This window comes from Microtus oregoni, unplaced genomic scaffold (genome assembly GCF_018167655.1).
Source record: "Microtus oregoni isolate MIOR12 unplaced genomic scaffold, Mior012 000063F_ref0000156, whole genome shotgun sequence".
Taxonomy (NCBI): domain Eukaryota; kingdom Metazoa; phylum Chordata; class Mammalia; order Rodentia; family Cricetidae; genus Microtus; species Microtus oregoni.
Genome location: NW_024543873.1, coordinates 5363534 through 5435622, shown reverse-complemented (window position 1 = coordinate 5435622; position 72089 = coordinate 5363534). Strand labels below are relative to the sequence as shown.

Genomic DNA, 72089 nt, shown 5'->3' with positions numbered 1-72089 from the left:
ATTTTATTACCCTATTATACATGAATGCAATACATGAGTTCGTGGCACAGATTATTAGATGCAGGCTACTCGGTGAGCAGAGTTCTTTAAATTATTAAGATTGGCAGGGTTCCAGAGAGACAATATAAAAATTAACGAAATCAGAAATGAAAAGGGGGTGATAACAACCAACATGGCATAAATCCAGAGAGATAATCATTAGGTCATATTTCGAAAACCTGTACTTCACAAAAATTGGAAAATTTAAAGGAAATGGACATCTTTCTGGATAAATACCAAGTACCATAATTAAATCAAAACCAGATAAATTAAAAAACTATAACTGCTAAAGAAATACAGTCATTAACAGTCTCCCAACCAAAAAACAAAACAAAAAAAAAAAGCCAAGGACTAAATGGTTTCAGTACAGAATTCTATAAGATTTTTCAAAGAAATAATACCAATACTCCTCAAGTTGTTCTACAAAATAGAAACAGAAGGAACACTGCCAAACTTTTTATGACACTATAATTAACCTGATAAACAAACCACATAAAAATATTACTAAGAAACAATTACAGACCAATAACACTGATGAACATTGGTGCAAAAATGCTCAATAAAACACTAGCAAACAGAATCTAAGAACACATCTGATAAATCATCCACCATGATTAAGTTGGTGTCATCCCAGAGATGCCTGGATGGTTCAACATACGAAAATCGGTCAGTGTAATCCACCATATAAACAACCTGAAAAATAAAAACCTCATTATCATCTCATTAGAAACTGAAAAAGCCTTCAACAAAATACAACATCCCTTCATGGAGAGAGCAGGGATACAAGAAACATACCTAAACATAATAAAGGCAATATACAGCAAGCTAACAGCCAACATCAAACTAAAAGGAAACTCAGTGATCCCACTGAAATCAGGAACAAGACAAGGTTGTTCAATATACTTTGAGTTTTTGAGGTCATAGATAGAGCAATAAGACAACAAAAGGAGATCGAGGGGATACAAATCAGAAAAGAAGAAGTCAAACTAACACTATTCACAGTCGATAATGATAAGTGATCCCAAAAATTCTACTAAGGAACTTCTACAACTCATAAACAGCTTCAATAATGTTGCAGGATACAAGATTAACCAACAACGACAAAAAACAATAGCCTACCTTTATACAGATGAAAAATGGACTGAAAAAGAAATCAGAAACATCACGCTTCACAATAGCCACAAATAACATAAAATACCTTGAGCTAACATTAACCAAACAGGAGAAAGACCACTATGACAAGAACTTTAAAACTTTGAAGAAAGAAAGAAATTGAAGAAATGGAAAGATCTAGCATGCTCTTGGGTAGATAGAATTAAAATAGTAAAAAAATGGTAACCTTACCAAAAGCAATCTATAGAAATAATGCAAAAGCTAGCAAAAGACTTAATAGACCTTGAAAGAACAGTACTCAGCTTCATATAGAAAAGCAAAAAACCCAGGATAGTCAAAATAATCCTGTACGATAAAGAAACTTCTGGAGAGATAACAACCTGACTTCAAACTACTTCAGAGCTACAGGGCTGAAAACAGCCTAGTATCAGCATAAACAGACAGGAGGACCAATGGGACTGAATAGAAGACCCGGGTATTAATCTACATATTAAACACCTAATTTTGGACAAAGAAGCAAAAAAAACATAAAATGGAAAAAAGAAAGTATATTTAACAAATGGTGCTGGCAGAACTGGATATCACCATAGGAGGAGGTCAACAGGAAGGGGAGAGGAAGGGAGGGGAGGTTTACTTTTTTTCTAAACCCATCTTTATTGTGTGAAAATTAAAAAAAAATAAATATTGCATAACCATTAAGGACATCATTAAGTACCTAAAACGGGTGAAAATGAACGGTTAAAACAAGGAAACAGGAATATTCTACATAACTCAAGAAAATGAGTTGGAAGAGAATGACTACAGTTATGCCTTAGATTAATGTCACATGGAAAATGAGACAAAAATAAAATACTACTAAAACAGTTGCAACATAGGAAAACTAAGGGCAGTCAGAATTGAGGCCAAAACAAGGCCCTAGGGCATAAAACCCAATTATTGAATCACTCAGGTAGAGCCATTGCCCTGTATGTTACTTTCCTTCTGAATCTCAGGAAAAATCTTTATTGTGTAAAAATTACAAGAAAAACAGTACCAGAAAATTTTAATTATGCTAAAAAGCTAAAAAAGTGAAAAATAGTGAAATGACAAACATCTTCCATAAAAGAAGAAAATATTTCTACAGCCTTGGCTAAATTTGACCCTCAGTTTAGATAAATGCAGAAAACAATACACCCTTTTCAAAGTACTGAGCTGGGCAAAACTCCAGGCAGCCATCTTTTCTGGGACATGTGTCTCAGGGTAGCGTTTTTTCCAAACAGAAAGGGCGGGAGAATAAGCGCTCACCGGGTCCTTCATGGAGCTCTACTGCCATCATCAGGATGGAGTTTCACAACTCACAGCACCACTCAAGCTTCCTTCCCATGATTCTTAGCCATGGTGGGAGATAGAGATTACAAGACAGCTAGAACTGTGGATGCCTCCTTGGCCTTTCTCAACTTCTCAGGCCTCAACAGAAATACACTGTTCTTTTTCTCACCAGAACCTGAGGAAGGAAGCAGCATCCTGCCCTATGACACGAGGTAGTTGATTCGGCAGAGCAATGCAAACCCCGCCCCTCCACTTCCTGTTCCTGTACCACAGGACAGCCTTACACTAGTAACTGGGCCCTCAATCACTAGGGTCTAAATTAATACTCTGAAGGATCCCATGATTCCAGTCTGCCTTCACAAAGAAAAAGTAGAAAACGGAAGGAGGCTAGGCTCGGTCATTTAAGAATCATTTTGACCCCAACTTTCAAAAATGGCTAGAAAAAGACTTGAAGGAGCAGTGCGTACATGCTCAAGGCTAAAGGAAACATTCCACATGATGGCACTGATGTCCCACTACAAAGAAGGCAACCACCATGTACTGCTCTGCTCCTGCCTTTCCTGTCTGAAAAAACTACAATACAAAAAAGAGAAGCAGAGTGTAGTAACTGTGGCAGCCCTGCCTTCTTCCTTTAGAAAGAGCAAAATTGATTCACTGACAGCTTAGCTTCCATTTTAATTTTATCTGAGTGCCACAGCTAGTAGATCTGTTCCCTCATCAGAAACCACCATCAAAACACTAAACACAGGGCTGGAGAGTGGTTAAGAGCATTGCCTGCTCTTCCAAAAGTCCTGAGTTCAATTCCCAGCAACCACATGGTGGCTCACAAGCATCTGTAATGAGGTCTGGTGCCCTCTTCTGGCCTGCAGACATAAACACAGACATAATATTGTTAAATATTAAAAAAAAAATGGATTCTGTTAAAAAAAAAAAAACACTAAAGACAAAAATCCAAAGAAGGGAAGAAGGAAAGTACAGGAAACTGATGGAAGCAGGAGGGAAAGGGGAAGGAGATGTAGAGCTGAGGTGCCCACCTTCTCAAGCCTCCTCTGTTTTGAAGCAGTCAGTGGCCAGTCAGTGATCAAGCCTTGAGTTTCCTCCTCTCCAGCCGATTCTACCTCCAGTGTCTATGCTGGTGTAGGACTGTCTGGTGCTCGACGTTAAATCTTAGGCTCCAGTTCTAGGAAGAATAAGAAAATGCAGCCAGTCAGTCATATCTAGAAACCAGGAAGGCTGGTTCTCTGCCAGATTCACTTCACAGATTCCCTGGGAACAACCCACATCCTGATCCAGGTAACAGGGCTTGGGTGTGCAGCTGGAGGTTGACTACCCAGGCCTCAAGGTTTAATGGTCCATAGTATTTGGAGTGACACATATATTAAAAGGATGATAAGTTCCACTCAGACAGATCAAAGAGTTGGATCTATAAACTTTTGTCCTATAAATCCACACTAAATATCTAATAAACTTCCATCTAAATTGAACCATGTTATGCATTGCTCCTCATACCTTTCTTTTTGGGAGATTTTTGGAGGTGACAGTAACACGCAGTTTTAAAGTCAATGTAAGCATGGATATCAAGGAAAGTAGGAACAAAATTTGCAAAATGAAATTGTGCACTACTTTAAGTATTATTCAGTATGAATTTGTGAGAAGTTTTCTTCAAAACTATACAAAGTTTAAAAGGCCTTTAATTTAAAGCCAGGTATGTTGGTGCAGGTATCTCTGAATCTTTTCTTAAGTTGCCCCCTCAAAGTAGTAAGTGGGTTTGTTTCGTCCATTGAGAATGCCACATCACATCCAATTCCCTGTCCCAGCCTCTAGGGTGGGGCCTGTCTTTCCTTAGAAAGTCTTCCCTTGAGGGATCAGACAACTGAAGATCAGAACCTTACTCAGTCAACATCAGAGAAGCTTCTTCCTGCACCATATGCCAACAAAAATAGAGACCAACAGTCATATAATATGCAGAAAGTAACAAACTTTAAAATATTCAACCTTAAGAAAGAAAGAAAGAAAGAAAGAAAGAAGGAAGGAGAAAGAGAACAAAGTCTCCATGAAATCTTCCCCACCCCAGCATTAGGGCTCAGGAGCTCTCAGGAGAGAAGATGGATAGAGTGGTTTAAGAGTCAGAGGGGATGGAGGACGCCACTGAGGCCTTCTGGACACAACATGGCTACAACACATATCAACTCACACACTGAGGCAGCATGCACAAGGCCTACATGGCACTGCTCAAGATGGGGTCTGGAGCTGAAAGGAGAAGATGACACAATTCCAACCCTAACCCCAAAACTATTTCCCATTGACAGCCAGTTAGAAATGCAAAATTAGCTTTCCTCAAGGGAAGCACACTGGTGAAACAAACATTAAGGCCTAGGCCCCATGCCTAACAGTAGATGGCCAATACAAAATGAACTCAATGACAGATCTGGAGGTTCTTTGTCTCATAATAATCTCAGGGCATTTAAAATACACACACACCCAAAAATTACACATTCTGTTTTATATATTATAGCTTCCTGTTTTGGGATTTTGTGGAATTCTTGTGTGTGCACATGTGTGTCTCTGTGTAAGTTTTTTTTAGCTCCTTTTCTTTTTCACTTGTTTTGTCATAATCCATTGCTTATTTATTTATTTTATTACTATTCTTTAGATGTTTGTTTTCTATAATATATAAAACTACCTGATGGAGTTATAGGAGTCTATGTAGTTCATTAATAAATGTGAATATAATATGAAGACTTGAGTACAGGTACTAGAATCAGGCTTCAGACATGGCAATTTTCTCTTAAAATATGGAATCTTAACTACACGGTCAACATCAAACCATTGAAAACATGTGATGTTTATAGTTAATTTTCTTGGCCTCAAGAATGTTTCTCAGGCCGGCAATGGTGGTGGTTGTGGTCTGGTGCAGGCCTTTAATTCCAGCACCAGGGAGGCCGAGGCCAGGGGATCACTGAGACTTCTAAAGCAGCCTGGTCTACTAGGTGAGTTCCAGGACACTTAGGACTTTTATACAGACTAACCCTGCCTCAAAACAAAACCCAAATAATAATGACAACAACAATTATTATTATTATAGAACATTTGCAAAGACAGAAAACATTCAGTAAAATGATAAATAAAATAATTCCAGCATTTTCGTTGATGTTGTTTTGTCTTTCGAGACAGGGGTTCTCTGTGTAGTCCTGGCTATCCCAGAACTCATTCTGTAGAACAGGCTGGCCAAGGACTCACAGATCCTCCTGCCTCAGACTCCCAAGTGCTGAGATTAAAGGTTTGTAACAACAGTACCAGGCACATGCCACCAGAAGCCCTGCTAAAAGATCTCATTATTACCATTGATTCTTTTTTACAATTCCGTCCTCATGAATACGATTTACTTCCATGAATCTATCTCTCAATATTAAGAACTGGTAAATTTCCAATAGTATACTATATATACCTTACCCTATGCCAAGAGGGAGTTATTGAAAGTCAGCGGCCTAGGGCGTGCTGTGCAAGGAATGAACCCCTCAGCTACTTCCATTGCACTGCACAGGGTAACATAATCCCTTGATTCCAAATCTCCTAGCATAATCGTAGTATGTAAATCCTGAAAAAATTAATGGGACCATAATTGTAGGAACACCAAAAGTATCTAGAACGCAGAAAATCGGGGGGGTGGGGGTAGTATAAAGATGGAAATGGGAAATATTCTCCAAAACAAAATGAGTTCTAAGTTCTTTGCTAAATTTAGGTCTCAATTTGGCTAAATGCAGAAAACAAGATACACTCACAATACTTCTCAAAGTACTTAGAGCTGGGCAACTCACAGCAGCCATCTTTTCTGGGGCCTTTGTCTTTGCATGGCGTTTTTTCAGACAGGAAGGGCGGGAGATAAATGCTCACCAGCTCCTCCATGGAGCTCTACTGCCATCATATGGAGGGAGTTCACAACTCACAGCCCCACTGAGCTCAGTTTCCTTCCCATGATTCTTAGCCATGGCGGAAGATGGCGACTGCAGACACTAAAACTGGAGGTGCTAATTCGGATTCCCTGACTTCTCTTCAGAGACAAACAGAATCATGGACTGTAGGGTTTTCTCACCTATTTCTCAGAACCTGGAGAATGGGGTGCCTTCCATCCCTAGGACACCAGCTAGTAGATTCCTATTGTGAGCTGAGCAGTGCAAACCCCGCCCCTCCACTTCCTGTTCCTGGACCTAGGGACAGCTGGGCGCTAGTAACTGGGCACTAGGACACTAAGGTCTATATTAAGTCTCTGAAGGAGCCCATGATTCCAGTCGGCCTACATGAAGGAGGTGAGGCTAGGCCATTGGAGAATCATGCTGCCCCTCACTTTCAAGGATGGCTAGAAATAGGCTTGAGGGAGCAGTGTGTGCATGCGCAAGGATAAACTTAACACATTCCACATGATGGCACTGTTGCCGCATTGCAAAGAGGGCAACAGTCGTACCCTCTGCTCCTGCCCTTCTTGTCTGAAAAAAAGTACAATAGGGATTGTTGTGAAACAGTTTTATTTGTTTTTTCTCTTTCTTCCTGCTTTTGTATAATAAAGAATCTCCCTACTACCCAGACTTACTTGGAAGACACCTCATAGTACATATTCTACCTGAGTCTAACATAGAATCAGGCTCTTACTGCTCTAGCTCCCAAATTCTGGCAATCCACCTAAACAAAAGGTTTCATTCAGTGCTTCTCCAGATGGCTTTTTGCTATTCATCTGTGTATTTCTGCCCAGAAGTTTATGTTCTAGGCTTTGCTGTTGTGAAAATTAAGAGAGACATTGCAAGCACAGCAGGAAAAGACTGCTGAGATTTCTAAATTCAGTGGCAAGAGGAAGGCATCTCTATTACTACAGATATGTTTGTAAGGGATCCCTTTTCTACACTCAGTAATCCTTATGGTACCTAACACAGGCTGATATATTTCCATTTATACTCTTCATAGAAATCAACGTGCACTTATTGTCAAAAATATAAACTGAACTCTTCAATCCCATTAAATTCTTTACTCCTTTCTCTATTATTTTATTTTAAAGGAGTTTCTCAGCCCAGGCTGACCCCATGTAGCCTAGCATGACCTTAAACTTCTGGTGCTCCTTAGCCGACCTTCTAGTGCTGGCTCCACTGTTTCTGAAGTGCCTCATCTCAAACACAAGGCCTCATGCATGTGAGGCAAGTCTCTACCCATAGCTTCAAGAGTTCACTTTTATCATTTGTTAAACTGTGTTGCCTCTTTTAAGAAGCACACTTGTACAGATTTGTAAAAATAAGGCAGTGCTTGTTAAAGGAAAATACTAAAATGGAAAGGATCATATTAAAATAAGCACTCAAAAACTCTCCTTCCATTTCTTTTGCTGCAGTCATGACAAAGCCTAAGATTTTAGTAGAACATAGCCCCAGACTATTCAATCAGGACATGTAACTGCTTCAATAATTAGACTATCTAGAGAATACTAGCATACACAGGTTCTCCGAGGCCCGAAAGGCCTCTTCCAGGCCAGTTCAGAGAGGCCTTGCCCTAAGAATAGGCAGGAACCTGGAATGGTGCTGTCAGCGTGGAAACTATTATTTTATGGCAGTGTAGAGTCCTACCTAGGTTCACAGAGCCACTGACAAGAGTTCTTCTCCTACCCTTCTTGTGTGAAAAAAATGCCAACCAAGGAGAAAGTCGCCAGGAAATACAGCTGCCATGCATTTTGCCCAACTTGAAGGACAAGCTTACCTTACTGTGAACTGACTCCCTGGATGTTCTACAGAAACACAAACCTTGGGCTTATCCTACCACTTCCCCACAATGGATGCATTCTTAAATCACCTCGACCCTGTTACTATATAGGTATGTACTTTCCACTGAGCAGTTTATGCTCATCAAATTCTTGGATCCTGTCTAAAATGAAGAGGGAACTTTCGGTCCTGAAAGATCAGACTTAGCTACGAGTTGGCATAACCACCTCCTCTTTTACCAGGTTACCTTCGCAAGCCACTCTAGTCCACCACTATTTTTCATAATCTGTGTTGAATTGTTGGCAACTTTGTCAAAGGATCTAAGAAGAAAAAGAGACAGCTCACGTGAGTCAGTGCATTACAACCTGTGGTCCCCCCATATGGTAGGAATTTCCACTAGGAGAGACACCTCAATTATCTGTCAGTTCACCATTTAAAATAAAAACAACAAAAACATTTCTTTACTATGAAGCATTGTTCAATTACATTTTTTTTATTAATTATGTACACAGCATCTGCCTATGTGTATCCCTACAGGCAAGAATCGGGCACCAGATCTCATTATAGATGGTTGTGAGCCACCATGTGGTTGCTGGGAATTGAACTCAGGGCCTCTGGATGAACAGTCAGTGCTCTTAACCACTGAGCCATTTCTCACTCCCTGTTCAACTACTTTTAATTATCTTCATATACATGCAGTGTGTGCATGTGTGTGTTAGTTTATCCCTTAAATATCAGATCTACCCAGTGTTTAAGAAATACTAAGTTTGCATGAATATCAGCCTGTTAACCAAATTAAAGCCCTTTAGATGATTATCTTGCAGTGTTTTAAATAGACATATATTTGCTTCTTTGTAAGGTTTTCTGAAAATAAACTACAAATTAAGGTGTATGCTGTAGTTTGAAAAAACACCAGGTATCTGTTGGAGCAACATGCGAAGTAATTATAATCACACCTTAACATGTTTAAATATTTACTACCTCCTTCCCTTTTGAAAGTTGATCTATATTTATCTATTAATTTTATGCATGTGAACACATGTGTATGGTAAGGACAGCATGCAGGAATCTGTTTCTTCTACTATTTGATTTCCAGATACAGGATTCATGTACTCAGGATTGGAAGCAAGTACATCTACCATCTCAACAGCCCCAGTATCCGTGTTTACATAAATAAACACAAATACATGGCACTGACTATCCTATATCATGAGGAACGTAGTTAATAATGTAGCACACATCCATGACAATAACTTAATGTAAATGCTTTCTTGCACTGTAACTCAGTACACACTGAAGACAGGGGATACGAGAAATCTCTGTATTATTTCATAGTTTCAATCTACATAAAGATAATAGACATATCTTAAGATAAACTATAAGATATTTAAGATATATTTAAAATAAGCTATAAGACATACATCTCTTGAAAAGTTTTCATTCATGCAGACATCTACCATTTAAATTCTGTGTTTATTAAAACTCAAGAGGTTCATATATTCTTAGACATTCTTTAGGATTGCTCTTAGATATTCACTGACTTGATAGTATTGGTGGCTGATAGTAAAACACAGTGGCATATGTGATATTCAGGGGAAGCAATCTACTAACTAAGCCACAAAATCAGAAACAATGCGTGTTGACTTAATTTTGAAATTTCTATGTATCATTGTTTCACCTCTAGGAATGTATGTACACTCAATGACTGTTTTTATTCCAAGAACTCAGAAGAGAGAATTTGATGCTGTGGAAATGGAGTTACAGATAGGTGTGAGCCAATAGGTCTTGATCCTGAGGTCTCTACATGCTCTTAATTGCTAACTATCTACCTAGACCCTTGAAGTTCATCTTATATCTCTGGTACAGTTACAATGAAGCTAGGTCATAATAACATCAGAACCAGGCAAAAAACATAGTAAAGGATAACTTGATCTTACTCTTCCTTATATCTTCAAAGGACTATACATTCTGCTATGAAATATAATTTCACTTCCATGATACTGCTGCATCATGGCCTACAGCTAAGAAATGAAACAACCATAAATATTCATCAATATATGAAAAATATATAGTCTGCATGATGATCGAAATTTTAATCAGCCATGAAAAGAAACAAAATCGTGAACTGAAGTAAAATATAAAGACACAAAAATATCAAATAAAATGAGCTCAGAAAGATAAAAACGATATTATCTTTCTCATATGCAGAAACTAGATTTAAATTTGTGTATGCAATTGTTATTTAATTATAAATATTATAAAGTTTGAAGTAAAGAGCTTCCAGCTTGAAGTTAAGAGTTATAGAAGAGTTTTATTAAGATATAATACTTACATACAATGAGTTTTTACCTGCAGATGACTCAATAAAGTCATTAGAAAGACTAACTTTACTTCTCTAGGAACTAGAGGAATCAGATGTCCATAAGCAACATCAAATCACTAAGAACATATTTTATTTTTCGGTGAATTCTCTTGGCCTCCAATATAGATTCAAACACAGAGAGAAAACACTCAGTAAAACATTAATAACATAATTAAAGTAAAATAATTATATCTCATTGTTTTCTACAATACCATTCTATCATATTATAAGTGAAAATAGCTACCATGGATATTTCTTACAATATTAGAAATCAGTAATATTCTGTTGCATGGCATATACAAAAACTAGCTCCCCTCCTCACCACCACCCCTAGTCTAGGACACGGAACTCAAGCATTCAACACATCATTTATAGCCACTTCCCTGCACATGCCAACCCCAAGGAACTTTGCTTCTAAACCTCATAGAACAGCTTGAGACTTGACGAATGGAATCCTAAGAAAAGACAAAGAAGAAAGACTGATTGTCTATCTAAGGCCTGATGAATGGCAATAAACTATAATGAGTATGTTTCATAAAAAAAAAAGTTAGAGAAAAGAAATACTAACAAAAATTTAAATAATGCTAGGTGCCTAGATTAAACTAAAGAAGATTGGTAAAGCAATTACAAAGGACAGGTAAATGTGCTACAGAAGAGGTTGAACAGTTCCATTACCTTTGCTAGGTTTAGGCCTTAGTTTGGCTTCATTTGAAATATCAAAACAAAATACTTTGCAAATGACATAGAGCTAGGCAAACCTCAAGGCAACCATCTTTTCTGAGACCTTTGTCAGTCTGGGTGACGTTTTTTCAGACAGAAAGGGCGGTAGACAAATGCTCACCAACTCCTGCATGGAGCTCTACTGCCATCGTCAGGATGGACTTTCACAATTCACAGCGCCACTGAACTATGCTTCCCATGATTCTTAGCCATGGCAGGAGATGGCCACTGCAGACAACTACAACTTTAGGTGCAGACTGGGGTCTGTGACTTCTATTCATGCCCCAAGAGAAACATGGACTGTAGAGTTTTCTTACTAGAACCTGGAGAGAAAGGCGGCTTCCTGCCCTAGGACAGGAGCTAATAGATTCCTATTGCAAGCTGAGCAGGGCAAACCCCGCCCCTCTACTTCCTGTTCTTGGATCTCATGATGTCTGTGCACTAGTAACTGGGCCCTCAGTCAATAGAGTTTAGATTATGGCTCTAAATTGAATGATTTCAGCCTTCCTACAGAAAAAGGAAGAAAATAGTAGGAGGCCAAAAATAAGAGTCTCCTCTCCCTGACCCTCACCTTCAAAATGCCTAGAAGTAGCATTGAGTAAGCAATGTGCGCATGCACAAGTAAATGTTTGAAACACTTTCCAGATAATGGCAGTGTTGCCCCACTGAAAAAACCATCCGTTGCTCTGCTCCGCCTTTCATATTTGAAAGAAAACTGCAATACAAAAAAACAAAAAACAGAGCAGAGTCCAGCAACTGTGGCAACCCTGCCTTCTTCTTTAAGAGAATGCAAAATTAATTTACTGAAGTCTTGGCTTCCATTTTAACTTTATCTGAGTGCCAATGCTAGTAGCTCTGTTCCATCACCAGAAACCACCATCAAAACACTAAAGACAAATCCAAAGAAGGGAAGAAGGAAAGTACATGGAAACTGATGGGGTGGTTGGGTGAGATCATATATGTGTGTGTGTGTGTGTGTGTGTGTGTGTGTGTGTGTGTGTGTATACACACACATACACACACATATATACACACACAAAACACACACACTGGTTTACAGTTTTGTTTTTGGTGGTAATCCAGTGTGTACAAACATGTGTGTTTCTGTGTTTCTTTAGCTTCCTTTTTGTTTTGTTTTCTTTTAGTTCAGTTTAGTTTTGTTGCTTCTTTTGAGACAGGATTTCCCTGTGTAACAGTCCTAGTGGCCCTGGAATTTGCATTTTAGGACAGGCTGATCCTGAACTCACAGAAATGTGCCTGCCTCTGCCTTCAGAGTGCTGGAATTAAAGATGAGCACCACCACAGCCTAGCTAGTTCCATTTTGTCTTTGGTTGTTGGGTCAGAATCCAATTTGTTTGGGTTTAATTTATTTTATTATTATTTAGATGTCATATAATATGTATATAAAGTTGATTTACACTTAACATGTGAATGCAACACACAGATTTTGTAAAGGTACTAGGAGCAGGATTTAGAAGTTCCTTTTTTCTCTAATAAACTGTGGGATCTGAAGTACGTAGGCAACATCAAATCACTGAAAACATTTGATATTTTACAACTGATTCGAATGCATTGAAAACACTGAACTGAGTCGCATGCATTTTTAAAAACATTCAGTAAAATGATTAATAAAACTATTACAGTAAAATAAATAGATCTCAATAACTATTAAGACTCTTTTTCTACATTTCAATCCCCATAGGTAAGATTAACTGCCATGGATGTTTCTTCCAAAATTATGCATAGGGAAAGGACCAGTGGCATGAACTGTGTCCATTAGTTACCCCACCCAGTCACTTGTAGCAGAATATAAAACTCAAATGCCCCCAGGCTGTGGTGAAGCATGCCTTTAATCCCAGAATTCTTAAACCAAGCCAGGCAGTAGTGGTGCATGCCTTTAATCCCAGCACTCGGGAGGCAGAGGCAGGCGGATCTCTATGAGTTCGAGGCCAGCCTGGTCTACAAAGGGAGTTCCAGGACAAGCACCAAAGCTACAGAGAAACCCTGTCTCGGAAAAATAAAAAAAAAACAAAAAACAATTCAAATGCCTAAATCAAGCTGTGTAAGCAATGATCCCCTCATCTGTATCCATGGCACCTCAGGAGTTAATACAATAATTCTTTGCTCCCAATCTCTCAGCATAACTTTATTATGCAAAAACAACAAATTAACTGGACCAAACATGTAACAACACCTTAAGTCTCGGCAAGGGTAAAAACGAAATGTTATTAAAAAACAAAAAAAGAAGAAAGAAAAAGAAATATCCTCCTCTGCTAAACTTAGGTCTCACTTTGACTGAACAAGGAAAACAAGACACAAGTTGTTAGAACTAGACAAATTCCAGACAGCCATCTTCTTTGGACCTTTTGTCTCTGGAGGGCGTTTTTTCAGACAGGAAGGGCGGGAGACAAATGCTCATCAGCTCCTCTATGGAGCTCTACTGCCATCATCAGGATGGAGTTTCACAACTCACAGCCCCACTGAGCCCTTCCTTCCCATGATTCTTAGCCATGGCAGAAGATGGCGACTGCAGACACTAAAACTGGAGGTGCTGACTCGACTCGGGTTCCCTGACTTCTCTTCAGGGACCAACACAAACATGGACTGTAGAGTTTTCTCACCAGAACCTGGAGAGGAGGTAGCTTCCTGCCTTAGGACACAAGCTAATAGATTCAATTTGCGATCTGAGCAGTGTAAACCCCGCCCCTCCACGTCCTGTTCCTGGATCTCAGGACAGCTGTGCACTAGTAACTGGGCACTAGGACACTAAGGTCGATATTAAGTCTCTGAAGGACCCAAGACTCGAGTTTGCCTACACGAAAAAAGTAGAAAACGGAAGGAGGCAAGGCTAGGCCACTTGAGAATCGTTTTGACCCACACTTTCAAATATGGCTGGAAATAGTCTTGAGGAAGCAGTGCATACATGCACAAGGATAAAGGAAACACATTCCACATGATGGCAATGTTGCCCCACTAAAAAGACCATGTATTGCTCTGCTCCGCCTTTCCTATTTGAAAAAAATCTACAACACACACACAAACCAAAGCAGAGTCCAACAATGTTTCTCCTTCCTTCAGAGAGAGCAAAAGTGATTCACTAACAGCTTAGCCTCCATTTTAGTTTTATCTGAGTGCCACAGCTAGTAGCTCTGTTCCTTCATCAGAAATCACCATCAAAACACTAAAGGCAAAAATCCAAAGAAGAGAAAAAGGAAAGTACAGGAAACTGATGGAAGCAGGAGGGAAAGGGAAGGAGATGGAGAGCTGAGGTGCCCACCTTCTCAGGCCTCCTCTATTTGGAAGCAGTCAGTGGCCAGTCAGTGATCAAGCCTTGAGTTTCCTCCTCTCCAGCCAATTCTACCTCCAGTGCATATGCTGGTGTAGGACTGTCTGGTGCTCGACGTTAAATCTTAGGCTCCAGTTCTAGGAAGAATAAGAAAATGCAGCCAGTCAATCATATCTAGAAGCCAGGAAGGCTGGTTCTCTGCCAGATTCACTTCACAGATTTTCTGGTAACCAACCCATATCCTGATCCAGGCACTCAGACAGATCACAGAGTTGTATCTATAGACTTTTGTCCTACAAATAACACTGAAAATCTAATAAATTTCCATCTAAATTGGACTATGTTATACATAGCTCCTCAAACCTTTATTGTTGGGAAACCTTAGAAGGTTACACAGAGTTTTAATGTCAATGTATGCATGGATATCAAGGAAAGTAGGGAGAAAAACTGCAGAATGAAATTGTGTACTCCAAGTTTTAAGTAGAACATTCTCAAAAAACATTTTTTTAACTGATGTTTTTCAGTATGGATTTGTGAGAAGTTTTCTTCGAAGCCATACAAGGTTTCAAATGCCTTTCTTTAATTTAAAGACAGGTATGTTGGTGCAGGCATCTCTGAATCTTTTCTTAAGTTAAGTTGCCACCTCAAAGTAGTAAGTGGGTTTTTTTCCTCCTACTGAGCATGCCAAGTTACATCCAATTCCCTGTCCCAGCCTCTTAGGTGGGGCCTGTCTCTTCTTAGAAAGTCTTCCCTTGGGGATAAGACAACTGAAGATCAGGACCTTACACAGTCAACATCAGAGAAACTTCTTCCTGCAGCATATGCGAACAAAAACAGAGACCAACAGTCATACAATATGCAGAAAGTAACAAACTTTAAAGTACTCAACCCTAACAAGGAAGGAAGGAAGGAAGGAAGGAAGGAAGGAAGGAGAAAGAGAACAAAGTCTCCATGAAATCTTCCCCACCCCAGCATTAGGGCTCAGGAGCTCTCAGGAAGAAGATGGATAGAGTGGTTTAAGGGTCAGAGGGGATGGAGGATGCCACTGAGGCCTTCTGGACACAACATGGCTACAACACATATCAACTCACACACTGAAGCAGCATGCACAAGGCCTACATGGCACTGCTCAAGATGGGGTCCTGGAGCTGAAAGGAGAAGATCAAATAATTCCAACCGTAACCCCAAAACTGTTTCCCATTGACAGCCAGTTAGAAATGCAAAATTAGCTTTCCTCAAGGGAAGCACACTGAGAAATCAAACTACGCTTGAAGCTAGGCCTCATGCCAAGCAGTAGAAGGCCACCACAAAGTGATTTAATGACATTTGTAGTTTCTATCTCATAATGAACTCAGAGCATTTAAAAAACAAAACCAGAAAATTTTGCAGATATATGTGTGTGTATATATATACACATATATATATATATATATAGATACATATATACACAAGACATACACACTCTGGTTTCCAGTTGTGTTATTCCAATGTGTATAAATGTGTGTCTCTGTAAGTGTTTCTTTAGTTCCCTTTTTTATTTTAGATGAGTTTAGTTTTGTTGCTTCTTTTGAGAAATGTTTTCCCTGTGTAACAGTCTTATTGGCCCTGGAATTTTCATTTTAGAACAGGCTGACCTTGAACTCACAGAAATGTGCCTGCCTCTGCCTCCAGAGTGCTGGAATTAAAGATGAGCACCACCATAGCCTAGCTAGTTCCATTTTGTCTTTGGTTGTCAGAATCCAATTAGTTTGGGTTTAATTTATTTTATTGTTATTATTCTTTAGATGTCATGGAGCAGGCTTTAGAAAGTTCATTTTTCTCTAACAAATTGTGAGATCTGAAGTACGCAGGCAATATCAAATCAGTGAAAACATTTGATATTTTACAATTGATTCAAATGCATTGAAAACATTGAACTGATTCACATGCATTAAAATTATTCAATAAAATGATTAATAAAACTATTACAGCAAAATAAATAGGTCTCACTATTAAGAATCATTTTCTACATTTCTATCCACATAGGTAAGATTTACTGCCATGGATGGTTCTTCCAAAATTAGGCATTGCAAAATGACCTAAATGACATATACTATGTGTCTATTAGTTACCCCACCCAGTCACTTGTAACAGTTTATTAAACTCAATTGCAGGGCCAGGTGGTGGTGGTGGTGCACACCTTTAATCCCAGCACTAGGGAGGCAGAGGCAGGCAGGTCTCTGTGAGTTTGAGGCCAGTCTGGTATACAAGAGCTAGTTCCAGGACAGGCTCCAAATGCTAAAGAGAAACCCTGTCTAGAAAAACAAAACAAACAAACAAAAACGAACCATGCCTAGATCATGCTGTGTAAGCAATGATCCCCTCATCTGTAGCCATCTCACCACAGGAGTTAACACAATAATCCTTTGCTTCCCAATCTCTCAGCATAACTTTATTGTGCAAAACCAACAATAAATTAATGGGACCAAGAGTGTAAGAACACCTTAAGTATCCAGCAAGGCTAAAAGCAAAATGTCATAAAAAAAAGAAATATCCCCCTCAGCTAAATTTATGTCTCTCTTTGACTGAACAAGAAAATCAAAACACAAGAAGTCCTTAGAACCAGACAAAACTCCAGAAGCCATCTCCTTTAGTCTCTGGGTAGCGTTTTTTCAGACAGGAAGGGCGGGAGACCAACGCACACCAGGTCCTTCATGGAGCTCTACTGCCATCATCAGGATAGAGTTTCACAACTCACAGCGCCACTGAGCTTCCTTCCCATGATTCTTAGCCATGGTGGAAGATGGAGGTTGCAGAGAACTACAACCATACATGTCGACTTGGGTTCTGTAACTTCTCTACAGGCCCCAACAGATAGATGGACTGCAGAGTTTTCTCACCAGAATCTCGAGAATGGGGCGCCTTCCAGCCCTAGGACACTAGCTAGTAGATTCCTATTGCAAGGGGAGCAGTGCAAACCCTGCCCCCCACTACCTGTTCCTGGATTTCAGAACAGCTGTGCCCTAGTAACTGGGCACTAGGACAATAAGGTCTATATTAAGTCTCTGAAGGATCCCATGATTCCAGTCTGCCTACACGAAGGAGGCGAGAATGGACAGAAATAGGCTTGAGGAAGCAGTGCATACTTGCGCAAGGATAAACGAAACACATTCCACATGATGGCACTGTTGCCCCATTGCAAAGAGGGCAACATTCATGCATTGCTCTGTTCCCGCCTTTCCAATATGAAAAAACGTACAATACAAAGGCAGAGTGCAAAGCTGTGACAGGCAGAACTTCTTTAAAAGGGAGAAGTGATTTATTCAGAGCTTAGCTTCCATTTTAATTTTCTAATTTTCTGTCAATGTCACAATTGGCAGGTCTAGACCTTCACAGGAACCTACCATCAAAGCACAAAAGACAAAAATCTTAAGAAGGGAAAATGGAAAGTATAAATTCCACCCACAGAGATCACAGGGCTGTACCTATAAACTTTTGTCTCATAAATAAAACTAAATACGAAAAAAAATTGCATCTACACTGGACCATGTTATGCATAGCTCCTCATACCTCTATTTTTGAGGAAGTAGGAAGAAAAACGTAGCAAAAGGAAACTGTGCTGTCCAAGATTTAAGTAGAAGAAGCTCAAAAGGGCTAAATTTGTTTACCAAAAAAAAAAAAAAAAACCCAAAAAAACTGGTACTTTTCATTATGGATTTCTGAGCAATTTTCATCAAAGCCATACAAAGTTTGAAAGGCCAGGTATATTGGTGCAGGCATCTCTAAATCTTTTATCGCCTCCTAAAGAGTAAGTGAGTTTGTTTCCTCCTACTGAGCATGCCAGGTTACATCTAATTCCCTGTCCCATCCTTTTAGGTGGGGCCTGTCTCTTCTTAGAAAGTTTTCCCTTGAGGGATAAGACAACTGAAGGAGAGCAAATGATACACTGGAAAGGAAGATGTCAAGGTACCTTTACTTGTAGATTACGACAGTAGACAGAAGTCATCCTGAAAATTCCACTAGGAAACGCCTAAACACGTTAAGCAAATTGGCTAAATAGAAAGTAGCCTCACAAAAATCAGTATAATAAATAAATCTCAGGTACCTAGGGCATGCTAAGTAAGCAACAAACCCCACGTGTATATCCATTGCACTGTATGGGGTAACATAATTCTTTCCTCCTCAATCTCCTAACTTTATTGTGTAAGACCTACAACAAATTAATGTGACCAAATTTTTAAGAACAGTATAGGTATCCGGCAAGGGTAAAAATCAAGAGTTATAAAGAAGGAAACATCCTCCCCATAACAAAAAGAGTCCTAAGATAACTGCTAAATTTAGGTGTCACTTTTGATGAATGTGGAAAACAAGATAAAAAAAAAAATGGCTTTCAAATTACTCAGAGCTGGGCAAAATTCTCAGCAACCATTTTATTTGGGTCTTTTGTCTCTGGATGCCCTTTTTTCAGCCAGATAGGGCGGGAGACCAGCGGGCACCGGGTCCTTCATGGCGCTCTACTGCCATCATCAGGATAGAGTTTCACAACTCACAGCGCCCCTGAGCTAAGCTTCCTTCCCATGATTCTTAGCCATGGCGGACGATGACAATTACAAGACAACTAGAAGCCCACATGGCCTTCCTCGACTTCTCCTCAGGCCTCAAGAGAAATACAGACCATTCAGTTTTCTCACCAGAACCTGGAGAAGGAGGCGCCTTCCTGCCCCAAGATACGTGCTAGTAGATTCAATTTGCGATCTGAGCGGTGCAAACCCCGCCCCCCCCACTTCCTGTTTTTGGACCTCAGGACAGCTGTGCACTAGTAACTGGGCCTTCAGTCAACAGGGTTTATATTAAGACTCTAAAAGGGCTCCTCGTTTCAGTTTGCCTACAGAAAAAGAAAAAAAAAATGGTATGAGGCCAGGCAAACTTGGTAATTTAAAATCCCCTGACCCTCACCTTCCAAATGGGTAGAAGCCGATTTTACACATGGAAGGGTATGTACGAAACAATTTCGACACGAGGGCAGTGTTGCCCCAGAATAGAGAAGGCATCCTGCATGCATCTCCTCTCAGGCCTTTCCAGACTGGGGGAAAAAAAAAAAATCCCTTGCAAAGTCTCCAGTAACTGAGTGAGCCTTGCTTTCTTTGTTCCCTGTTTGGGTGCATGCTGCACTGCACTCTGAGAACTTAGCTTCTATTTTTCATTTATATCAATGCCATATCTAATGGGTCTGCACCTGCATTGGACCTCCAGTATCAAAAGACAAAAAGAAGCCCGTAAATAGATACATGAGTAAATGGATAAATAAATACATCTCAGAGCAATACCAGGAAGAAGAAAAGACAGATGAAAGTGAGATCTGAGGCAACCACCTTCTCTTTGGAAGAAGTCAATGTTCTGTCAATGGTCCAATCTTGCATTTCTCCTGGTCTGCACCCAGCAGCTTCTCCATCTAGTGCTTGCTCAGGGTGGCTGCCTGTTTTCTGGTCTTGCCTCGCAGAACTAGGCATCCAGGTCTAGGTAGGAAAAAACATGCGGTCACCACAGTGCTTGAAAAAAAGCAAATCTAATTGTTATTATCTACCTTCACACCACAACTTCCCTGGCTATCATAGACCACTGGAGATCTACACAAAGAGATCTAGAAAATGGGCCTGGGTGCACAGTGGGAGGCTGACATTAGTGGCACAGATACCTGTCAACACCAAATGCTGGACAAATCCCTACAAGGAGAAACACATGTGTGTATTGAAATGTCTCTGATTTCCAACTGGATATATCAGAGTTTCTCTCGGGGCTCCCTCCTATCCCATGGGAACATAGGCGGCCCACTGCTCTTTCCTATAGTTTAACTGCATACATGTTGTTGTTTTTATACTGGACTGTTTAGCATACTTTAGTCTTACACTTTCCCTTGGCCTACATAATGTGTTCCAGGGTCGCTTAAGCTTGATGCTGAGATTCTGCCTCAGTGGATTTCTGGGTTCGCAATAGAGTTCACCAACCTGTCTATATGCCACAAATATACTTGTTAGATTAACGTACGTAACATGCTTGTTAGATTAATTCCATTTGACACTAAGTTATGAGATCTAGATGATGTAATTTGGTTATTTTAAGATAATTTTAGATTTGTCGGTCAATCAAAATTCCATATGACCTTTAGGGTCAGGCATTCTGCTTCTGCAGAATGATCATTAGGACAATGAGGTCTGCCATAACACTGAAAATCTCTTCTGGTAATATGGCCAACTTAACTATAGTTAGCTTTCCACCCCACAAACATGGCATGTATCTCGTGGTCACGTAGGTGAGATGTAGCCTGTTAGTAAGAGGACACTACTTAAAATCCTGCTGACTCATACTATAAGGAGCAGGAGACAGGTGTCCCCACCAAGAGTTGAAAGTTTATGACCCAGATAAAAGGACCAAAATGCCAACCAGCAACTTCCTGTCTGCTAGTCTAAGCACCTGCAGGTCCTCTGTTGGCTCCTTGCACTTACTTCATTTTTAATACTACGATTGTACTGCTGTCCAAGTTTCTCCTCTTGCCTCAGGGGAAAGGCCCTGGGCCCCAAAGTCTAAGCCAGGTGGATCCTTCCAGGAATTCTTTCCCCACTGCTAGACTCACGGGAATGAAGCTGTAATGGTGCCGTGTGTACTGTAATTATTCCTGCACAATGGCAATAGTGCTCCACAGACAGTCACAAGGGCCACCCTTGACTGCTTTACTCCCGCCCTCCAAGCCCAATAGTGATTCTAGTAATAGTCAGAATCAGAATCTAGAAACAAAGGCCTAGGAACGTGGTTGGTTAGCATTTTGTAACTGATAATTCTCCACTGAACCTTATCCATTCAGACATGTTTTACTTCCCTTGAAGTTAACTTGTGTTTCAAAGGCTAAACTTGGTGGATGAAGGCAGAGAAGAGACAACTCTGAAGCCTGTAAATCCTCTCTCAGACACAATTAACAAATGCCAAGTGTTTGTTTGTATTCAAAACATAAGTCCCGCCCTAGGACTTCCTGTGTCTGTACGTCCTGGAAGCTTCCAAGTCCCTGGTATACAGGCCTCTTGCGTTCCAGGTTCTACACAAATAGTTCTTGGGTTCGGATCATACTTAGGGCCTTAGAAATACGCCTGTGCCTAGCGAACCAACCCTAACACAGAATATGCCCATGCCTAAAGAAGTATGCCTAGAGCGGCCTTGGCATTGAATACAGTGAAGAAACTGTTCATTGAGTCTCTGAAACTCTGACCGCACGATGGCAGTAGTGCTCCAGAGAGCGCCAGCACCGCCATCTTAGCTGTCTCCTCTCCCGCCCTTCGTAGTCTGAAAAAACAAAATCGCCACTCTGAGACCAAAAAAAAAAAAAAAAATGGCCAAGAAATTAGACCATCCTCCGTCCTGTTCGAAATCAGTGGAGCCCCTAGAGCAGCCATTTTACTTTTGTCTTCCTTCTAGGCCAAATTAAGAACTAAAACCACTGAGTTCGGACTTTCGCCTTCTCAAGGTAAATTTCCACCGCAGTACCTGTCCAGTAAATTGGCCACTGTAACTCACTGCGTAGACTGGCAGCCTACAGCTCGCCGAAAATCTGCCAGATCCAGCCACTCAAGGGCTGCAATTAAATCACGCTGCCATTAGCGGTGCCACCAGACTAGGCACCTTTTCTTTCTTAAAGAAACTAGCAAGTTTGCAGAAGCACTCTGGGTATTATTTGTACATATGTGTACTCCTCCCCTGCCTCGCCCATCTCAACAAAAAAACAAAAAAAATACTAATCAGAGGCAAAGGCATCAAGAAACATGGAGGCTGCTTTACATTTGATTTGTATGGATAAGCTCACAGCAGTAAATTCTTAGTTTCTGTTTGAAACCAAATCGAGAACTACCTCACTACATTCTCAGCAATAGTCTTGATATCTTGCGATTATTTACTACCATTCTTTGCTTTGTCTTTGGCAACCCAAATTCTCAACTTGTTGCTTTATGAGCAAATCTTCATAAGCCTCACCTAAAGGATATAAAGAAATTCAAAAAAATCAGTGGCAGAAATAGGCCATCTGTAAGCATCCTGACTTGACTTACTAATATTAATGACAAAATTACTTTGATCATTGTTAAAACAACCAAGATTATTGCTACAGGAATTTTTCAATGGGGGAAGACATAAATCAGGCTCAATCCTGAATTCAGCAGAGGCAGCTGGGGATTTACAGGCAGGAGCTAAAGGAGGGATGGAGAGATGTGCAGGGAAAATAATGCGTGGAGGGGGAGTCCACAGGGGTAGGGGAGGGAAATATGTTGTTTAGTAAGGAGGGAGACCCTGGACACCATCCCCAGCATAGCAAAGCAAGAATGGTGGCACATCCCTGTAACCCCAGGACAAGGTAGCGACAGGAGATGAGGCACTCCTGTCTCAAAAAACAACAAAAGAAAAAAAAATCAGAGAATAAATTTTTTAAAAATTAGAAGCTTATCAGAAAGTACCTATTTGCTTCCTAGAAGGCATTCTCAGATATCTTCCTTGGGCCACGAAAGTAGATGGGCGTTTACTAGGGAACAGGAAAAGGATAAGAGATGAAAAGTTAGGGTTCTGCGGATGCATAAAATCGAAGCATGCTAAACGTAAATGAAAATGTCACAGGAAACTTGATACTGTACAAGTAATTTCCATTTAAAAAAAATCTACATTTAACTTACTGATCAGTGGGAAACTAGCGAAAGGGTTCCTAACACCACAAATAACAGAAAAGTCTTCATTTCTCAAACTTTTGAGTGGAGTCCTGAAGATAATGAAAGTAGAAAAATGAAATAAAAATCATTAGTATTATTAAAAACATGTACAACACTACCAATAATTATTTTAGTTAGATCTCATAAAAAAGTACCAGGATTGGCTATGACGAAATGGTTTGATCACAGATACTAAAGATATGAATTTGACTTCACTTATCTTGTTTATGCTACTCTCCTTTATCATTGCAAATATCCTTGAAAGGAAAACTTCAAGTGTGTTAGTTTGATGTTAATATTAGCACTGCTTCTTTCTCTGTAATCTTCTATATATTGGCCCTAAACCAAATTTTTAATTTTTGGGCCAAGGAAATAAATGAACTCAGATCCTGAAGCCAACTTGGCCTCTACCCCTTCTCCAGTTGCTCTCGTTGTTCAAGGCAATGAGATAGACTTTTGCTGTGTCCATATACCTGAGCAAGCACATATGCTGCTTTAAAATAGCACCTCCAAACAGGCACTAGGTGCTAAGTTCCTGGAAACTGGGAGGTGGAAGCAGAATGCACAGGATTAAGACCTTGGCTACATTAAGTTCCTGGGCAGCCTGGACTCAGTGAAAGCTGCCAAAACAAATTCACGGAGTAACAAAATTACATATAAATTATCAAGTTCTCATTTTTAGAAAGTAAATCATTACAAAAGATACTTGTCATTTCATTCACTATATTCACCCACATGTGCTACATAATATCCATACGTATATAAATGCACATTAAGGTTGAAACCTTAATGACAATGACTCATCCCGAGTAGGATTTTCTTTTGTCTTCTGTGTCAATGATATACTCCGCAGGCTTCCATTACTTCCATATTAAGACATTTTCCCTAGACGGAAATCTTTTATATTTATTCTTAGAAGTAGATCTTCTTCCAAATTACAAAAATCGCACCATTGCTGGTAATGTGTTCTCATTTGGAGAATTACAAAGTCAAAAGATTGTTAAACACCTAATCAAAATTAGAACAACTTCTTTATATATTCTCATATTGCCTCTATCCACATATCACACACTACATATGGAGTATTAGTTGAAGATACATTACATATGGGAGCTGGGCTGTGGGCCCCCAAAGAGTAAAGATAAAGAAAATCCAACTACACGCACGCACACACACACACACACACACACACACACACACACCTGCCTGTGAATGACTGGCTGCTGGGACTAAAGGCAGTGCCACCACAACCAGCCCTGGAGTATGTAATATTTTTAATATTTCTTAACTCCAATGGTTTTAGAATTAAACATTTCTTTGAGTTGCGAACTAGTCATGGATAAAAAGTGCAGAGGTGGGGCTGGAGAGATGGCTCAGTGGTTAAGAGCACTGTCTGCTCTTCCAGAGGTCCTGAGTTCAATTCCCAGCAACCACATGGTGGCTCCAAACCATCTGTAAAGAGATCTGGCGCCCTCCTCTGGCGGGTGGGTATAAATGGAGGCAGAAAGTTGTATACATAATAAATCAATCTTTAAAAAAAAAAGAAAAAAAAGTGCAGAGGTTACCAGCACCACAAATTCAGGCACACAAAGGATTTTATAAAGTGTCTTTAGTTCTGTTTCCTATGAACAACTGGAGATAAAAATATATGAAATCACAAATAGCCAATGAATCACATTTCATGAGCAATTTTTTCTGCACATTATTTGTTCTAAATTGATTCACAATTCTTAAAGATTCTCTGGACATCACAACTTATCTAACACAAATTCAATTTTCTGCAAAGACTATTAAGATCTGAGAGCAGTACATCTTTCGATTCTCATCCATCGCCAGGCGGTAGTGGCGCGCACCTTTAATCCCACAACTCGGAAAGCAGAGACAAGTGAATCTCTGAGTTTGAGACCAGCTTGGTCTGCAGAGCAAGTCCAGGACAGGCTCCAAAGCTACAGAGAAACCCTGTCTCGAAAACCCTAAAAGTTTTTCGGCTACATATTTCTTTAGACGCATCACGGTGGATGGAACCCATGGCCTTGCAATGCTGGTAGATGCTCTAACACTAAGCGGTACTCCTAGCCCCAGCTTAAACATTACCAAAGTGATGGAAAACTCTGTAAGAGGATTGGAGTTATCTAACTAAATCAGTTTTAGTTCCCTCATTATTTAAACATCCCACATTCTTTTTTTAATTTATTTTATTTATTTATTTATTATGTATACAATATTCTGTCTGTGTGTATGTCTGCAGGCCAGAAGAGGGTACAAGACCTCATTACAGATGGTTGTGAGCCATCATGTGGTTGCCGGGAATTGAACTCAGGACCTTTGGAAGAGCAGGCAATGCTCTTAACCTCTGAGCCATCTCTCCAGCTCCCCCCACATTCTTTTGTAAGAGAGACAGGGTCTCAGCCCAGGCTGTCCTACAACCTGTTATGACACTGGTCTTGAACTCTTGATGCACTTTTCAAGTGCTAAGCCCAGTTACTCCTGTATTATCTAAGGCAGGCTTATTGACATACACAAAACATTTCTATTTTTTCCTTTTTTATTACATTATACATACAGTTTGGTGCATGAGTCCTTCACTCAACACGGGATAGTAAGCATTAACAATTGACAGGAGCTTTTGGGGGAAAGATATCATTTCTATTTTTTTTTATTTTTATTACTTTATCTTTATTTGTGTGATGGTGAGATGCCCTGGAACTGGAGTTACAGACAGTTGTGAGCTGCCATGTGGGTGCTGGGAATTGAACTCAGGTCGTCTGGAAGAGCAGCCAGTGCTCTTAACCTCTGAGCCATTGCTCCAGCCCCGAAGATAGCATTTCTTTAAAAATTTTTTTACTTTACTTTTATTGTAGGAATGTTGTTTGCATGTCTCCCACATGTGCCTTGTCCTCGTAGAAATTAGGAAAGTGCATCAGATCCCCTGGAACTGGAGTTATAGAGGCTATAAACTACAATCTGGGTGCTGGGAATTGAACTCAGATCCTCTGCAAGAGCAGCCAGTGCTCTTAACCAAGAGCAGCCAGTGCTCGTAACTGCTGAGCCATCTCTCCAGGCCCTTCAAAGTATTACCTTGCAGTTAGCAAATACAAAGACTAACATGCATTGTGGCAAAAACAAACAAACAAAAAGCCCACAAAACACAAACAAAATAATAGCAACTGGAGCAAATACTCTTAAAATATGTTATAGCTATGTAATCTTTGATCCCTTACATTCTGCTGTTATGTTTATTAGACATGTGTGGGCACATGTATGTATATAGGCCAAAGGATTTACTGGCATGGACTTTGACTTGTATGATATATACCTCTTCAGTTGCTTCAATTATAATTTTCTCCAATCACAAAACTTGTCATGTGTCATTAGATATAAAAGTTAAAGATAGCATTACACATGCATAAAAAAGAAGAGTGAAGAGTGAGGTCTTTTAAGAGTGGGGCCTTTAGGGGCTACTGGGGATAAGGCGATATGAAATGGGGAAAAAGTGTGTTACAACGTACAAGGTATTAGAAGGGATATATATTATCAAAGTTTGTTACACATCTCTATGATCGTGCATGTCTAATTCCAGAGTGGCAGGATTATGGTCACCAATTTGAGGACAATCTGGACTATATCATGGTTCCAGCCTAGTCTGAATTTGAGAGTCTTAAGCCCTGGCCCTCTCCCTACAAAATAGAAAAATACCAAAGTGAAACCCACTACTTTGTACAGTAATCCAGGCCAGTAAAACGTGAGGTCTTTAAATCTTGGATAGAAGTATGATTATTTCTAGAGAAAAAAGACAAGGATATTTTCCAATTGTATTTTTGATTGGCACCAAGGTTTACCTTTTATTTTTATTGGTAATTATTACTACCAATTATTTCAAATATGACATGTTTTCTAATTTCAACATTATAAGTCTAAACACAAGACTAAGTTAAAGAGTCAAGGCTGCGGCTGAAGAGGTGACTAAGTAATGAAGCACTCTTGTTGCTCTTCCAGGACCTGAGTTCTGTTCCCAACTCCCACATGTGGCTCACAACAGCTTTAACTCCAGTTCCAGGGGATATGATGCCCTCTTCTGGCCTCCAAGGCACACCATTCATGTGTGTCTCCATTCTCATACAGACAAAATACCCATTCGCAGAAAATAAAAAGTATGCACACGCGCGCGCAAACACACACACACACACACACACACCTTTAAACTTTTAAGGCAATTAAACAACTGACAGTTATGTAATTAGTTATTTCCTTTGAAAGTTTCCATATACTTCCTTTGTACCTACTCACTTTTTGAATCCATGTTTCTGTGGTCTACTTGACTTAAACATGTATGTAATAAGTGGAGAAAGACACATTGTTTCTCTTGTATTCCCTAACTAAAATAGCTTCATCCTAAAGTTCCAACAACAACAAAAAAGAACTAAAGTTTGTTTTCCATTCCTAAAACAAAGGCATATATCTGTGTCCTGAAAAGGACTGGCTAGATGTAACCTCTTAGTCTAAACTAAAATGTATGTGAATACAAACTTGGTGTGGTTTGGTTTTTGGTTTTCCAAGATAGGATGGGTTTTTTTTTGTTTTGGTTTTGGTTTGGTTTGGTTTTTTTTGTGTGTAGTCTTGGCTGTCCCAGAACTCAACTTGCTCTCTAGACCAGGAAGGCCTTGAACTCAGAGCTCCGCTAGCCAAGAGCTAGAATTAAAGGTGTGCACCACTACAGCCAGGCAAATAGGAAGTTCACACACCTGATGATTTCTAGGGCTTAGGCTATTTTTTTTTTTTGGTTTTTTCGAGATAGGGTTTCTCTGTGGCTTTGGAGCCTGTCCTGGAACTAGACCAGGCTGGTCTCGAACTCACAGAGATCCGCCTGCCCTCTGGAGGCAGGGGCTTCTGCTATCTTATCTGTGATCCAAAAGTCTGACTTCAGAAACAACACACCATCATCACAGGTGCAGGTTCCTTACTCTAGACCCTGGAGAAACTATTACTTCACTGCATGCAGCTTAACCTAGCCAGCACAGCTTTTCTCATGCCCACGAGCGTATCTGCAATGCGCTGAAGAAGGCATGGGTCACTTCAGGGCTTTCATCTATTACCCAAAACCATGGAAACATGCTGTTTCATCAAACATCACCATTCACTGGGTAGCTTACCTCACTCAAGAGCATCCTCAAGGCCAGCCAGGCCCATCACCAATTTCCCCAGGAACTTTCTTGTTCTTGTAGACATGGATGTGTAGAACTTTAAGACAATTCTGAAGCCATTTCTGACAACTCTCAGTACTTCCCATCCTCCTCTGGGAACCAAGGACATAACAGCTATGCATGCATGTACTGATCTCCCTGAATAGGGGCAAGATAACCCTTAGGTGTTGACTCAATTACTGATGTTTTGACTTAGTCCCTGGGAAGGGGCAAAGTGACCCTCATATTTTCCCTTACCTCATCTGATCTGGCAACCGCTCTCTAGCCAATTATTGATAATAGCCCTTTTGAATAAGCCAATCATAATAGTTAAAGAACAACCCCCAGCCACCCCTTCCTTCTGTGGTTTTTCCCTTTAAAAATAGCCTGTACCAGGCATTCAAGGTCTTCTAGCTCCTCAGGAACGGGTGTGGAGAAGGGAGTAAAAGGGGAGGGACCTCCCAAACATTTCCCCTTTTTCTCAGACTCTCAGGCTGTGACTGGACTCATAGAATCTGTTCTGACTACCCACCAGCCCACTTGGAATCTCAATACGGCAGCAGGTAGGGGGTGGCTGACAGTCAAAGCCACCAGTCTCTCTATCTCAGGGGGTTGGTTGTAAGGCATCCCACTCAGTTGGCCAAGGTAAGAGAGTTTCTTTGGGGGCCAGTTAAAACACCAGTTGTGTTTGTTAAGATTTACAGGCGTTTTACTCCCTTTGACCCAGCCTCTGATAGTCAGCAGGCAGCGGGAGCTATGGCCTTCATAGAACAGTCAGCATCAGAGATAAGGGGAAAGTTACAGTGGTTAGATTTAAACGAAAGGTCTGAATAACTGTTTCAAAAGCAGGAGGCTGAGAAAGTGAAAAGAAAGTGGGGGAGGCAGGAAGCAAAAGAAAGCGGACCGGAGGAATCGTAAGCAAGAAAGAAATTTGTAAAGAATTTTGGCCACAGTGGTAGGAGAGAAAGAATTAGGCAGATAGGGACGCAACAAAAGACAGCAGCTTCAGAGACTGCACGCCTCAGGCAGAGCAGCCCCTGACCTGGCCGAATGCAGACTTGTGGACCACCGCCTGGGCCCAGTGACAAAAGAAAACAGTGAAGAGGAGCGGCCCTGCAGCCGCAGAAAGAGACCCTTCCTAAAGCAGCTCCTGAGCAGAAGTGAGGGGTGGAGAACGGCAAGGAGCACAGCCTGCTACTGAAGCAGCGCTCTGCCCACCTGAGAGGTCTATGCAACTGCCGCGCAACTGCCGAGGTGACCATGCTGGAGCACAGTAGCCTGACACCCTCCCTTGCTTATGCTGTGCACCCAGGCTGGGTGTACAGGGGGGAAAAGGGGGAGGGGTTCCTCCTCTCTGTGTCTAAAACATTTGACTGCTGTGTCTAAAACATTTGACTGTGGACACAAGGGCTGAGCACTCTATGTAAAAACAACCTTTATGAGCGAACCACCTTAGGAACTGTAGGGCTGAGAAAAAGAGCCAGTGACTCTGAGTGTCTCAGGACTTCATTAGAAAGAGACTTACTGACAAAGTCAAAGGCCCCGATTAGGTTTAGGTGATCAAAAGCCTTTTTTTTTTGTTTTCACTCCCTGCTGTTCCTGAGTGTTGCAGGGAAAAGCAGGCTGCTCTCAGCCTTCGCCTTGCCCACCTCGCTGAGGAAGCTGCCTTGGTTGCAACCCAAGCCCAGGAACTCTGCTTACAGTGCCAGTCTCAGCAGGCAGCGACTGACTGAAGTGAGGAGGGGTCCGGGAGGTGCTGGAGCAATTCCAAACAGCCTTCCCGAGCTGCTTGCAAGTTTCACAGAGAACAACTGCTCCCAGCTCCCAGCTCCCAGCTTCAAACAAAGTTGCCCAAACAGAGCCGGTGGCAGAGCTGAGCAGACTTACAGATGGCAGCAGTTTCCTCAAAGAAGGTGAGCACAAAGCGGGAGGTTTCGGACCCAGAACAGGACAAAGGAAGGGAGGGGCTTGAGGAGGCAACTCTCAGTACTTCCCCTCCTCCCCTGGGAGCCAAGGACATAACAGCTATGCATGCACGTACTGAGATGTTGGGAACTTTCCATCCCCCTGAATAGGGGCATGATAACCCTTAGGTGTTGACTCAGTTACTGATGTTTTGACTTACTCCCTGGGAAGAGGCAAAGTGACCCTCAGAAGTTTTCCTTTACCTCATCTGATCTGGTAACCACTCTCCAGCCAATTATTGGTAACAGCCCCTTTGATTAAGCCAATCATAATAGTTAAAGAACAACCCCTAGACACCCGTTCCTTCTGTGGTTTTTCCCTTTAAAAATAGCCTGTACTAGCCATTCAGGGACTTCTAGCCTCCCGACTGCTGGAAGACCCTGTCATGACAGAATTAGTAAAATCCTCATGCTTTTACGTCAGCTGTGATATGACAGATGGTCTCTTCGGGCGACTCCTCCTCCTCAGTGATTGAACGCTAGGGTCCAACAGATGAAGGCTTCATAGTAGAGGTGAAACATTCAGGGTAAATAGTGTTCAAGTGGTGAGAAAAACATTACAACAGTATACCAAAATACAATTCTGTCCTCTCTTGTAAGTGGTCATTACCAACACTGTCATTGGTACAAAGAAATGTGCATTTCAGCGAATCCTATGAAATATTCAATATTTCTTACTTTGCTTGACCGAGTGACCTAGGGTTCCTGGTGCACTTAAAATTCTCATAAGAGGGTATCACAGTAGGCCTATAACGAATACTCAATAGAAAATGCTATGAAGCAGGAAGTTGAATACCTGCTAACATGAATAAACAGTTAGGTCCCATATGAGTTTCAGTTTTATTACCAGAATGACAACAGGTTTAAATAGGCAAAGTCTCACCCCATTATAAAAACTGAGGTATAGCCAGGCAATGGTGGCGCACGCCTTTAATCCCAGCACTCGGGAGGCAGAGGCAGGCGGATCTCTGTGAGTTCGAGACCAGCCTGGTCTACAGAGCTAGTTCCAGGACAGGCTCCACAGCCACAGAGAAACCCTGTCTCGAAAAACCAAAAAAAAACTGAGGTATGAGCATGTCCCCCTACAGTCCATGAACCTGTAGGTCAGGACCACTTTGGGGGTCGAACAACCCTTCCACAGGGGCTGCCTAAGACCATCGGAGAACAGATATTCACATTATGATGCATAATAACAGTAGCAAAATGACAGTCATGAAGGAGCAACCAAATAATTTTATGGTTGGGGACCGCCGGCTCTAGAGTATCCTTTCCACTAGGCCCTGATCTACCTGGTAGTTAGCCCCAGTTCTGCAGCCACTGTCTGCCCCATTAGTTTCTTCCCTTGGAGTCCATCAGACTCCTACTTTGAAATTGAAGGAGGTCTGCCGGTCTGCTCAGGGCCTTTACTCACTCAACTTTACCAAAGAGGCAAGCTTTCTTAACTGCTAAACTTACTGGAGATCCCACTCACACCACAGGATATTGGCAAACAACTTCCTCTGGGCAGTAATACTGTTCTGGAAAACCTGCTTAGCCCTGGCGCTTCTACTCGCTTTCGTTGGCTGGAAAAAACACACACACACGTGCGCACGCGCGCACACACACACACAAACCAAAACCTCTTTGAGGAAAGATCCATTTGCTCCCATGGGGGATATCAAGCAGGCCTGTAGCACCTAGTTTCATTAACTCTGCTTTGTTTTCATGAATTCTAAAAGAGCACTCTGAAATTTAGCTCCTAGAGAAATGCAAATTTCGGCACCATTTTAGGTGACTTAGGTCTCAGGATAGATGCCCAATGAATCCTCCATTTTCTCACCAAGGTCTTTGGCCTTTTGTCTTCAGTAGGAGGCGATGTGGCTGGAAGTCTAAATGGAGGGTCAAAGGAACTGCACAGCCCAATTCCATAGTATTATGTCCCTCCTGGAGTGACTTTATCATTCCTGCCAAAGGACCATGAGTCTATCTCATAAGTTCATTTGATGTTGGAGCACAAACACGTTTCCTTCACACATGAACCATTAATGCTTCCTATAACGTTATTGTACAATCATCAAGGCTTAGGAGTCGGCCTTACAGTGTTTTCTCCTAAGATCCAGTGTTTGCAAAGAATTTAGAAAGTTCCCCTGTCTTGATCAGGAATGAAAGCAGTATCTAAACCCTGATTTTTTCAAGTTTACCCATTTTTTCAGCACACATAAGGTCGATAAACTGCAATCAATTTATCACAAAATTGGACTGACACACATTCACATTTTAAATTTCAAACCTGTATTTCTGGGTAGATTAAAATAACCTGAAATATTTGAAAGGCCTGGATTTTAGATAAGTAAAAGATTTACAAAGTGTTTCTTCATTGACCTTGCTCATTAAAGAATATTATTTTCTCCTTTAATATTAAAAAATCTACATAGCATATAAAATAACTATATTACCATTCAAAGAATTTCAAATTTCTTAGCGAGGCCTTCCTTACCTAACCTGCCACGTGATAAAAAAAACAGGTACTACACAATGAAGCTTAAGAAACATAGGAACTCTAGCCAAATCTTCATCTCAAAAAATGTCTCTAAACACTGGAAAACAAGCAGAATTTAACAACTAATGGTTGATACTGGTATTTCTCTTGAAAATTGCCAACCCAGAAGATTTCAAACATTCTCGCCACACATGGAAAACAGTAACTTGTGGCATTCAGCTTGATTGGGCTCATCATTTCAGAATACATGTTATATATAAACATGTAGTATACCTGAATACACCCACCCAATTTTCATGTGTTAATCATATTTTAGTAAAGGCAGAAAAAAAGCTATCTGTTTAGAACTTAGTCACTATACAGAATTCAGCAGTTATTTTGATCTTAAAAGCAGGTTTCTTTATGAAAACAAAGCAGGTATTTCCGAAATTCAGTCCATGTGTATATTCTAAGAAAACTGGCCAGCAGATGCAATTCACACTCTTTCTAAGTCGCAGTATTCTTTCAGTTAGTAAAAGCAGGTTTCTTTATGAAAACAAAACAGGTATTTCCGAAATACAGTCACACGTGTATAGTCTAAGAAAACTGGCCAGCAGATGCAATTCACACTCTTTGTACGTCGCAGTATTCTTTCAGTTATGTCTTTGTATAGTATAGGCATATAAATACCATATAGATAGGAATACCCAACACTGGCTGAGATGTTCAGGTTGAATAGCGCAGTCATTCCGGCTTAACACCGACCAGGATTGAAAGTATAAACCTTTAAACAATGTCTACAAGGAAATGGTTGCATATAACCATGAACTCGTTGCTCGCTTCTCTTTAAACATACCCGGACGCGTGTCCGGTATAGCTTTACGCAAAGTGCTCGGTGCTAAATCATTTTGCTGCCCAACAAATCACTGTAGAATTCTAACTGCTTCGAATTAGTATCACTGCTTGTATTTTACCCTGGAAGCCCTTTCGACCTCAAAAAATAATAAAAGTTTACCTGCTCCTGGCAAAGTATTCAATTTTGAGAAATTACAGAGTAAAAACAAATGGCACCTTAATCGCAAAAGCAACCAAAACGGCCTTGCCACACATTCTCAAAGCTTTGCTTTGCGTGTGGAATATAGACTTTTTTAAAAAAATGGATACATTCCCTTGTACATTGGGCATTAAATCATTAGATTTCCTCATTTGTAGCTTTACTGCTTTTAAAAATATTAGTAATCTTTAGAATGCTGATGCTTTAAAAAAAATTCTCCTGCTTTTGTATTTTCTAGAAACAACCATGCCTCCAAATTACGACCTACCATATAACACCTATGTTTGAAAAAGCGAAGCTAAGTTACTCACTTCTAGCAGATGACCTGGCTGCTCGTCTTCGGTCCTCTGGTCTCCTCTGTGGTTGCAGTAAGTTTGCCGTAGTCGGCTTCCTCCACATCCTGACTTCTTTTCGTTTGCCCTGGTTCTTCCACTCCTCTCTAAGTCTCTGAAACAAAATGGAAGCACCTGAGACTTTAGCTAACATAAAGTTCTGTCCCCAGCCACTGGGTATTGTCCTGTTCTCTGCAGTCAGATTCTGCTACTAAAAGTACCCTACACCTCGGAGATCCCACGCACGTGCTGGTCTCCTCGGAGGTCCAAGGGAAAAAGGCGGAAAGTAGAACAGCTAGAAGGGGAGTCGGTCCGCGGGTGGCCTCCCTAGTCCCGCCTACTCTCCGAGAACCTCCTGCTGCTTCTCAGCACCTCCCCTACTTGCGCTTCCTCCATAGGCCATCTCACCACACGTGGACTCCAGAGGGAGGTCTTGAGAACCAAAGATGCAATCTGCCCTGTGGGGATTGTTCTGTTGGGGGAAAAAAAAGCTTCGCAAAATTTTCCAGAAATGTCCTCACCATGGCGGAGTCGCACTCAGAACTCTATCTAAAAGAACCTATCTCCTCCACGAGATCCATCTGCCACTGTCTCAGGAGTCCCGGGTTTAAAGGTGTGTGCCACTACTCCCTGGGTCGTACGGCTGACCATATGGCTGCTTTGGTTTTCTGATCTTCAGGTTGAACCCCAATATCTGTCTCTGGATGTTTATTCTTCATGTTACAGAAGATAGTACTCTCGGAGAGTAGGCGGGACTAGGGAGGCCACCCGCGGACCGACTTTCCACCTTTTTTCCCTTGAACCACCGAGGAGACCAACACGTGCGTGGGATCTCCGAGGTGTAGGGTACTTTTAGTAGCAGAATCTGACGGCAGAGAACAGGACAATACCCAGTGGCTGGGGACAGAACTTTATGTTAGCTAAAGTCTTAGGTGCTTCCATTTTGACTCCCCAAGAGAGACCTCACCCTTTCTGAAGAGTGGGTGGGGGGCTGGGTGAGGGAAAGGTGGGGGAGAAACAGGGGCAGGAGGGGAACTGTGGTTGGTATGTAAAATGAACAAAAATCTTTTAAGAAATTTAAAATATATGTGCATATATACTTAAGCCTCTTGCATGTGGACAGCACAATAATTACGTTCTGGATCTGTTACTGAATCACATGTATAAGCATTATGAAAATTCTTGTAGCATACACAAGTCTATAAAAGCCATATGGAAGCACTTTATCTAAAATCAGCCTGTCCCAGGGGAGCTCCTATTGGCACCTTAATGGGTACTTGTGTTCAAATGTAAACAAGATGTACAGCTACTCATGAGAACCGACATTGTTTAACCAAATGCGTATGGCCACCTGCACGTCAATAAACTGTTTGCTTACAAGATGCCTGAAGCGCCTTCACTCACACATAAACACTTCATTATTTATTTTCTTCAGTCACATCCCAGTTCTAATGGTCGTGTTTTCTGCCACTGTTTATTTATCTAGCATTGCAAAATGAATACTTTCTAACAGAATAAATATTCATTGGCTTGTTTTAATTTTATAACATTCTTTTTTTTTATTCAGGTTCTCTCTTTGTAGCCCAGGCTACCCTTCAACTCAAGACCCGATGGCTCAGGCTCCCTTGTCCCAAGATCTGCACCACCATGCCCCCACCCTGAAGCTTCTTCTTATACCATCTACAACCCACTTGTTGACCAATTCCTGAGGATAATATACACATGGAGAAAACAAATGATAAGCTGGGTAATTATAAGACAGAAGTTACTTCTTAAGTTACTCCTTATCATATTAACTCAGCTGATATTTCAATCTATGGTGTTCTACCATTTGTTTATATGCATTCTCTCTCTGTCTCTGTCTCTGTCTCTCTGTTGTCTTTGTGCAGGAATTTGGGGACATGTATTTCAATGTCATGATTTGCAAATGAGAATTTCTTTTTTGAAAGTTTTCCCTTTCTTTGATCTTTTATTTTGAAAAGCGACTTTAAATGTCACTAAATGTGCCTAAAAAGACTAGACTTTATATTATGTAATTATTTGCCAAAAAGGTTTTTCCTGTAGCCATTAAAATACAATTATCACAGCATATATATGTATATAAAAATTGATATCTAGCTTAGTAAAGTGGTACTTGTAGGTTCTCCTCCCAGATCCTGAGTAGTTTGTCTTTTTAGGTCTTTTATAAATGGATAAATGTAGTGGCTCAATTAGTTTGGGGAACTCAGTATGACAAACTTCAAGGGAGAACTTACTTCCAAACACAGTGGAAGGAAAGAAACAACTCCTAAAAAGTTGTCTGCCCTCTTACTTTTACACACAGGTCATGGCACATACCACATACACACACACACACCACCACCACCACCACCACCACCACTACCACAACCACCACCACCACTAATGATGGTGATAAATGTATTTTACGAGCAAAAGGGACTGAAGAGATGGCTCAGCAGTTAAGAACACTTACTGTTCTTTCAGAGGATTGGAGTTCAGTTTCTAGCATCCACATTTGGCCACTCACAAGTGTCTGTAACATCAGCTCCAGTAGACCCAAAATTCTTTTCTGCCTTCCTAGGGCACCCACACACATGTGATGTACACACAGACATTTCTACAAACATCTAAATATTAAGATAAGCAAAATATCTCATTTTTCCTCATGTATACATTCTAGAGTTAAATGTCTGTATATGTGTGTGCATATTCACATACATATGTAGGGCATTAAAATAGAAAGGGGAACTTGAGAGGAGAGGAAGAGGTCTTGAGGATGGAGAGGAAAAAAACAGAGCACAATGGACCACATGTGTCCTGAAAGCAGAAAGTAAAAATGTTTGTTCTCATCTGTTGCAGGAGGAAGCTTCTCTGGTGATGAGTCTAGCAGAATATCATTAGGCGTCATCACTACATTCTTTTCTTCTTCAATATTAGAAGTATTTGATTTTGCCCTAGGTTTCTTGGCTTTCCAATCTCAGCTTTTTGTTCACCCATGCAGTGTGAGGTATGGGTTCCGTCTCATGGAATGAACCCTAGGTTAAATCAGTTCTTGTTTGGTTACTCCCACAAGCACTGTGCCACCACTGCCCTCGTATATCTTGCAGAGAGCACACCTCTGTAGACGAATGGTTTGTAGCTCACTCGATGGTTACGTTTCTCTTCTGATAACATACAGAATACCATACTGTATCGGAGACACTGGAACATGGGGGTGAAGACTTTATGTATGCACCAGCTTGACATGTTTATTGACTTGTGTGGGTGTTGTCTTCATCAATGGAGCCTCGCTCTCGGTTTACAGAGAGAAACCTACAATCTTGGCAATAGTCTGAGTTGTTTGCCATTTCTCATGGAACCCCTTTGGCCAACAACTCAATTAGATAACCCAATCCTGATACTGGAAGCTTCATTTGGTGACTCTGTCTCCTCCACTATTTGGTGATTTCATCTGGATTGCCTTCATATATGTATATATATTAATTTCTACTGTATTTTTCCATACTACCCCTGAAATGCCCCTTAATTTTACCTGTTTTTACCCCATATTCCTTCCCACAACCCCCTCGATTCCCACTCCTCACTCGATCCTCCAATTCCAGCTTTCCTTTCTATACATATATATTGTTCAATTTCTTATCTAATGAGATCTATCTGTTCCCTATAGTCTCTTACTCTACACCCACCTTCTCTGATAGTATGGATTGTAGCTTGGTTATCAATGACGTACAGCTAATATCCACATATAAGTGAACACACACCATATTTGTTTTTCTGGGTCTGGGTTACCTCACTCAAGTTGATTTTTTTCTAGTTCCATCCATTTTCCTGAAAATTTCATGATGCCATTTTCTTAGCAGCTGAGTAATACTCCATTGTGTCAATGTACCACATTTTCTTCAGCACTTCTTCTGTTGAGGGACATCCAGGTTGGCCACCATTTCTGGATATTATGGTTGAGCAAGTGTCTCTGTGGTGGGATGAAGCCTTTGGGTATTTGCCCAAGAGTCCTATAGTGGTCTTGAAGTAGATGGATTCCCAACTTTCTAAGGGACCACTACATTGATTTCCACAGTGGCTGTACAAGTTTGCACTCCCACCAGTAACAGAGGAGTGTTCCTCTTACTCCACATCCTCAGCAGCATGAGCTGTCACTTCTTTTATTGATCGTGGCCATTCTGACAGTTGTAAGAAGAAACATCAAAGTAGTTTTTGTTTACATTTCCCTGATGGCTAAGGATGTTAAACATTTCTTTAAGTGTTTCTTAGCCATCTGAGTTTCCTCTAAAGAGAATTCTCTGCTTATATCTATAACCATTTTTAATTGTGATATTTGTTCTCTTGATATCTAGTTTCTTGACTTCTTTATCCCCCTCATATTTTGTTTCTCTAATTCTTATTATTAATGTTTAAGCTTTAGAAATCTATAATTTCTCATCAGCCTTTCTGATATATTTTAGTGATTATAAATTATATGTCCTTACTATTTAATAGTCTACACAGTATTGCTTTTTGACCACTTTCTCCAGAGTTTAAATCCTGATGTTAGGTGTGGTGCCTCACACCTGTAATCCCAGAACTCAAGAAGTGGAAGCAAAGGGTTGGACATGAGTTTGAGGTCAGCCGTGGACACATGGTGAGGTTCAGGCCATTATGGGTTATAGGGTGAGATCATATTGCAAAAGAAAAATATTTAACAATAGTAATACATTTGCCATTTTCTAGTGCTCTTTATTCTACAGCACCCTATAGATAATCCACGTGCATGTGTGTTAAACACACATAAAATATCATCATTTGCTTTTAAGCATTCACATATATTTTATATTTTATCTGTGTTTATGTGTTTATGCATGTCTGTCACAATATACACGTGGAGGTAGAAGGCTACTTTTAGGAGTCACTTCTTTTTACTGTACCCAGGGAGGCAAACCGAGGCCATCATGCTCTGCACAAGCATCTGTAGGCACTGGGCCATCTTGCCAAGCCCTGTGTGTATTTTAAAGGAAAATGTGGAAATAGGGATCTTGGCATTAAAATGACATTCAAGCCTTCTGATGGTCTTTATTTGCACCAAAGGATGTTGTTATTTCATATTTTCTTTTTCTTCAACCTGAAGAATTTCTGATTGTATATATTTGTGTGTTTCTGCTTGTTCCCAGGACTCTTACTTTTCTTTCTTTCTGAAAACATTTATGTCACCTTCAGGCATGAAGAATGTTTTCAATGGCTAAGAGACTGAGTTAACTTTTTTTGTCACCACCTTTTAGAGGAAGTTGCTCTCTTCTAGTTTTCATGGTCACTGATGAGAAAGTCACAGCTTTTTGATAAAACATGTAATGCATGATATGCTAGCACATCAAGTTTATGGAGGGGATTGGCCATCTTTTCAATACGTGGTCTTGGGATTTCTGGCTATCCATGTATACAAATGAGGCTTTCCTCCTCTCTCACTCTATTCACTGTGTCTCTGAGGCTTCAATTTTTGGAGGGAGCTTTTATAAAATGAACAATATACAACATGAAAAACTTCATGTTCTCTGCAACTTTGACGGAGGTGATCTACTTTAAAAAAGAACATTTTACGGAAGCCTGACCATGCTCTAATGTGCACATGCTCTTCCCTAAAATTGACACCATTAAGATAAAGACAGGATGGAAGGATGCAACAGACTAACGTTTCATTTTACCCTAGAAGTATAAAAGATTCCTCAGCACAATATAAATGTCTTGCAGGAAAGCCATGGGACCCACGGCTGTAGGAATTAGGCTCCTCGCGGGATTTTGTAATGGACAATGGTAAAGAGTAATCGTAAAAGGTAAGGAAATCTGAATGAACCATGGATTTAGTAATTAGAAATGCCTTGATTGGCTCGACAATAGTGACACATCCACTCAAAGTAGTAACAAAAGAATCAACCAGGAGCAGGGCATTTGGGAATATTCTGTCCTATTTTTGCAAATTTTCTGTAAATATAAACCGTTTTAATTAATTTTTTTTCTTAAAGATAAATGGCCTTATGGTGGTTAGGGGCTCTGAATACAGGGTATGTGTCATGCTGAAGATTATGGATGGCCCAAATGTAAGGTTTAAGGTGTCTGGTTTATGCCCCACTTGGGAATATGCTGTCTTAGTTTTAAATTGTAATCACTATGGTCAAAAGCAACATGAAAGGGTTTATTTAAGTTTACAGTTGTAGTCCATCATGAAAGGAACTCAAGGAGGAATCTCGAAGCAGGAATCAACAGAGGTGTAGCAGAATAATACAAATCCAGAGGCAGGTATTGGGGTTCAAGCTGAAGATCAGAAACGCAAAGCAGGGAACCACTAGAGAGAACTTTTACCTCTACCAAGTAATCAGACTCAAAGGGCGAGATGCTGTCTCCACAAATCCTCCGACTCTACACTCCAGTGAGTTCCTGTCTCTTCCCCTTTATATTTATCTCTCTGCCCAGCATATTGCCACTGTCTCTACATCCCCAGTGCTGGGATTAAAAGTGTGTGACTCTCAAACACTGAGATTAAAGGAGTAAACCACCAACACCTGGATCTGTTTCTGGATCAATCTTGTATAGCCCGGGGTAGCCTTGAACTCACAGAGATTTGCCTGCCTCTGTCTCCCCAGTCCTGGGATTATAGTTGTGTGCCACCACCCCACTGTCCTGTGTAGCTGATGAGTGTGGCTGCTTTGTCCGCTGATCTTCAGGCAAGCTTTATTCATTTAAACACAAATATACCAGTATACAGAGGCCATGGCGGGAATGCTGCTTACTGGCTTGCTTTCCATGGCTTACTTACCTTCCTTGTTATATGCCCTACCACAACCTGCCTGCTGAAGTTTTATACAAGGGCGTTGGGCTAGAGATGGGTGTCATTAGACTCTCACCTGAGATTCCAGCTTCTCATGAGGCTTTTCCTTTTCAGCTGTGTGTGATTCTGTCCCAGTTACATGTGGTTCTGTAGCCTCTGGAGACACTAGATTACCGAGAGTCTGGGCAGTTGACTGACATGGCAGGCACTTCCATCTATCCAGTTACAGAGAAGGCCTCCTTGTTCCACGCAGCAGTCAGTTGCTGCTTTGCTCCTGTAAGTAATCCCTCATGCGTTAGTTGTAAGTTTTAAACTTTGGATCACCAAGTTGAATTTTGGTGGAATGATACCTTGGTCTGTTGGAGCGCTAGCTGATTTGGGAAACACTTAACTCTCAGGGTCTAATTCAGTGTTTGCAGAAACACCCACTTTTTTCTTAAGTACATCCACTTTTTTTAAAACCACATTTCTAACGCATTATCTTCTTTCCCAATTAAATATTTCATCCTAGTACCTTCCGGGAAAGCTCAGTAAGCAAGGTGCTTGATTTCCAAAACCCAGAATCTACATAAAACTCCAGTTGTATAATACTAGCACAAAACTGTGGAGAAGTAATGTTCCTAGGATTTAACGGTCAGATAGCTTACCCTATTTTGTGAGCTTCAGGCAAATTAAAGAATTTGTCTGAGAAAAAAGTGGACAGCACTTGAGAAAACACACCCAAAGCTCTCCTTTGGCATCCACTACAAGTCTGCACAGACACATTTGCGCGTGAACACGCACCTACACACAAACCCCTACATTTGATCATCTGGTGTGGCGATTCTCCTCCCTGGATACCTCACGAAATTATATTAGGAGCTTACATACCACACACACCACTACAACCTCTCAAACTACGTCCCCATACACAGAGGGTGGGAAGGAGAGTGAGTGAATTTTGGACCTTATGCCCAAAGTCTAATTTGATTTGCCTGAATGGAGGTTCAGGTATCAGTGCTAAGAAATCAGGTGATGTTACCCTATGTAGTTCCGGCCTCCTGACTCCAACTTCCAGTTACCTCACTGGTTTTTCTTATTAAGTGGAGAGGATCTCTCTTTTTCTCTGGGCTTGATCTTAGCAGCAGTCTCTTCCTTTCTCGCTTCTTTCCTTTCTTCTTTCTGTCTGTCTTTCTTTCATTCATTTCTTCATTTGATCCTTCTTGTTCTCAAAAGAGAAGAATTCAGATAGGATGCAGTGGTTGGACAAGTACTCAAGAGTGTCAGCAGAGCAATCAAGGAGGCAAAGCAAACTGGCCAAGTTGAGATACAGCAACCCCAATTCTCATGGGCACAGGGCCTCAATTTCTCTTCTCACTGTCCATGTCTCCTTTGTGCTCTCCCTAGAATAGATACTCCTTGGAAAAGGCTGTGCTTTTCTCAGAAGCCAAGCTTACCTAGAATTCAATCTGTTATACGTAAGTAGGTGTATAAGATGCAAGAATATGAATAGAAGTTTAAGAAACAGCTGATGCTTGCCAGGCATGGTGGTGCACACCTTTAACCTCAGAACTCTGGAGGCAGAGGCAGATGAATCTCTGAGTTGTCGGCCAATCTGGTTTGGAGATAATGTTTCAGGACAGCCAGGGCTACACAGAGAAACTCAGATAAACAAGAAAGAAGGAAGGAAAGAAAGAAGGAAGGATGGGAGCAAGGAAGAAAGAGAAGGAAGGAACAAAGAAAGAAAGGAAGAAAGAAAGAAAGATAGATAGATAGATTACAGCTAAATTGAAAGTTTACTAGGGGAAAGGGTTAGAGTACTCTAGACGCCACCCTGCACAGGATTTCTTGAGGCTGTTTTAATCTGATCCAGCTAATATGGACCACCGCCCCCATTGTTGGTCACATCCTATTTGGAAAGTCCTGAGCTGACTCTTCCAGAGTCTCCCACTTCCATTCTCCTTCTCTCTTGACCCCAAGTAGGCCACCACCATTATCTTCATGCCATCTCAGGATCTTAGGCTGCCTACCCATTGTATGTGGTCTGTTGGTCCCTCCCTGAGCTCACGTTATCCTAATAGCTTCACTGGCAACTGACATCATACTCCAAATACAAGGTCATTTTAGTGTTTTTCCTTCAGCACAATGGAGACAGTCTGGTGTCCGGACATCTGACTCAGATCTTGGTTATTCCTCAGCTCATTTGGGGCAGTGCACCAGCTCTCAGAGAAGAAAGCAGCCAGCGACAGCCAACACAGTTTTCCCAGAATCATGCTGAGTGGAAAGAGAAGATGATGAAACTGTACACCAGTCAGGGTGAGTCTAGCCATCTGGAAGTTACTTTCTTGCTCATGTTTCAAGCCTGACCAACAAAAGCATTTTAAGCAAGAGTGAGCAACACATCCTATCTGGGACCATTGGGACAGAACGAGTTGGTCTGGCCATGGCCGCGAAGGGCACTGAAGCCGACTGCAGTAGTAGGAGGATAGCTTCAGCTTGGAGAGGAGGCAGAATCCTCAGACCTTAAACCTGGAAGGTAAGAATGAGGGGTTAGTCAGGCCTGAGAAAGGCCCCAGGGATGCTGAACAGAGGGGAGAGCAGCAGGTTGTACTACCTGTCCCTGTTGGCCAAAGAAAGGAAATGGTCCCTACAGAGCAGGTCCTGTAAGATTCTCTGACTCCCAGGTGTGGCCATCTCGAGCCCGGAGGCCTCCACAATAGAAAGCAGGAAGAACAGGGCTAAGGCCCTTTCTTTGTTTCCTATCTCCGCAAGACCAAGGCTAGATGGGTGGAGACTTGTTCTCTACCTGGAACACATGAATTCATGACTCCAGCTCTAGTTTCAGGAGCTTTGTGACATCAGTTTTCTGCAACATAGTGCCCACTGTGGGTAACGTGACAACAGTTGCCAGGAAACGCATCAGAGCAGCTCCTCCCAGTGACTGGCTGTGTCTTGTTCTCACAGCCCTGGCTCTTCTCCTCTTCTGTTCATGGTCCTTACTGTCTTCATTGCTGGCCCCCACATCCTTGACCACTGGATGTCGACAGAGATCCTGGTGAGAAGCTTTTCTGTTCTGTTCAGGCTGGGCCAACATTTCTAAGCACAGGTAGACTTTGTCCTGGTCCACCTCAGAAAGTAGGGAGGCACACAAAATTGTGTTGTGGATGGCAACAATACTTGTGATATGGAATCACTATAATGATGAAGGAAATTTATAAATGTTCAGACTATGTAGACAATGTGTTGTGTGTATGTATGTACGTATGTCCTGCTATGTACCATGGGCTAAATAATCATGGGCTAAATAGCCCAGAGTGGCCTCTCACAGTTACAGATGCCTGTCAGTAGGTAATGCAAACTGAACTCAGGTCCTCTGGCTAGAAGCACTATCCAGAACAACCGGTATATCTTATTATTATTGCAGGTTTTGTTTATTTTAATTTCATGTGTATGGATATTTTACTTGCATTTGTGTCTTTGGATTTGCCCACGGAGCTCATAAGATGGAGTCAGACCCCTTGGAACCGGAATAACAGGCAGTTGTGAGCCACCACTTGGGGTCTGTGGACTGAAGTCAGGGCCTCTGGAAGAGCCATCCCCTCAGATTCGCCGCAACATATATATTTTATTTTTAATTTTTTCCGTATTTTTAAAGTTTTTATTTATTTTTATCATATTTCACTCTTCCCTAACAACCCCTAAAGCAACGTCCTGCTCTTTCTCTTGCTTAAAACAAACAAAACAGTCTGTTTATATGTCAAAAACAAAACCATGGAGTCCTATATATACTGGAAACTACTGGGCATGGGGCCTGTTCTGGGGTGTGTTTGCTCTACTCAGTGTCACTCCATTAAGAAAGCAGCTATCCATCACATATAGCTACTTGGCTAGGTGTAGGGCTTTGTGACCACTTCCCCTCCTCCATGCAGGGATTTTATCTGGCTTGAGCTCCTGCCGATCTTGTGAGTGATCTCACAGTCCCTGTGGGGTCCTATGTGCATCAGTTCTGTTGGGTCTGGAGAACGATGTTCCTTTGGAGTCATCCACCACCTCTGGAGATTCAGATAGATGCAGACTCAGTGAGTTATCACCCGTGACCGAGTGGGCTTTTAGTGATGCAAGTGCTTCAGAATCACCCCTGTTGTGTTAAGTCCTCACCCACAATTTGGTCTGGCATAGGTTCCCTACCCAGAAAAAGTGTCACAGAATGCCATCACGGTGCTGTTAATGGGGACCGCGGCACATGGTGGAGACTCCTCATGTGGCAATGGACAGGATGCAAAACTTACAGATCAGATTCAGTGAGTGGTAAGTGTAACAGCCTTCAAAGGCCCTTCCCTCATGCTACAGGCCTGGGATGCTCCCCACAGTCCTCCAACAGTGCCACCTACTGGGGGCTAAGTGCTCAAACTGCAAACTTGCAAACCCCACCAACAATCTAAGTAGACTAAACTGAACTGAGAACAGAAGCTGTTCCCAGCAAGTAGCAGTAAATGATTCTAAAGGCAGTGACAGGTTCACAACTTTCTCCAGCATCTTTTTCTTCTACTTTAAAGAGAATTACTTATTCTTATTTTACGTGTGTTAGTGTTTTTCCTGCATGATATGGGCCTTTGTAAGGGTGCCGGGTTCCCTAGAATTGTAGTGACAGACAGCTTCCAGCTGCCATGTGGGTGCTGGGAATTGAACCCTGGTCCTCTGGAAGAGCAGGCAGTGATGCTGACTGCTGAGCCATCCTCCCAGCCCTCAAACACACTTCTTAAACTCTCTATCTTACTGATAAGGTATTACTGTTCTTGCTTCTGTATCTGTTCATAAAATATTCCTCCTTTATTTATAGTGTTTGATCCATTAATAGCTAATGTATCTGTTGTGACCTTCTATTCTTTATCATTTGTACTCCGATCCCCCTCATATTTTGTATCTCTAATTCTTATTTTTAATATTTTAGCTTTAGAACTCTATAATTTCTCATCAGCCTTTATGATATGTTATAGAGATTATAACTTATATGTCCTTACTATTTTATAGTCTACACAGTATTGCTTTTTGTCTCTTCTCCACACAATAAACCTGATGGTGGGTGTCATGCCTCACACCTGTAATCCCAGGACTCAAGAAGTGGAAGCCAAGAGTTTGACATGAATATGAGGCCAGCTGGGGCACATAGTGAGGTTCAGGCCAGTATGGGTTACACGGTAAGATCGAATTTCAAAAGTAAAGCTTTTTAACAATAGAAACTCTTTTGCCATTTTCTAGTGCTTTTTATTCTACAATACACTGTAGTTAATTCATGTGCATATATGTTAAAAATACCTAAAATATCATTATTTGCTTTTAAGCATTTAATATATTTTACATTTTGTGCACATGTGTTTATGCATGTTTGTCTCAGTATACACATGGAGGTAGCAGGCAACTTTTAGGAGTCAGTTCTTTCTTCAGTGTACACAGGGAGGCAAACTGAGGCCATCTTGGTGGGCGCAAGCATGTGTAGGCACTGAGCCATCATGCCAGGCCCTCTGAGTATTTAAAGGAAAAAGTGGAAATAGGGAACTTGGTATTAAGATGACATTCAAGCATTCTGATGGGCTTAATTTTCACAAAAAGATGTTGTTATCTGTGGTATTCTTTTTCTGCAGCCTGAATATTTTCTGATTGTTTATATTTGCATACTTCTACTTGTTCCCAGGAATCTTTCTTTTCGTTCTTTTTTTTTTTTTTTTTTTTTTTTTTTTTTTTTTTTTTTTGGTTTTTCGAGACAGGGTTTCTCTATGGCTTTGGAGCCTGTCCTGGAACTAGCTCTGTAGACCAGGCTGGTCTCGAACTCACAGAGATCCGCCTGCCTCTGCCTCCCGAGTGCTGGGATTAAAGGCGTGCGCCACCATCGCCTGGCTCTTTTCGTTCTTTTTGAAATCATCTACATCACCTTCAGGCAGGAAGAATGTTTTCAATGGATAAGAGACTGAGTTAAGTTTTTCTTTTTTTTTCTTTTTTTTAATTTATTTATTTATTAAAGATGTCTGTCTTTTCCCTGCCACCGCCTCCCATTTCCCTCCCCCTCCCCCAATTAAGTCCCCCCCCTCAGCCCGAAAAGCAATCAGGGTTCCCCGTCCTGTGGGAAGTCCAAGGAACCCCCACCTCCATCCAGGTCTAGTAAGTTGAGCATCCAAACTGCCTAGGCTCCCACAAAGCCAGTGCGTGCAGTAGGATCAGAAACCCATTGCCATTGTTCTTGAGTTCTCAGTAGTCCTCCTTGTCCCCTGTGTTCAGAGAGTCTGGTTTTATCCCAGGCTTTTCCAGACCCAGACCAGCTGGTCTTGGTGAGTTCCCAGTAGAACATCCCCATTGTCTCAGTGTGTGGGTGACCGCGAGGGGTGCACCCACACACTAAGGTAAGTTTTTCAGTCACCACCTTTTAGAGGAAGTTTCTCTCTTGATGGGAAGTTTGGCCAATCACATTAGGCTAGGGTGTGGCTACCTGGGGGCAGGAAATTAGGAAGGCAGACAAATGAGTGTCCTCATACTTTCCCCTCACACACATATTTCTCTTTCATATACCCCTTGCAGTGAATAAAGTCTGAGAACCAGTATCTGGCCCACCCGGGATCTCCTGCCTTGATTTTCTGATCCTTTTGAAAATCATAGAGCTGAGACTGAGTAGTTGCCAGACCCTAGGACATGAGCCGTGAATGTGCCAATTTGGGTGTTTCTCAGTTTCCTGTATCTACTGCCTCCTTCATATGGTTAAACACTGAGGGCCCAGGTTGCCTCCTGACCTCACAATGATCAACATGATTAGGAGACATGACTAAATATGGGTAACATCTTAGTTGCTCTGTGACTTGCGAGCTACTTATTCAGCCTCTCTGGGCCTTTCCTTTCTTGTGTACAATGTGGATGGCAACAATACTTGTGATATGGAATCACACTAATAGTAAAGTAGATATATAAATGTACAGATATGTGCAGAATGTGAGTGTGTGTGTGTATGTGTGTGTGTGTGTGTTTGTGTGTGTATGTCTTGCTATTTAACATGGGTTTAATAGCACAGGGTGGCCTCACATTACAGATGGCTTTTAGTGGGTTCTGCAAACTGAACTCAGGTCCTATGACTAAGAGCACTATCGAAACCAATAGTTGTATCTTATTATTTCATGTTTTGTTTATTTTAATTTTATGTGTAGGGATATTTTATCTCGGTGTGTCTTTGTGGATTTGCCCACATATGTCATAAGATGGTGTCAGATTGCTTGGAACTAGATAACAGGCCATTGTGAGTCACCATTTGGGATCTGGGAACTGAAGTCAGGTCTTTTGCAAGAGCCATCCCCTCAGCCCCACCTCAACATTATATTTTACTTTTCATTTTTCTTTATTTTTAAATTTTTCATTCATTTTTATCATATTTTCTCCCTTCCCTAACTTTTCCCAACTTAACATTATGCTCTGTCTCTTGCTTAAAACAAACAAAACCATGGAGTCCTAGTTATACTGGAAACAACTGGGCATGGGGCCTCTTCAGGGCTGTGTTTGCTATACCCAGTGTCACTTCATTGAGAAAATTGTTTTCCCTCTCCAAGCAGCTATCAATCACAAATAGCCACTTGGCTAGGTCTAGGGCTTTGTGGCACCTTCCACCCTTCCATGTTGGGATTTTATCTAGCTTGAGCTCCTGCAGATCTCGTGAGTGATGTCACAGTCTCTGTGAGGTCCTATGTGCATCAGCTCTGTTAGGTCTGGAGAACGATGTTACTTTGGAGTCATCCACCACCTCCGGAGATTCAGATAGATGCAGACTCCATGAGTACTCACCCTTGAGAGAGTGGGCTTTTAGTAATACAAGCGCTTTAGAATCACCCCTGTTTCTGTAAACTCCTCACCCACAATTTGGTCTGACATGGGTTCCCTACCCAGGAAAAGTGTCACACAATGCCATCACGGTGCTGTTAATGGGGACCGCGGCACATGGTGGAGACTCCTCATGTGGCAATGGCCAGGATGCAAAGCTTACAGATCAGATTCAGTGAGTGGTAAGTGTAACAGCCTTCAAAGGCCCTGCCCTCATGCTACAGACCAGGGATGCTCCCCACAGTCCTCCAACAGTGCCACCTACTGGGGGCTAAGTGCTCAAACAGCAAACTTGCAAACCCCACCAACAATCTAAGTAGACTAAACTGAACTGAGAACAGAAGCTGTTCCCAGCAACTAGCAGTAATGATTCTAAAGGCAGTGACAGGTTCACAACTGTCTCCAGCATCCTTTTCTTCTACTTTAAAGAGAATTGCTTATTTTTATTTTATGTGTGTTTGTGTTTGACCTGCATGATATAGTCCTGTGTATGGGTGCCAGGTCCCCTGGAATTTTAGTGACAGCCAGCTGCGAGCTGCCATGTGGGTGCTCTGAATTGAACCCGGGTCCTCTGAAAGAGCAGACAGTGATGCTGACTGCTGAGCCATCCTCCCAGCCCTCAAACACACTTCTTAATCTCTCTATCTTACTCATAAGATATTACTGTTCTTGCTTTTGTAACTGTTCAGAAAATATTTATCCTTTATTTGTAGTGTTTGATCCATTAATAGCTAATGTATCTGTTGTGACGTTCTACTCTTTATTTGCAGTGTTTGATCCATTAATAGCTAATGTATCTGTTGTGACATTCTACTCTTTATTTGCAGTGTTTGATCCATTAATAGCTAATGCATCTGTTGTGACGCTCTACTCTTTATTTGCAGTGTTTGATCCATTAATAGCTAATGTATCTGTTGTGACGTTCTACTCTTTATTTGTAGTGTTTGATCCATTAATAGCCAATGTATCTGTTGTGACGTTCTATTCTTTATCATTTGCAATCTTATCCCCCTCATATTTTGTATCTCTAATTCTTATTTTTAATATTTTAGCTTTAGAGCATTCTCATTTCTCATCAGCCTTTCTGATATATTTTAGTGATTATAAATTATAAATCCTTACTATTTTATAGTCTACACAGTATTGCTCTTTGAACACTTTCTCCAGAGTTTAAATCCTGATGTTAGGTGTTGTGCCTCACATCTGTAATCCCAGGACTCAAGAAGTGGAAGCAAAGGGTTGGACATGAGTTTGAGGCCAGCCGGGGACACATGGTGAGGTTCAGTGCAGTATGGATTGCAGGGTGAAATCATTTTAAAAGTAAAATATTTAACAATAGAAATACCTTTGCCATTTTCTAGTGCTCTTTATTCTACAATACACTGGTTAGTTCATGTGCATATATGTTAAACATACCTAAAACATCATTATTTGCTTTTTAGAATTCACATATATTTTACAGTTTGTCCACATGTATTTATTCATGTGTGTCACAATATACACGTGGAGTTAGCAGGCTACTTTTAGGAGTCACTTCTTCTTTTCACTGTACCCAGGAAGGCAAACTCAGGCCATTGTGCTTGGCGCAAGCATCTGTAAGCACAGGGCCATCTTGCCAGACCCTGTGTGTATTTTTTAAAAAAAGTGGAAATAGGGAACTTGGTATTAAGATGACATTCATGCCTTCTGATGGTCTTTATTTGCACCAAAGGATTTTGTTGTTTCTGGTCTTTTTCTTCAACCAGAAGAATTTCTGATTGTTTATATTTGTGTATTCCTCTTGTTCCCAGGACTCTTACTTTTCTTTCTTTCTGAAAACATCTCTGTCACCTTCAGGCTTGGAGAATGTTTTCAATGGGTAAGAGACTGAGTTAACTTTTTCTGTCACCACCTTTTAGAGGAAGTTGCTCTCTTGATAGGGAAGCTCGGCCAATCTCTTTTGGCTAGGGTGTGGCTGCCAGGGAAGAAAACCTGGGAATCCAGCTGCCCTTGCTCTCTTTTGCACTCTTCTTGCTGCATTAGCCAGACTGGTTTTGGACCTGGGAAACTTTACCCGGTCCTGTGAGTTAATCCTTTTCAATTACTAAATTATATCCGTTTTCTTCAGCTGGTCTGCTTAATTCTAGCTTATTGGTAAAATACGCCCTCCCTCTCTTCTAGGGTCCAAGGTCACTGATGAGAAAGTCACTGCTTTTTTAATAAAACACATCATACTAGATGTGCTAGCACCTCAAGTGGATGGTGGGGAGTGGCCATCTTTTCAATACGTGGTCTTGGGATTTCCGGCTATCCATGTATACAAATGAGGCTTTTTTTCACTCACTTTTTCCACTCACACGAAAAATCAATTCCATGGTCCCTTTAAAGGAATGCATGGTAGGTCAATTCACGTCATACCTGCAGTAGTATTAGAGAAAGCCCAAGAGACAGGAGGACTTCGATGACTCTGAGAGGAGAGAAAGAACATTAGAGACAGGCATTGGCATACCATGACACAGCAGAATACTGTTGTTCAGCGACCTGTATTCCTAAGAGTGGATTTACACTTTCATTTTGTGGTTATCACTATGGTTTTGGTTTTAGTTTTTGATTCAGTGTTTCATTATGTAGCCCAGACTAGTCTGGAATGTGCCTTCCCTTGCCCTTTCCTGCCAACAGGGTGGGCCACAGTAGCAGTTTCTGGTGCTGTTGTAAAAACTCCAACACAAAATCAGCTTAGAGAAGAAAGTGTTTATTTGCACAAGCTTCCAAGTCACAGTTCATCCTTGGGGAAATGCGGGCAGGAACTCCAGGCAGGAACCTGCAGGAAGGAAGCCTGGAAGGAAGAGCGCTGTTTCTTTGTCCCTTCTCTGGCTTGCTCATAGGCTCATGCTTCCCTGGTACTTTTATCTAACCCAGAACCTCCTCCCTAGGAATGGTATTGCCTACAGCGGACCAGGACCTCTTATGTGAGTTAATAATCAAGGAAACCACACACAGACGTGTCCAAAGACCAACCTCCTATTCTGATGTTGGCAGTTTCTCAGTAGAGGCTTCCCTCTCAGTAGACACTGTGGTAGGTTGACAATAACACAAGGACAGCCACCATGTCTGTGAGGCTTCCATTTCTGGAGGTAGCTTTTATAAAATGAACAATATACAACCTGAAGAACTTGATGTTCTCTGCAACCTTGATGGAGGTGATGTACTTCAGAAAAGAACGTCTCATGGAAGCCTCATCAAGGTGTAATGTGCATATGCTCTTCCCAAAGGTGACTCCATTGAGATAAAGACAGGAGGGAAGGATGCAACACACTAACGTTTCATTTTACCCTAGAAGTCTAAGAAATGATTACTCAGCACAAACTACACACACACACACACACACACACACACACACACAACATGGTCTTACAGGAAAGCCATGTGAACCACTGTTGTATGAATTAGGCTCCTCGTGGGATTTTGTAATGGACAATGGTAAAGAGTAATGATAAAAGTTGAGGAAATCTCAATAAACCATGTATTCAATAATTAGGAATGCCTTGATTGGCTCAACAATTGTGATACATCCACTCAAAGTAGTAAAAAAAGAATCAACCAGCTGAATGGCATTTGTGAATATTCTGTCTTTTTTTTTGCGAATTTTCCGTAAAATATAAATCTCTAAAATTAAAAAAATTTTCTTAAAAGGAAGTGGCCTTATGGTGGTTAGGGGCTCTGAATGCAGGGTATGTGACACACTGAAGATTATGGATGGCTCAAATGTGAGGTTTAAGGTGTCTGGTTTATCCCTCAATTGGGAATATGCTGTCTTAGGTTTAAATTGTAATCACTGTGTTCAAAGTCAAGTTGAAAAGATTTATTTAAGTTTACAGTTGTAGTCCTTTGTGAAAGGAACTCAAGGAAGGAATCTCAAAGCAGGTATCAAAGCAGAGGTGTAGCAGAATAATACAAACCCAGAGACAGGTATGGGGTCCTAGCTGAAGGTCAGAAAAGCAAGGCAGCAAACACTAGAGAGACCTTTTACCCTACCAAGTGTTCAGACTCAAAGGGCGAGATCTTCTCTCCACGAATCCTCAGACTCCACACTGCAGTGAGTGCCTATCTCTTCTTTATTTTCCTCTCTGCTCAGCATATTGCTCCTGTCTCCAACTCCCTAGTGCTGGGATTAAAAGTGTGTGACTCCCAAACACTGAGATTAAAGGTGTAAACCAACACCACCTGTATCTGTTTCTGTACTAATCTTGTATATTCCAGGATAGCCAGGAAATCACAGAGATTTGCCTGCCTCTGTCTTCCCAGTTCTAGGATGATAGGTGTGTGCCACCCCCCCGCACCCCGCCCTGTCCCGTATAGCTGATGAGTGTGGCTGCTTTGCCCGCTGATCTTCAGGCAAGCTTTATTCATTTAAACACAAATATACCAGTATACAGAGGCCATGCCGGGAATGCTGCTTACTGGCCTGCTTTCCATGACTAACCCAGCTTCCCTGTTATACACCCTACCACCACCTGCCTGCTGAAATTTCTTTATACAAGACTTGGGGCAGGTGTCATTAGACTCTCACCAGAGATTCCAGCCTCTCCTTGAAGCATCTCCTTTTCAGCTGTGTGAGATTCTGTCCCAGTTACATGTGGTTTCCTCGCCTCTGGAGATGCTAGAGTACCAAGAGTGTGGACGGTCGACTGACAGGGCAGGCACTTCCATCTACCCAGCTACAGAGAAGGAATCCTTCTTCCACACAGCAGTCAGTCGCTGCTCTGCACCTGTAAGTAATCCCTCATCCGTTAGCTGTAAGTTTTAAACTCTTTGGCTCACCATGTTGGGTTTTGGTGGAATAATACCTTGGTCTTTTGGAGGCCTAGCTGATTTGGGAAACACTTAACTCTCAGGGTCTAAGTTAAAGTTTTCAGAATATAGCCACTTTTTTTAGTACATCCACTTTTTTTAAAACTACATGTTTGATTATATTGTATCCCAAATAAAACTTCATCCTAGCATCTGAAGGATAGCTCAGTTAGCAAGCTGCTCTCTTTGCAAGCAGAGGACACAAATTCCACCCCTAGAATCTAAGTAAAAACTCCAGTTCTGGTAGTCTGTACATAAAATCCAGCCAAAAACTGTGCAGTCGTAATGTTCCTTGGGTTTACCAGTCAGACCACTTACCCCATTTTGTCGGCTTCAGGCCAATGAAGACCCTGTCTCAGAAAAAAAGTGGACAGCACCTGAGAAAACACACCCATCGCTGTCCTTAGGCATCTACCAGAAGTGTGCACAGAAACCCACACCCACCCACGCACACCACTGCTACACACACACCTGTATTTGATCACCCGGTGTGGTTATTCTCTTCCCTGGATACGCTGTGAGATCATACTAGGAGCTTACATATCCCACACATCACTACAACCTCACAACAACCTCCCCCCAACACCCAGAGGATGGAGAGGGAGAGAGGGAGGGAGAGGGAGAGAGAGAGAGGGGGAGGGGGAGAGAGGGAGAGAGGGAGAGTGGGAGGGAGGGAGGGAGAGGGAGAGGGAGGGAGGGAGGGAGGGAGGGAGAGAGAGAGAGAGAGAGAGAGAGAGAGAGAGAATTATGTACCTTATGCCCAAGGTCTAATTTGATTAGCCTGAAAGGAGGTCCAGGTATCAGTGCTAAGAAATCAGCTGACATTGCTCAACCTAATTCCGGCCTCCTGACTCCTACTTCCAGTTTCCTTGCGGGTGTTCTTACTAAGTGGAGAGGATCTCTCTTTTTCTCTGCTCTTGACCTTACCAGCAGTCTCTTCCTTCCTTTCTCTCTTTCTTCCTTTCATCTTTCTGTGTCTTTATTTCATTCATTTGTTCATTTGATCCTTCTTGTTCTCAAAAGAGAAGAATTCTGATAGGATGCAGTAGTTGGTTAAGTACTCAAGAGTGTAAGCACAGCAATGAAGGAGGCAAAACAGACTGGCCAAGTTGAGATGCAGCAACCTGGATTCTAGTGGGCACACAGCCGAAATTTCTCTTCTCACTGTCCATATCTCCTTTGTGCTCCCCCTAGGATGGATACTTCTAGAAAAACGTTGTGCTTTTCTGAGAAGTCCAGCTTACTTAAAATTCAATCTCTTATAAGTAAGTAGGTGTATAAGATGCAAGAATATGTAATGAAGTTTAAGAAACAGCTGAAGTTTGTCAGTTATGGTGGTACACGCCATTAATCCTATCAATCTGAAGGCAGAGACACATGAATCTCTGAGTTCTTGTCCAGTCTGGTTTATAGAGAATGTTCCAGGATATTCAGGGCTACACAGAGAAACTCAGAAACAAAAGAAGGAAGGTCGAAATCAAAAAAATTAAGAAAGGAAGGAAGGGAGAGATAGACAAAGAGAGATAGAGTTAGATAGATAGATAGATAGATAGATAGATAGATAGATAACAAAGATAAGTTGAATGTTTACTAGAGGATGTGGTTAGAACACTCTGCATGCTACCCTGCAGAGGAAGTCTTGAGACTATTTTAATCTGATCCAGCTATAATGGACCACACATTGTTGGTCACATCCTGTTTAGAAGGACCTGAGCTGGGCCATCCCTAGTCTCCCACTGCCATTCTCCTACTCTCCTGACCCCAGGTAGGCAACCACATTAACTTTATGTCACTTAGGACCCTAGGCTGCCTACCCATTGTTCTATGGCCTGTCTTTTGTGGTCTGTTGGTCCTCCCAGAGCTCACATTATGCCTAATAGCTTCACTGGCAACTGCCATCGTACTCAAATCCTAGGTCTCTTTAGTCTTTTTCCGTCAGCACAATGGAGACAGTCTGGTATCCGGACATCTGGCTCAGATCTTGGTTATCCTCAGCTCATTTGGGGCAGTGCACCAGCTCTCAGAGAAGAAAGCAGCCAGCGACAGCCAGCTCAGTCTTCCTAGAATCATGCTGAGTGGAAAGAGAAGATTATGAATCTGTACACCAGTCAGGGTGAGTCTAGCCATCTGGAAGTTACTTTCTTGCTCATGTTTTAGGCCTGACCAACAAAAGCATTTTAAGCAAGAGTGGGCAACACAGCCTACCTAGGACCATTGGGACAGAACGAGTTGGTTTGGCCATGGTCAGGAAGGGCACTGAAGCCGACTGCAGTAGTAGATGGACATCTTCAGCCTGGGGAGGAGGCAGAATCCTCAGACCTTAAACCTGGAAGGTAAGAATGAGGTGATAGGCCTGAAAAGGGCCCCAGGGATGCTGAGCAGAGAGGAGAGTGGCAGGGTGTACCGCCAGTCCATTCTGGCCAAGGAAAGTAGATGGTCCCAAAAGGGCAGGTCCTGTCAGGTTCTCTGACCCCATGGGTGTCCATCGAGCACCCGGAAGCCCTCCAGAATAGGAAGCAGGAAGCACAGGGCTAAGGCCCTTCCTCTGGATCGCATCTATACAAAACCATGGCTAGATGGGTGGAGACTTGGTTTCTACTGTGAACACATGAATTAATGACTCCAGCTCTGCTTTTCGGAAGCTTTGTGACATCAGTTTTATGCATCATTGTGCCCACTGTGGACAACGTGACAATAATTGCCAGGAAACGCATCAGAGCAGCTCCTCACAGTGACTGGGTGTCTTGTTCTCACAGCCCTGACTCTTCTCCCCTTCTGCCCATGGCCCTTACTGTCCTCACCACTGGACCCCACAAGCACATTCCCAGTGAGGTGTCATTCACATCTTCGACCACTAGACGTTGACAGAGATACTGGCAAGAAACTTTTCTGTTCTTCTCAGGCTGGGCCAACTTTTCCAATCACAGGTAGATTTTGTTCTGGTCCACTGCAGGAAATTAGGGAGGCAGACAAACAAGTGTCCCCGTAATTTCTCCTCACACACTCATCTCTCTCTTTCATATAAGTCTTCCAGTGAATAAAGTCTGAGAACGAGTATATGGCCCACCAGGGATCCCAGGCTTTACTTTCTGATCCTTTTCCAAATCATAGAGCTGAGAGCGAGTAATTGGCAGAGTCTAGGAAATGAGGCATGAACTTGCCATCTTGGGGTGTTTCTCAATTTCCTGTGTCTACTGCCTTTTACATATGGTTACATACTGAGCGCCCAGGTTGCATCCTGACCTCACAATGATCAGGATGACTAGGAGGCATGACTAAATTATTGGTAACATCTTAGTTGCTCTGTGACTGGGGAGCAACTTATTCATCCTCTCTGGGCATTTTCTGTCTTGTGTACAATGTGGATGGCAACAATACTTATGATATTGAGTCACTCTAATGGTGAAGTAAATATATAAATGTACAGAGTATGTGGAGAACGTGTGTGTGTGTATGTATGTATGTATTGCTATGTAACATGGGCTACATAAACATGGGCGAAATAACCCAGGGAGGCCTCACAGTTCTAGATTGCTGTTAGTAAGTACTGCAACCTGAACTCAGGTCCGCTGGTTAAGAGCATTATCCAGATCAAAGTATGTATCTTATTATTACTTCAGGTTTTGTTTATTTTAATTTTATTTGTATGGTTATTTTACCTGCGTGTGTGTCTGTTGCAGGAGGTCCTCCCACTCCTCCAGCCTATCACCGCTGAGATACCAGCCCATTGGGGCGTGGTCTCTTTCCCTTTAAAAAAGCGGCCACTTCCCTCTCCTCTTTCTCTTCACTTCCTGCTCCACCAGCGACTAGACTCCTTTCCTGATTGCGTAGAGGGCTGTTGCCTGGGACAGTGATCTGTAAGTTTTTTCCCCTTTAAATAAATACCACCCTATTAATCATAATCCCAAATTGGTGTGGCATTGTTTGTGACTTATGCCTTCATTTTGGCACCCAACGTTTGGTTTCAGAACCTCTCCTTTCCCCGCTCGCAGCCGCGAGTTCGGCTTGGCGGCCACAAGTTCGGCTTGGTGGCCGCGAGTCCGGCTTGGCAGCCGCGAGTTTGGCTAGGCGGGAGCCCTCCCTTCCTCAGCCTCGGCCTGTGCCTTGCACCGGCGGCCTGGGACTCCCCACGTGGATTTAAACTCCACAGGCCCGCATAGTCTCTGCCCGCGTATTTTGCTCTTTTCTGAGTCATTTTTAAATCTCCCTTGCAAGCACAGCTCTTAAGTGGCACAAACCAGAGCACGTGGTTGCTGAAAGCTGCAACCCCTCAGGGTGACTCTGTCACGTGGAGGCATAAGCGGCTTCCAGATTGCTCTTCTCTACCCCTGGATTCTGGGTTTCTGGTTCCGTCTCTGGAATTAATTTAATTACATTTACTTTGTTGAGAAACTTGCATTTTCCAGTTTTTAACATCTACTAAGGCACTGAAACAGGACCATGTTTTCAACGCGACTCTGCAACAGCGCCACCTGCTGGATAATAGGTAATATGGCAGTTTTCGTTTCTAACGCAAATTTTACTGCTTTGTTTTCACTAATACAATGGATTAGTAAACTTATATTTACTATTACAATGAATTACATCATACAAGGTTTATATGATTATGGGGATACCTTAATTTGCTTGTTACTAGGCCTCAGTTTTCTTTTCCATATTCTATCATTAAGGAAGAATATGGCACTCCTAAGAACGATTGAATCTTTACGTACTAATAATGAACAGAAGAATATGGCACTCCTAAGAATGATTGAATCTTTACGTACTAATAATGAACAGAAGAATATGGCACTCCTAAAAACGATAGAATCTTTACAAACTAATAATGAACAGAAGAATATGGCACTCCTAAGAATGATAGAATCTTTACGAACTAATAATGAACAACTAATTGATAGGATTAAAATTATTGAAAATCAGAGGTTATCTGAACAAGTGGATACTATGACAGAGAAAATTGATTCCATATCCAAGGGTATTAGAAAGTTACCTGAAAGGGTTCAGGCTGTTGAATTTGACGTTCAGACTTTATCACAAAGTTTTGATAAGGTAACAGACAGAATGTACCTCCAAGATGGGAATCTACATGATATACAAGGAAAGTTTAAGGAGGACATGTTATCTTTGAAGGAAAAAATTAAAGCTTTGGAATCACAGGTGCAGAATGGGGACCAAAAAATTGATACCTCAGTGAAATCACTGGAAATATATACAGGTCAGGAGATTCAGGATTTAAGAGAGACAATGATAAAAAGATTTGAAAAGATTGGAGAAATTATTGCAGCTGGTGAACAGAGTAAGGAGGCACAAGGACAGGATACAATGCCTCCACCAGCTATTAGAACTGGCTTACCCAGGGTTCTAGCGACATACCCTATACTTAATTCTGAAAAAGCATCAACTTCTAAAGGCTCAAAGGGAGTCAGAGAAGCTAGATGGATGCCAATAGCAATGAATCATCTGAAAGAAATTAAGCAAGCTGTTGTTAATTTTGGCTTGCACAATGCATATGTAAAGGAAATGATAAGGACTTGGGCTTCTAATGCTAGAGCTACCCCCCATGATTTCCATCAGTTAGTGTCTGCAGTTTTAGATAATGGACCTTCCTTGATGTTTGGAATTTATTTCAGAGAAGAATCCAAACATATGGAACAGCAAGGAAGAGCAAAAGGTATTGAGGTTTCCCAAGATCAAATTCTTGGTGCAGGAGAATATGCTGATCCACAGGTCCAAGCTCTTTATGACGGTGAAGTACTGTGTCTATGTCACCAAGCAGCTTTAAATGCTTGGAATAGGATACAAGATCCAGCAAAAAGGGTTGAATCATATACCAGAATTAGGCAGGGACAGAGAGAACCCTTTATTGACTTTTTGCAAAGATTAATTAAGGCTCTGGACATAGGGGTAACAGACCCAGAAGCTAGACGAATACTTCTTGAATCTCTAGCTTTTGAGAATGCAAACATAGAATGCAAAAAGATAATTGGGCCTTTAAAGTCTAGATCAGCACCTATGGATGAATGGATTCAGCATACGATGAATGTTGAGATGTTTAGCTATAATGATGAATCTTGGGTAGGAGAAGCGATTTCCAAAGCAATGAGGAGACATCAAACTGCCAGGTGTTTTAATTGTGGTAAATTAGGACATTTGCAAAGGGATTGCAGGCAAAGAATTTATAGGAATAATATCTCTTCTGGGAAGGACAAAAATAGGAGACCTCGGCCTTCAGGTATATGTAGGAGATGCGGTAAAGGCCGACATTGGTCCAACGAATGTAGGTCAACAACAGACAGACGGGGCAATCCGATATCATCGGGAAACTCCTTGGGGGGCCTCTCGCAGGCCCCCAAGCCAACAGTGGCCCAGTCATTCCCAGTCACAGTGGAGAACGTGCCTCACCAAGAAAATTAAAAGCTCCAATTTCTGCTGTAAAAAGTAATACTGGTCTAAATGATGAATTACCTGTGGAGGATGAGTCAAAAAACCCAGTAGGACAGAGTAAACGTATATTTTGGCAGACTTCTATTAATGATCAAAGACCAAAGCTAAGAGTCTGTATAAATGGCACTTTTATTGAAGGCTTATTAGACACAGGTGCGGATGTAAGTATCATTACCCTAGAATCTTGGCATCCGAATTGGCCTCTTCAAGAGGTAGATGTTCAGTTCGTAGGATTTGGAACCCTATCTCGTGTAAAACAAAGCACAAGATGGGTTGAATGCATAGGGCCCGAAGGGCAAATAGGAAGACTAAGGCCATATATAGCAAATATTGCCATAAATTTATGGGGCCGTGACCTGCTACAGCAATGGAATACCCAGATTAACATTCCTGTATTTCCAGGAACTCATAATTCTGGGAAGGATACGATGAGGTATTATGGGAAAAGGTCACCAGCCATTCAGGCTGTACAAGAACATACAGCAAATACCAAACCTTTAGAGGTATCAACAGCCCTACCTTTAAAATGGCTAACTGAGAAGCCAATATGGATCAAACAGTGGCCTCTAGCTGAAGATAAACTACAGGCATTGGAACAGCTGGTGCAAGAGCAACTAGATGCTCACCATATTGAAGAATCAACCAGCCCTTGGAATTCTCCTGTATTTGTTGTAAAAAAGAAATCTAGTAAATGGAGAATGGTGACAGATCTAAGAGCTGTCAACAAAGTAATTCAACCTATGGGCCCACTACAATCTGGAATTCCTTTGCCTTCTCTGTTACCAAAAGGATGGCCTCTTATAGTTATTGATTTGAAAGATTGTTTTTTCACTATACTGTTACAAGAAAAGGATAGAGAAAAATTTGCCTTCACAGTGCCTACTTATAATAATTCTCAGCCTAATAGGAGATATCAATGGACTGTCCTCCCACAGGGTATGCTCAATAGTCCTACACTGTGCCAATATTTTGTAAGTAAGCCATTGGAAATAATTCGTAAACAATTCCCCAAGTCCATCATTTATCATTACATGGATGACATCTTGTTATCTGATTCAAATAAAGATACTTTAGAAAGGATGTTTGAAGAAGTAAAGAAAGTCTTGCCTAGGTGGAGATTACAAATTGCCCCTGAAAAGATTCAAAGAGGAAATTCTGTTAATTACCTAGGTTACAGAATAGGGTTAGAGAAAATTAAAACGCAAAAGGCACAAATTAGGAGAGACCGGTTAAAGACTCTTAATGACTTCCAAAGATTGTTAGGAGACATTTCCAGTATACGACCAGCTGTTGGGATAACTCCTGATCTAATAGTTCATTTAAACAAAACCTTAGATGGTGATAAAGATTTGAATAGTCCAAGAGAACTGACAGCTGAAGCAGAAAAGGAACTGACAATGATTGAGGAAAAATTACAGGAGGCACATGTGGATAGGGTGAACCCAAATCTTAGCTGCATCCTAGTCATATTGCCTTCCAGAATTTCTCCTACAGGGATTCTAATGCAGAGGGAAGATATTATTTTAGAGTGGATATTTATACCTAATAAACCAAGTAAAAAATTAAAAACTTATGTGGAAAAAGTCTCTGAATTAATTATAAAAGGTAAGCTGAGACTTCGTCAACTAGCAGGTATAGACCCAGCAGAAATTATAGTGCCTTTTACTACTGAAGAAATAAAAAAGTTATGGGAAGACAATGAACCGTGACCATGAGCTTGTGCTAACTTTTTGGGAGGAATTAATAGCAACTATCCCAAAAGTGGTAGACTTAACCTCATAAAAAGAACTTCTTGGATTCTTCCTAGAATTGTACGTGATGCTCCAATAACTGGAGCCCGTACGTTCTATACTGATGGAAATGAATCAGGGAAAGCAGGTTACAAGTCAGATGAATTAAGTAAGGTGGAACAAAGCCCTTATAATTCTGTCCAGAAGGCAGAATTATATGCCATTCTTATGGTGCTAAGGGATTTTAAAGAACCTCTTAATATAGTTACAGATTCACAATATGCAGAAAGAGTTATCTTGCATATTGAAACCGCTGAATTTATACCAGATGGCACAGAGTTGAATTCATTGTTTACCCAGGTACAAGACATAATCAGGAACAGGCTTTGTCCAATGTACATAACACACATCCAGTCCCATACAAGTCTGCCTGGTCCTCTAGCCCAAGGCAATGCTGAGATTGATCAATTATTGATTGGAAGTGTGTTGCAGGCCTCGGAATTTCATAAGAAGCATCATGTCAATAGTAAAGGCCTAAAAAAAGAATTTTCCATTACTTGGCAACAAGCTAAGGACATTATAAAGAGATGTCCTACTTGTTCTTTCTATAATCAAACACCGTTGCCTGCAGGGAGTAACCCAAAGGGTACAAAGAGAAATGAAATCTGGCAGATGGATGTGTTCCACTTTATGGAATTTGGTAAATTAAAATATGTACACCACACCATAGACACGTATTCAGGTTTTCAATGGGCTACTGCCCTGAGCTCAGAAAAGGCTGATTCAGCAATCACACATTTATTGGAAGTTATGGCCATCATGGGTATACCTGCACAAATAAAGACAGATAATGGTCCAGCATATGTATCTAAGAAAATGAAACGCTTTTTTAATTATTATAATATAAAACACATTACAGGTATACCAAATAATCCTACAGGTCAGGCAGTTATAGAAAGATCAAATCGTACTATAAAGGATATGCTGAACAAACAGAAAGGGACTGAAAATACCCCCAGAAATAGATTACATAATGCTTTATTAACCTTGAATTTTCTTAACGCTAATGAGAAAGGAACGACAGCAGCAGAAAGACATTGGATAATGGAAAAGTCTGCTGAACTAAATCAACCGATTTATTTCAAAGATGTGCTGACCTCTCAGTGGAAGCCAGGAGATGTGCTACATTGGGGAAGGGGTTTTGCTCTTGTTTCCACAGGAGAAGAAAAATTGTGGATACCATCAAAATTAATAAAGTTTCGATTTGAAGAGGAGAAACCTCTTGGAAAGGAGAAATGACAACTCATCCACAACGATAATATTCATACAGGTGGTAAGAAAAACATATAGAATGGGGGCAGGGTTCTGTTCTTATCTCCACAGGAAAACACTCATCTTTGAGAAATTCAAGGGACCCTGGATGTTTGGATACTGACAGATGGAAAAATACCTGCCCAATAGGAAATATCAAGACAACTGAATGGGTTGTGTAAGTAATATTAAACCATATTTCTAAATTTATAAAGCTGGTTTTGAAGTTGGACTCTGGCTCAGTCCCTCTCCAATTCCAAGCCTGTTAGTAAGAGAAAAACCCAGAGTTTCTGGAGTTTCTGTCTCATGTCAAGAGCCATGATATGGGACAGAAAGAAATATGAGTTTAGAAAACATCTTTGCTTTTCTTCATATCTATCATACTTTTCATTGAATATATCTATCATGTCTTTCATTGAATATATATATGTCTATATATGTCTATATGATTAATGTTTAGGTTTTTCATAATGAACAATGAGTTTTTCCTGAAGTGACATTTGAAGTTTCCAGGAAGAAGATGGGGCCCCATAACAACAACTCCACCTGGTTGATATGACGTCATGATACTGATAGTGCTACTACAAGACCTGCTTTGGGTACCAGCTGCACAAGACAGTTCCAACTTGGTTAGCTGAAATGGTGCACATCTTATACAACATTTTGGCCAGACCTGCACAAAAATACTCAGAGACTATTTGCAATTTTAAAAGACATTATCTTGAAATTTAACCATCATTTTACTTTCACAGGATCCCCCAGAAAGAACGTCGCCCCTATGACAGCTGGAAGTAATTCTAGAGAACGACGTCCCCTCTCCCAGTAAAATTTGCCCTTGGGTTTAGGGACATCATTTAGGGGTTGATTATAATTAGTATATGATTGAGGGTTGGGGGAGGAATTTTATAAGCTCAGGGATCATTTTGAAAAAAAAAAGAGGGATGATGGGATAATAGATTTGTAATTGTGAGTTACTGTCTTTAGACAAATATATTGGTATAGATTCTTGTATATTGATACAAAGTTAAATTATATTGACTATTGTATGCATGCATGTTTCTACCTCTGTTTAAAACATTTTTTATGTATTGACATATATTGTATTGATATATATATATTGTATATATTTACCATATTGCAGTGTACATTTCTACCTCTGATTAAGATACTTATATAATATTTGTGTATTGATATATATTTACCTACTGCAATGTATATTTGTACATTGTTTATATTTGGAGGTCATTGTCCTCATTTGTTTCACAGTCGTTTATTGTCTTAGTCTTTAAGTTAGATAGATATTGAGAATTATATAGACTAATAGTCATCTAAGTTTGTCATTTATAATAGACTAATCAGGTTCTTTAGATATATAGAGATTATACTCAGTGTAGATAGATAATCTTCAACTTCTTCAAAGAGCTGTAGAAAATGGCCTTTAATCTAACTCAGAGTTTTGTGGTATTGAGACACAATTGCTCCTGGCAACACCACTCTATTCCCGAGAGAATGTTGAGCACCAAAGACACTCCACCTGGAGCCTTCTTTTTGGCAGAACTGGCCTTGGGGCAAAGAAATGCCCATACCTCAACGACTGACAAAGATACAGAGCGTGCATCAATGGATAAAACAGGGCTGTCATATCCTGCCAAGACAGGGTAAGGTAGTTTTGAAAAGTTGCTTGCCTTTGAAAATGGTATGTCAGTTATGTTAGGCCTTAGCCAAAGTTGGTTGCTTCAACGCTGCTAACGTGATTTTGGGTGATTGCCCAGATAGCCAGTTGTCTCTGTGATTTGTTGCATGTTTTGGATGTTGTTTTACTGAACTTCCTAATTACCCAGGTAACATTATTTCCCTTCTCAGATCTTTGATGGGGTTGAAGACTATATAAATGTAGTTACTTTCTCTCATGACTTGGCCAAGTTATTTATTATACAAGACCTAAGCTAGTTAGAATAGGATATTTGTACTTATTGTATATAATTTCATAGTAGGTTTAGAACTCTCTTATTTAAACAAAAGGGGGAGGTGTTGCAGGAGGTCCTCCCACTCCTCCAGCCTATCACCGCTGAGATACCAGCCCATTGGGGCGTGGTCTCTTTCCCTTTATAAAAGCGGCCACTTCCCTCTCCTCTCTCTCTCTTCACTTCCTGCTCCGCCAGCGACTAGACTCCTTTCCTGGTTGCGTAGAGGGCTGTTGCCTGGGACAGTGATCTGTAAGTTTTTTCCCCTTTAAATAAATACCACCCTATTAATCATAATCCCAAATTGGTGTGGCATTGTTTGTGACTTACGCCTTCATGTGTCTGTGTATTTGCCCACAGAGGTCATAAGATGGTGTCAGATCCCTTGAACTGGAATAATAGGCAGTTGTGAGCCACCATTTGGGGTCTCGGGACTGAAGTCAGGTCCTCTGAAAGAGCCATCCCCTTAGCCTTGCCTCAACATATATATTTTACTTTTAAGTTTTCTTTGTTTTTAAAATTTTAATTTATTTTTTATCATATTTTCTCTCTTCCCCAACTCCTCCCAACTCAACATCATGCTCTTTCTCTTGCTTAAAACAAACAAAACAGTCTCTTTATAAATCAATAACAAAACCATGGAGTCCTATTTATATTGTACACTACTAGGCATGGGGCCTTTTCTGGGGTGTGTTTGCTATATGCAGTGTCACTCCATTGAGAAAGCAATGGTCAATCACAAACAGCTACTTGCTAGGTGTAGGGCTTTGTGGCCACTTCCCCTCCTCCATGCTGGGATTTTATCTGGCTTGAGCTCCTGCAGATCTTGTGAGTGATCTCACAGTCTCTCTGGGGTCCTATGTGCATCAGTTCTGTAGGGTCTGGACAACGAGGTTACTTTGGAGTCATCCAACTCCTCCGTAGATTCAGATAGATGCAGACTCCGTGGGTCCTCAACCGTGACAGAGTGGGCTTTTAGTGATGCAAGTGCTTTAGAATCACCCCAGTTGTGTAAAGTCCTCACCCACAATTTGGTCTGGCATAGGTTCCCTACCCAGGAAAAGTGTCACATAATGCCATCACGGTGCTGTTAATGGGGACCGCGGCACATGGTGGAGACTCCTCATGTGGCAATGGACAGGATGTAAAGCTTACAGATCAGATTCAGTGAGTGGTAAGTGTAACAGCCTTCAAAGGCCCTGCCCTCATGCTACAGGCCTTGGATGCTCCCCACACTCCTCCAACAGTGCCACCTGATGGGAGCCAAGTGCTCAAACATCGAACTTGCAAACCCCACCTACAATCTAAGTAGACTAAACTGAACTGAAGGCAGCAGCTATTCCCAGCAACCAGCCCGTTCTAAATGAGCATTAAATGATTCTTAAGGCAGTGGCAGCTTTACCACTGTCACCAGCATCTTTTTCATCTACATTAAAGAGAATTACTTATTTTTGTTTTACGTGCGTGAGTGTTTGACCTGCATGATTTAGGCCTGTGTGAGGGTGCCAGGTCCCCTGTAATTTTATTGACAGCCAGCTGTGAGGTGCCATGTGGGTGCTGGGAATTGAACCCGGGTTGTCTGGAAGAGCAGACAGTGATGCTAACTGCTGTGCCATCCTCCCAGCCCTCAAACACACTTCTTAATATCTCTATCTTTCTGATAATGTATTACTGTTCTTGCTTTTGCATCTGTTCAGAAAATATTCCTCCTTTATTTGCAGTGTTTGATCCATTAATAGCTAATGTATCTGTTGTGACGTTCTACTCTTTATTTGCAGTGTTTGATCCATTAATAGCTAATGTATCTCTTGTGACGTTCTACTCTTTATCATTTGCAGTGTTTGATCCTTTAATTGCTAATGTATCTGTTGTGACGTTCTACTCTTTATTTGTTGTGTTTGATCCATTAATAGCTAATGTATCTGTTGTGACGTTCTATTCTTTATCATTTGCACTCGTATGCCTCTTTATTTTGTTTCTTTAATTCTTAATTTTAATGTTTTAGCTTTAGAACTCTATAATTTCTGATCTGCCTTTCTGATATATTTTAGTGATTATATATTATATGTCCTTACTATTTTATAGTCTACACAGTATTGCTTTTTGCCCCCTTTCCCCAGAAAGTAAATCCTGATGTTAGGTGTGGTGCCTCACATCTGTAATCCCAGGGCTCAGGAAATGGAAGCAAAGGGTTTGACATGAGTTTGAGGCCAGCCGGGGACACATGGGGAGGTTCCGTGCAGTATGGATTGCAGGGTGAAATCATATTTCAAATGTAAAACACTTAACAATAGAAATACATTTGCTGTTTGCTAGTGCTCTTTATTCTACAATACACTGTGGTTAGTTCATGTGCATATATGTTAAACATACCTAAAATATCATTATTTGCTTTTTAGAATTCACATATATTTTACAGTTTGTCCACATGTATTTATTCATGTGTGTCACAATATACACGTGGAGTTAGCAGGCTACTTTTAGGAGTCACATCTTTCTTTTCACTGTACCCAGGAAGGCAAACTCAGGCCATTGTGTTTGGCGCAAGCATCTATAAGCATAGGGTAATCTGGCCAGGCCCTGTGTGTATTTTTTAAAAAAAGTGGAAATAGGGAACTTGGTATTAAGATGACATTCATGCCTTCTGATGGTCTTTATTTGCACCAAAGGATATTGTTGTTTCTGGTCTTTTTCTTCAACCAGAAGAATTTCTGATTGTTTATATTTGTGTATTCCTCTTGTTCCCAGGACTCTTACTTTTCTTTCTTTCTGAAAACATCTCTGTCACCTTCAGGCTTGGAGAATGTTATCAATGGGTAAGAGACTGAGTTAACTTTTTCTGTCACCACCTTTTAGAGGAAGTTGCTCTCTTGATAGGGAAGCTCGGCCAATCTCTTTTGGCTAGGGTGTGGCTGCCAGGGAAGAAAACCTGGGAATCCAGCTGCCCTTGCTCTCTTTTGCACTCTTCTTGCTGCATTAGCCAGACTGGTTTTGGACCTGGGAAACTTTACCCGGTCCTGTGAGTTAATCCTTTTCAATTACTAAATTATATCCGTTTTCTTCAGCTGGTCTGCTTAATTCTAGCTTATTGGTAAAATACGCCCTCCCTCTCTTCTAGGGTCCAAGGTCACTGATGAGAAAGTCACTGCTTTTTTAATAAAACACATCATACTAGGTGTGGTAGCACCTCAAGTGGATGGTGGGGAGTGCCATCTTTTCAATACGTGGTCTTGGGATTTTCGGCTATCCATGTATACAAATGAGGCTTTTTTTCACTCACTTTTTCCACTCACACGAAAAATCAATTCCATGGTCCCTTTAAAGGAAGGCATGGTAGGTAAATTCACCTCATACATGCAGTAGTATTAGAAAGCCCAAGAGACAGGAGGACTTTGATGACTCTGAGAGGAGAGAATGAACATTAGAGACAGGCATTGGCATTCCATGAAACAGCAGAATACTGTTGTTCAGCGACTTGTATTCCTAAGAGTGGATTTACACTTTCATTTTGTGGTTATCACTATGGTTTTGGTTTTAGTTTTTGATTCAGTGTTTCATTATGTAGCCCAGACTAGTCTGGAATGTGCCTTCCCTTGCCCTTGCCTGCCAACAGGGTGGGCCACAGTAGCAGTTTCTGGTGCTGTTGTAAAAACTCCAACACAAAATCAGCTTAGAGAAGAAAGTGTTTATTTGCACAAGCTTCCAAGTCACAGTTCATCCCTGGGGAAATGCGGGCAGGAACTCAATGCAGGAACCTGCAGGAAGGAAGCCTGGAAGGAAGAGCGCTGTTTCTTTGTCCCTTCTCTGGATTGCTCATAGGTTCATGCTTCCCTGGTACTTTTATCTAACCCAGAGCCTCCTCCCTGTATTGCCTACAGCGGACCAGGATCTCTTATGTGAGATAATAATCAAGGAAACCACACACACATGTGTCCAAAGACCAACCTCCTAATCTGATGTAGGCAGTTCCTCAGTAGAGGCTTCCCTCTCAGTTGACACTGTGGTAGGTCGACAATAAAACTAGGACAGCCACCATGTCTGTGAGGCTTCCATTTCTGGAGGAACCTTTTATAAAATGAACAATATACAACATGCAGAACTTGATGTTCTCTGCAACCTTGATGGAGGTGATGTACTTCAGAAAAGAACGTCTCATGGAAGCCTCATCACGGTGTAATGTGCACATGCTCTTCCCAAAGTTGACTCCATTGATATAAAGACAGGAGGGAAGGATGCAACACATTAACGTTTCACAGAAATTTGCCTGCCTCTGTCTTCTCAGTTCTAGGATGATAGGTGTGTGCCACCACCCCCACCCCGCCCTGTCCCGTATAGCTGATGAGTGTGGCTGCTTTGCCCGCTGATCTTCAGGCAAGCTTTATTTATTTAAACACAAATATACCAGTATACAGAGGCCATGGTGGGAATGCTGCTTACTGCCTTGCTTTCCATGGCTTACTCAGTTTCCCTGTTATACACCCTACCACCACCTACCTGCTGAAGTTTCTTTATACAAGACTTGGGGCAGGTGTCATTAGACTCTCACCTAAGATCCCAGCTTCTCCTTGAAGCATCTCCTTTTCCGCTGTGTGAGATTCTGTTCCAGTTACATGTGGTTTCCTCGCCTCTGGAGATGCTAGAGTACCAAGAGTGTAGAAGGTCCACGGACAGGGCAGGCACTTCCATCTACCCAGCTACAGAGAAGGAATCCTTCTTCCACACAGCAGTCAGTCGCTGCTCTGCACCTGTAAGTAATCCCTCATCCGTTAGCTGTAAGTTTTAAACTCTTTGGTTCACCATGTTGCGTTTTGGTGGAATAATACCTTGGTGTTTTGGAGGCCTAGCTGGTTTGGGAAACACTTAACTCTCAGGGTCTAAGTTAAAGTTTTCAGAATATAGCCACCTTTTTTAGTACATCCACTTTATTAAAAAAACTACATGTCTGATTATCTTGTATCCCAAATAAAACTTCATACTAGCATCTGAAGGATAGCTCAGTTAGCAAGCAGAGGACACAAATTCCACCCCTAGAATCTAAGTAAAAACTCCAGTTCTGGTAGTCTGTACTTAAAATCCAGCAAAAAACTGTGCAGTCGTAATGTTCCTTGGGTTTACCAGTCAGACCACTTACCCCATTTTGTCGGCTTCAGGCCAATAAAGACCCTGTCTCAGAAAAAAAGAGACAGCACCTGTGAAAACACACCCATAGCTGTCCTTAGGCATCTACCAGAAGTGTGCACAGAAACCCACACCCACCCACGCACACCACTGCTACACACACACCTGTATTTGATCACCCGGTGTGGTTATTCTCTTCCCTGGATATGCTGTGAGATCATACTAGGAGCTTACATATCCCACACATCACTACAACCTCACAACAACCTTCCCCCAACTAGCAGAGGATGGAGAGAGAGAGAGAGAGAGAGAGAGAGAGAGAGAGAGAGAGAGAGAGGAAACAAAGCTAAGTTGAAAGTTTATTAGGGGAAAGGGTTAGAACATTCTGCATGCCACCCTGCAGAGGAAGTCTTGAGACTATTTTAATCTGATTCAGCTATTATGGACCACCGCACCCATTGTTGGTCACATCCTGTTTAGAAGGACCTGAGCTGGGCCATCCCTAGTCTCCCACTGCCATTCTCCTACTCTCCTGACCCCAGGTAGGCCATCACTTTTACTTTATGTCACTTAGGACCCTAGGCTGCCTACCCATTGTTCTATGGCATGTCTTTTGTGGTCTGTTGGTCCTCCCAGAGCTCACGTTATGCCTAATAGCTTCACTGGCAACTGCCATCATACTCAATTCCTAGGTCTTTTTAGTCTTTTTCCTTCAGCACAATGGAGACAGTCTGGTGTCTGGACATCTGGCTCAGATCTTGATTATTCCTCAGCTCATTTGGGGCAGTGCACCAGCTCTCAGAGAAGAAAGCAGCCAGCGACAGCCAGCACAGTCTTCCCAGAATCATGCTGAGTGGAAAGAGAAGATGATGAAACTGTACACCAGTCAGGGTAAGTCTAGCCATCTGGAAGTTACTTTCTTGCTCATGTTTCAGGCCTGACCAACAAAAGCATTTTAAGCAAGAGTGGGCAACACAGCCTACCAAGAACCATTGGGACAGAACGAGTTGGTCTGGCCGTGGTCGGGAAGGGCACTGAAGCCGACTGCAGTAGTAGATGGACATCTTCAGCCTGGGGAGGAGGCAGAATCCTCAGACCTTAAACCTGGAAGGTAAGAATGAGGGGTTAGTCAGGCCTGAGAAAGGCCCCAGGGATGCTGAACAGAGGGGAGAGCAGCAGGTTGTACTACCAGTCCCTGCTGGCCAAGGAAAGGAGATGGTCCCTACAGAGCAGGTCCTGTAAGATTCTCTGACTCCCTGGGGTGCCCATCTCAAGCCCGGAGGCCTCCACAATAGAAAGCAGGAAGAACAGGGCTAAGGCCCTTTCTGTGGTTCCTATCTCCGCAAGACCAAGGATAGATGGGTGGAGCCTTGTTCTCTACCTGGAACACATGAATCCATGACTCCAGCTCTAGTTTCAGGAGCTTTGTGACATCAGTTTTCTGCAACATAGCGCCCACTGTGGGTAACATGACAACAGTTGCCAGGAAATGCATTAGCGCAGCTCCTCCCACTGACTGGCTGTGTCTTGTTCTCACAGCCCTGGCTCTTCTCCCCTTTGGCTCATGGTCCTTCCTGTCCTCACTGTTGGGCCCCACAGGAACATTTTGTATGAGGTGTCATTCACATCTACAACCACTAGATGTCCACAGAGATACTGGTGAGAAGCTTTTCTTTTCAGGCTGGTCCAACATTTCCAATCACAGGTAGATTTTGTTCTGTTCCACTGCTTGAAATTAGGGAGGCAGACAAACAAGTGTCCGCACACTTTCCCCTCACACACT

The 72089-nt window shown here is 41.5% G+C and overlaps 2 long non-coding RNA genes across 3 annotated transcripts; one reads left to right on the top strand and one right to left on the bottom strand.

Moving 5' to 3' along the window:
* Positions 1-20203: 20203 nt before the first annotated feature.
* LOC121439889 lies at positions 20204-34324 on the bottom strand. Its single transcript, XR_005973299.1, has 4 exons — positions 34248-34324; positions 23248-23330; positions 23035-23099; positions 20204-20265 (listed from the first exon to the last, which is right to left on the bottom strand). It is a non-coding gene; the product is annotated as an uncharacterized LOC121439889 (long non-coding RNA).
* A 5703-nt stretch (positions 34325-40027) lies between these two features.
* On the top strand, positions 40028-71147 carry LOC121439890. Of its 2 annotated transcripts, none has more exons than XR_005973300.1 (3): positions 40028-40087; positions 41194-41355; positions 71080-71147. It is a non-coding gene; the product is annotated as an uncharacterized LOC121439890 (long non-coding RNA). The 2 variants fall into 2 exon arrangements; XR_005973301.1 differs by lacking the exon at positions 71080-71147 and adding an exon at positions 43257-43277.
* Positions 71148-72089: the final 942 nt, after the last annotated feature.